This window comes from Adiantum capillus-veneris, chromosome 27 (assembly GCF_014529385.1).
Source record: "Adiantum capillus-veneris isolate H3 chromosome 27, ASM1452938v2, whole genome shotgun sequence".
NCBI lineage: Eukaryota > Viridiplantae > Streptophyta > Polypodiopsida > Polypodiales > Pteridaceae > Adiantum > Adiantum capillus-veneris.
In genome coordinates this window covers 105196539-105268627 of record NC_140957.1, presented here as the reverse complement: position 1 = coordinate 105268627, position 72089 = coordinate 105196539, and the positions used below count along the sequence as shown (strand labels likewise).

At 42.1% G+C, this 72089-nt stretch overlaps 1 protein-coding gene across 1 annotated transcript; it reads right to left on the bottom strand.

Annotated features, from left to right (window-relative positions):
- Positions 1–29339: 29339 nt before the first annotated feature.
- LOC147422496 (NEP1-interacting protein-like 2) lies at positions 29340–40359 on the bottom strand. Its single transcript, XM_086502641.1, has 5 exons — positions 39607–40359; positions 38861–39039; positions 38684–38767; positions 30108–30281; positions 29340–29791 (listed from the first exon to the last, which is right to left on the bottom strand). The coding sequence occupies exons 1-5, from the start codon at positions 39818–39820 to the stop codon at positions 29666–29668; spliced, it is 777 nt and encodes a 258-aa protein (XP_086358767.1). The 5' UTR covers positions 39821–40359; the 3' UTR covers positions 29340–29665.
- Positions 40360–72089: the final 31730 nt, after the last annotated feature.

The window sequence follows — 72089 nt, the reverse complement described above, 5'->3', positions numbered from 1 at the left end:
ACCAAAGGTTGCATGAATAGTACCCAAGCATCTTTGAACTACCCAATTTGATACTCTCCTGCATGCCAATGGTTTTACAAAGTACCAAAAGCCTAAAGACAATACCAAATATGTAAATAGCCTATTATAGTCCCAAAGGCTACATGAATAGTACCCCAGCATCTTTAAACTACCTAATTTGGTACTCTCTTGCACCAAAAGCCTAAAGACAGTGTTAATGCAGCGATTGCAGTAATGCGGCTAGTGAGACTGCGCGATGATGGGAGGCTGCATGGTGAGGAGAGGCACTGAGTAGCGATGGATTTTTGCAGATATGCATTGATGGAATCCCTGCTCCCACTCATCATATTTGACGTCCATTATCTTTGAGTTCAAATTAAAGTAAAATCAAATAGTATGTGAAAGCTCATGTTCAGCCTGAAGCTCGAAGACTGTTCCCTCGACTCTTGGAGGATCGGCCTCAAGTTTGAATAGGAAAACTTGGAAGCATTCTCAATCAGTGTTCAAGAAATCCTTTTATCCTAGAAGGCAAACAATATGTGTATCTCTTTGCTAAGTAATACTAATTCGTTGCCCCATTGCTTGGTGTTGTTTCTCCCCTTCCCCTTCCTTCTTCTCTCGCTCTTTGTGTGCATGCTAGTGCCTGCAAAGGTGTATGCCCGCGAATCATTGTGTGGTGCAAAGAGAACAGATTTGGAGTGTTGTGTGAGTCAAAAAAGGTGAGTTGAGTCATTGGGGTTCATTGGGGCTGAATAGTGTTTTGTTTTGTGTGCAAGGATTGTTTCATTAGTGCAAATTGGTCGATTTGAAGGTGTGATCTGAGAGGTTAGGTGCAATTTGGATACCCTGAGCTATAGGGAGGCATTGTGTTGTGTGTTGGGTGTGTTCCCCGTCCCCCTCTCCAATGTGTCTTACTATACAAATGTTTGTAAAGAAATCTGAGCTAAGCTTGAAGCTATTGTAGATGAGTGTCTGTTTGTAAACAACAAGTTATTGCAGGTTGCAGATGGTCAAGAAATCACAAAGATGGTTTATGCCTTGTTTATGCAAAGCTTGGGATTTCAAATTCTACATATTTAGTTATGCCAATGGATAAAATTGACAATATACAAGGTCTTCAAATACATGAGGATTCATATGGCTTGGATGTGCTAGAGTAGATGTCCATTGAAGCTGTAGATTTACATGGTTTGGTTGTGCAAGAGGAGATATCAGATGAAGTTGAATATTTGCATGGCTTATATGTACCAAATGAAGCTCCACAAGCACAAGAGTATAAAGGGAGCAATCTAGCTATGTTGCTAGATGATCGAGGTGTTTTTACAGAGAGAAGCATGCAAGTGCATAATTGCAATCGTATACAATTGCGTATGGATGACGGTAAGATTACTTCTAATGTTTTTGATGATGATGCAGATTCTAGCTTTGCTCAACAAAATCTTTGCAAATACAAATATAGAGACTTTTCTTTATGCAGGGCTAGATTCATCACTTGATGTAGATATCTTTTGTGATCTTGACTATCAATTGATAGCAACATGATGCCCTAAGGTATGTAGACAACACAACACTTAGTTATATCGGTTCAGAGGGAAGTTGTAAAATCATGCAAAGGTCTTGTTGATCAAGTACATTGCTTGTGGGTTGATCTCGTTAAAGCCACTATTGATACATATGTCTACTGCAGTGCACTTTAGAGAGCAATAAGTGCGGCCAACATAGCGGTGGCAAGGATACTTCAACTGATATGTGCTCAAAGATTCTTTGGTTAATATGTAAACTAAAAGAACTGTTATGTGGTTTTTTGGTTCTTAAGTATTCCAATGTGGTGTACTTTGAAGAGCCTTAAAATGGGTTTCAGGAGCTTGTTGCCCACTGGGATCAATTTGGCGGCATGGTTTAGTAGAGCTTGGAGGAGATACTGGATGCAAAGGGACGGCTTCTCTTCAATGCATTCACCTATACGTGTGACTTGAAGATGGAGATCGGCAATAGAAATATTTTAGCCGAGCGACCCTTGAATATTTTAGCTGCAAGGATGGCTCAACCCTTTTCCCCAAAGTGAACTTGAAGATGCCCACACTCTATTCTTTGATGGAGCCTATTGAAGACAATTAAACAAAGAAGCTCGAGGAATGGTCATCCTTAATGAAGAGAAAAAAGTAGTCTTCAAGAAAGGTATACAACTCCATCTGACACACTCCAACAATGAAGCCAAGTATGCAACTCTAAAAGTGGGCATAGAAGAATGTAATAACATGGGAATAAAGAGATTAATGGTAAAAGGAGATGCTTTGTTAATTGTTAAACAAGTGTAGGGAGCTTGGGCATGCAAGAACTCCAAGCTTTTGCAATGGCTGCATGAAGTCAAAACTCTCATGAAGGACTTTGAAGCCATTCAAAGTCAACACATCTCACGTCAACATAACAAGGAGGCAGATCAATTGGCAAACGCTCAATTTGAAGTAGTGGTGGGAGCAATCAAGTTCAAAAAGCCTCTCTTTCAAGGACAAGAGACCATGGAAGATATCTTGTATTTTTTAGAGATAATTAAGTGTCCAAAACATCTTGAGAGGGTTCAAATACATCAACTGGTGAGGAAAGCTTTGAGCCACCAATTGATTGGTGAACATCTCTACCAAAGAGGGAAAGATCTAGTGCTTAGGAGAGTGCCTAGAGTGAAAAAAGTAGAGAGCATCCTTGTGTCTTTTCATGATGGTGTGTGTGGTGGGCATTTTGCTCAAGAAATTATGAGCCAAAAGATATTACAAGAAGGTTTTGTATGGCCTAGTCTACATTGAGATGTTCAACATTGGTGTAAATCTTGCACACCATGTCAACAAGCAGGTGATCGCAAGCTCTCTTATGGACCTAGAGTCCCAATTGTCTCTTATGGCCCATTTAGGAAATGGGGCATTGATGCCATAGGTCCATTACCTCGTACAACCACTCGGAAGCAGTACATTTTGACAGCCACCAACTACATGACTAGAGGGGCAGAGGTAGCTAGTGTATCTCAAATAATTGTAGCAGCAATAGTGAGTAAGTTTGTGCTTGACTACCATTTGTAGCAGGTTTGGGACACCTCTTGAAATATTGTTCGATAGAGGTCGAGGTTTTAGGGCAGATGTGCTTGATACTCTGTTGAATACATTGAACATTAGGCATATCCATTCTACACCCTACTACCCACATTGTAATGGTCTCGCTAAAAAAATGAATGGTTCTCTATGCAAGATCATTGCCAAAAAAGCATGTAAAGGATAGGCCCTAGGATTAGGACAAGCACCTCACAGAAGCATTGTGGCGTATAGGATGTCTTTTAAAGTGTCTACTCAGTTCACCCCTTTTCATTTGGTATATGGACATGAGTCACTTTTGCCCATTGAAGCAGAGTTAGGGAGCTTAAGGGTGTTTGCTAGGAGTATTGAATTACCAAAGGAGAGGCTTGAACAAAGGATACTAGATCTTCAATGACTTGAGCTTGACAGAGATGCAGCCATAGATTACTACATGTCTCAAGCCATCAAGAAGAGGGAGGAGTTCAATAGCAAAGTGAAGGAGAAAGGCCTAGAGGAAGCTATGTTTTCCTTTGAGGTATGATAACCGTTTGGATCTTTCTCACAGCAAGAATCTCCTTCAATGATGGAAGGGTCCTTATGTCATCTTTAAAAAGTTCCATAATGGAAGCTCTTGGCTACAAGATCTCAATGGCAAGGTACACAAGTATCTTGTCAATGGATGAAGGCTCAAGAATATTTTCCAGCTCATATATCATCATCATGACAAGGAGATAACAACAATCAAGCCCCTACAAGATTCTTTACTTCAAGAGGTCAAGCCCTTTGGATTAGAGAATGCTCCATCTACTTTTCAGGGCATGATGTCAGCAATTCACAGCGGTATGGACACAAAGAATGAGGCAACTAATGCTTAGGTGCATAAATGCATCCTAAGCTTGGGGGAGGGCTAATGATGAGTGCGTAATTTTTGAAACCTCCTCTGAAAACCATGATACCATTTGTATATATTGACACACTTTAGATAGTCCACAATTGCATATTCTACCCCAGCTTGTATATAATTCATTGCTCTTGTCATTTTCACGTTTCACTTTTACGGCTCATATTTTAATTTTACTATTACTTTCAACTTCTACTTTATCTTTTATCTTAACCTACCTCTTTATCTTCATCCTTTCATTCTCACACTCTTGTAGAAAAGGGAAAAACACTCGTATGCATGTGAAAACCTAGTATGCTTCACAAATCATACACTTTTATACTCTATTCACATAAATATTTGCCTAAATAATATTTTGTAATAATTCACCAAGTCAGTCACTCATCTTTATCCATGGTTTTATCCTTTTTTCACCTTTTTAGTTACACATGAAAAATCTTCACGCAATGCCATGTGACCTGGACCCCGCAGACTCCCTGTTTTCACACTGCACTCCAAGGAAGATTGAAAAGAGGATGCATGGAAACCATAGGAGATTTGATTCTCTTGCATCACCTCCTTGGAACTTAATTACCCCTACTATCAAGTGGGGGATGGGGCTGAAATCATTGGGACCCAAAGGAAAGACTTTTTAGTTTGGCACTTTCTCACCCTACACTCTCCACCTATGAATGAAGACACCCACTTTCTCAAATCCTCTTTTGGAGCCTTTCCACCACAATTGTGGTCCAAGGACTCCCTCAAGTCATGTGGGGCATGCTTGGCCATCTTTGTACATATAAAGAATGCACCAAATGGAGTTATGGAGTGAAAGTTATGGCCAAAACAGTGATTTCAAGTAAAGCTGTTTTTTCTATGGAGCCACCCACTCTTGCCCCTCTTTGTCACCATATATTGAAAATTATCCATTATTAGTTGCTCTTCACCTCAGTAAAACTTTCTCTCCCACATACTTGCACCATCCCCTTTTCCGTGGCTCTCTCCATCTCTCTCTCCCTCTCTTATGTATCTTACTAGCTACTCCTCCTACACTACCTACCATTTACCATCATCTATTCTCATACTCACAAATAATAATGAACTGAAGTGGAGATTTTAAGGAGATTATAGCAAAATGGTGAATATTAAACTCAACAAATCATGGTTCAAAGTGGTCATCCCCTCCGTCACACAAACATAGAACATGCTATTCTCACCTACACCGATGGGATGGTAAGAGGAGATGCAAACTCTACTCTAGGAGTTACCTCCAAGAACTAAAATCACTCCAAATCTATCCCCTTCAATATGTGAAATATAGAAGTGGATAATTTTAGCTTTTGATCACCTCCAATATATCCTCACCTTCTCCCCGCTCTCACCTTCTCTCTTAGACATTTTGGTCAAGAGGAAGAGTGTAGAAGCTAAAATTGTACATATTTTGAATAATGGGAAAATGCTAGCCCAACCATGGTTAAGAGCAGCCCCAACCCTCTCCAAATTTGTATAAATACCCCTCCTTCCCACCTTTAGGAGATGGCTAGAGCAGTTCACAAGGTTGTCATAACCTGCCTAACCTACAGCGCCCCATTACACTACTTTGTGAAGATTTGGTTTCTTAATGCTTACTTTTGTAATGCGTCCTAGTCCGCCATATTGAGTAGGCGGTGCCCCTTTGTATTGGTCTTTGTTTCCTAGTGAGAGGAACTTGAGGGTGGTGATAGGCCAGTGCACTCAAGATTTTCCGCCTCTTTAGATTGGTGCCCCCATGGAGGAGCTACTTACAAGTTACCTTTGGTGTGTGTTAATGAAGAAAAAAAATATCAATCGGCCACCTGTGCATGGTTTTTGCTTTCTATAATCTTACAAGGTGAATGTGTGTATTAGTCACAAAATACATTCTCAATGGTGTGTTGTGTTTCTCTTTGGGGTTGAAGCTTCAAGACGTATTCTTCTATCTTAATATTTCTTTAAGGTATTCTATACTACTCTCACACACATATGAGTCATTGAGAGATTAGTAGACCACTAATTTCCATCACAAGGCAAGTTGTCCACATCATTGTAAGCACAAAGATAAGGTTCCAATGTACAATTAGGAACTTACTTGGGCCTAAGAGATTGGCTACAACCAATGCCTCTATGAACCCTTTTATTTTTCCCATCATAAGATATGACTTGAGTCTTGACATCTACATTTTTGTGCTATTTTGATCCCTCTCAACTGTGAAGCTTTATTGTGCTTTCCCTATCACAAGCTCTCACTATCACAATGGAAATTTCCTTTCCCACTTTCTATGGACGTCATGATGAGAATGCTCGTGATTTTATGGATAGCTTAAAGATGGATTATCTCATGGCTGGTCATGATCAAGAAGAGGTGAAGCTAAGGGCTTTTTCCTTGGTGCTCAAAGGCGACGCTTGAGTGTGGTATGATGCTCTTGCACCTCCATTTAAAGAAACATGTATGAACTCTATGCTACTTTCATAATCAAATATGATCAAGGAGACACTCCAGAGAGCTTATGGAACCAACTTCTTCAACATCGTCGAGTCTCATTAGGTGACTATGCTCTCTATGAATATAAATTTACAAACTTTTGGGAGAGGTGGGCTGCATCTTTACAAGGCCAAGGTGGAGACCCAAACTTTTTCAAGAAGGACAGGTTTGTGGGAGGTATGTTTCCAACCTTAAAAGAGAAGGTAGAGGCCCAACGTTTCCACAAACTTTTGAAGAAGCACCAAAAATAGCCACACTTAAGTTCAAAAAGCTAGCCTACCATGAGCACAAGTCAAAATGTGTAAAAGATAGAGAAGAGGGAGTGAGCCCTAAACATGTAGATGATGTACAAGCTAGAGTAGCATCCACAAGTGGTGACTCTCAAGAGGATATTCTACACAAGCTCACTTAACAATTGGAAACTCTTACTCTAAACTTAATGCAAGCACCAACAAGGGGAGGACAAGCTAGGGACAGTGCACAACCACCAAGAAGGAATATTCAAGAGCTAAGATGTTGGAATTGTAATGAAACAGGTCATGGTATGTACCATTGTCCATATTCAAGAAGGATTCATGGAGACATGTACCCTCCTTGATGTCCTCCACAGACAATCCAACTTGATTCCACTCAACAACCTCCATCCATACTTAGAACATCCCCTCCACCTCCTGAACCCATAGCTACAGTTCCACCAGTGCTAGAGAGGGTGGAAGAGTGAGTGGTCAACATAATCAAGCTTGAAGAGATAGAGGAATTCAATGTCATGCTGGAAATAAAGAGAACAAGATCTCAAGGAAAGGAAGAAGAGATGGCAAGTGACAACTTTGTGGAGCCAAAGAAAGGAAAGAAGAAGGTCAAAGAGGATGAAGCAAAGAGTAGCAGTAAGAAGAAGTCGAGGAAACTTTGTAGAGTCATCATGGATGACTTTCCTCTTGGTAAGGATCTTGAACCCTATAATCAGATGGAAGACCTAAAAACTCAACAACCTAACATCACTTGGCCAAAACTCATGCATCTTTCTTCCTCAATACGTCGTCAATGGCCCAAATTGGCTAGCACAAGGATTCCCAAAAAGAGAGGAGAGAAAGTTGTTAAGTCCATAAATTCAAGAACCCCCAAAGATATAGAGCTTGTAGTAGAAGCATATGCAAAGGGAAAGAGGGTGTCAAATGTTTATGTAGATTGGGTTCACAAGTGTGTGTAATCACTGAACGGGCAATGCATAGACTTGGTTTTAGATATTATTGAATCATCGGATTGTCATGCAAAGTTGGCTAGCAACTCCAAATTTAAATGTCTTGGAACCATAAAGGATGTTCAAATTACTCTCTTAAATATTTCTACAAGGGTGGACTTTTATGTTATGACATCCAAGGGGGAGGGCTATCCTCTTATCCTTGGAAGGCCTTGGTTAATGGAGATAAATGCATATCAAAAGTAGGGCAATGGTAAACTTGTCCTCCAAAAGGGTAAAAAGATTGTTTATGACATGAATCTTGGTAAAAAATCTAACATTTGTTATGAGACAAGTACAGATGAGGATCCAAAGAGGGATGAGAGCTTTTATGATGAAGAAGATTCTAACACAAGTGAGGAGTCATCAATTGAAGTAATGGAAATTCCCTTCCAACCACATACGAAGGAGTCTACAACATCAAAGGAGGCCAAGGTGACAAAGGAAGAAGAATTTTTGTTGGAGGACCGACTAAGGAAAATGCTATCCAAGGACCTAACCAAAGTAGAGAAGGAGGATTATATCAACATGTTTAAAAGAATATCATAAAAATAATGATTTAAGCACTCAAACCTGAAGATAAAGATCATAGATGTGAGGTCACAAACCACGATAAAACTTACAGTCGAATGAAAGAGCAAGCAAGAGGAACACAATGCAAGTTTTGAAATTTGAATTAAATTACCCAATCATGAAATATGTTGATTACATATTTGAGCTGAGTAGCCGCTCGACAGCATGTAGAATACAGCTCCTTTCTTTATCCAAAAGCACTTTGAAACTAGAGCTATCAGCGTTTATACCTAGGGCTTTCAAAAATGACCATTGGTCGGCTAGTCTGGCATAAGTTTTGACATTGATCAACTAAGGCAATAGCTGGAACAAGAAACCATGAATGTCAATAAGTGGAGGTTGGAAACAATCAAAGAGACTCTGATTTATGAGGAAGTTGAGAGAGAACAATAGAAGGAAATTGTTAAAGAATTGGAGTAGCAATCTGAAAGACCTAAAAAATTAATCTGAGTAAAGAACTGTAAGAGCACCAATCTATGTTGGACCAGAAGAAAGCGATCATAGAGAATTTAAAGCAAGCCAACAATGTTATAAAACAATCAATAATGGGTAACTAGTATATCTACCAGTCTCTTGTAGATATCACCAACTCTAAAGGTAATTTATCCTAGAATCTCAAGGATCTGCAAATTATGGTTATCTATTAGAGCTTATACATTGGCACCCAATGGCCCTAGAGACACATGGTGCCCTCCAATCCAATGAGGAATCCTACGTCCCTAGGATCATACGATGGCTGAAGTGCCCTCCTATCCAGTGAGGGATCCTATGTCCCTAGGGCCATAGGGTGGCCTAAGCCTATGCTTATAAAACCTTTTTATTGGCACTCTATGGACCTAGGGCCATAGCATGGAATTTGATGAAACTTATCAATTTGCACCTGGTGACTTTTGTGAGGCCCTTGGGCACCACTTTTTGAGTTTTGATTAGCTTTTAAGTCGTTTCCATCAAATTTTCTAATTTTCAGAGTTATGGTATTTTTTGCCCAAATATGTTTTTCACCCTTTTTTGCCTTATATTTTTAGTCCAATTTGATGGTGGTAGTTTCTTCTTACTCTACTCATGTACTGGAAATGAAAAATGATTTATTTATTCCAGCTGACAAGTAGCAAAAACATAACTAGTCTACCTATTTCTTATTAAAAATTGGCAATGGATCACTCATGCCAATCATACTTATCCATATCCTCAAGCGTTATCCCCTTCATTTTTATCGTCGAGATCTGGCTTTTTACACTAAAATACTGTAAATTTGTTCTTTCCATGTGCGCTCCTTGCCGCACTGTCGAAGCAAGGGACTTGCCTAACACTGTGTGCGAGCCATAGACGGATCCAAGCACACAACTAGCTTAACTAGTAAGCTCAAAAGAGGGCAATGGTGTGTCACTCACCGCTCTATGCTCCTGCCGTGGAGGATTCCTCGCCGCGAAGAAGAAGGAGACGCCGCTACGTCGCGCTCAACCACTTCACCGCCGTCGTGCCGTTGCAATGCTCGATCACTCTCTCTCTCTCTCTCTCTCTCTCTCTCTCTCTCTCTCTCTCTCTCTCTCTCTCTCTCTCTCTCTCTCTCTCTCTCTCTCTCTCTCTCTCTCTCTCTCAAGTACACACACACACACTAGTACACAAGGAGATGGAGAAGGAGATGGAGCAAGAGCACCTTTCTTGCATTGCACAAATGAGAGAATCAGTGAATTTTAGGTTTAGTTGGCTTTTATATGAGCTCACCCCATTCACACTTGGGCGCCCATGCTTAGCCAGCTAATCCCTTGAATGTCCTAGTTAGAGTGCACCTCTCATCGGCGATCACTCTTACCCTTTTCCTATTGAACCGACAAGCCCGGTACCTGACTCTACCAAATAAATAATACAATGTCCACCGTAGGTTACAACGTCCGTCTCGTAGGTAATAGGGTGTCCGTGAGCCGTGAGGGTTAACATGCCCCCCTTCCTGATGTAGATTCCGTCCTCGGAAGCTATTGAGTTGAAGCTCGTTGGTCGAGGTGGAAGAGCATTTGAGATGAACGTCCTTAGCCTTCTTCAGTCACTGCAAAATCAAACAACATTGCATAGTAATTTCATTCTCATAAGCGATTAAAAAGCATATGCAATTTTAGGCAGACAAATTGATTGGTAACAAAATTTTAAACAATTTGTCAGCAATAAACATTAAATTGCAATGTAATCAAATGCATAAATAGATGTAAAGGTAAAAGATTAAACAAGTCTGGGGTCGCTAATTTAATGGTCGAAAGGCACTAGAGATTGACTATTAATACCATGGGTAAGCTTCTTAATTTTCTCTGGTTAATTAAGTTGTTTAATCGCGAGAGCCAAGTATTTCATGTTCGAGGGCTGACTAGAGGCTATACCTAGAGGACCTTGTAGTTAAGCTATGATAAAAGGAATTTCTCATGAAATCATCGCCTAACTGATTACCTTTGCCTTGACCCCCCAAAGTCTTTTCACAGTGATTCAATTTTGATGTGTGTGCTTATTTTGTATGCCTTGGGTTTTTTTCTTTTCAAGGAAAAGCGCCCACATTGGGAACCTCTAGGGCTCTAGTACCATAGGCGATACATGTGAGTGGAGTACCAATTGAAGCAGGGATTTCTCTTCCAGCTTAAAATTTTACATTGTGGCACTTTGATTTTTTTTTGTTTTGTTTGTTTTCATCATTTAATTTTGTAGCTTTGGGGGGTCATACAACTCTGATACACCTCCCCAGGCTCATCACACTAGTAAACTCCCTTTATAATACTTAAGCTAAAGGTCAATAGGGTCAAGCCCACTAGAAATCCCTAGTACATTTCACACAATGCTGCCTAAATCGGATTAAGAACCTAAGTAACCATTTCTTATTAGGAAGGCATTCTCCATGGTATTAAGAGAAGATTTCTAACACCTAGCTTGGTCAAACAAGCTTAGTCGGACTGCTTGATTTTTAAACCTAGACAAGTGATTATGACAAAAAATTACATTGAATTAAATGTTTGATACTAAGCAAATGCGGTGAATATTAAGCTGCCAATCACAATTAAAGCAGACAAACATGGATGCAAAATAGATAGGGGCAATGCTAATGGACAAAAAATAATTGTTTGTGTTGATGGTCGCGCTTGATCTGAAGTGTGAACGAGAGAAAGGTTCCATGAAGGTCCAAATCCTATCAATAGCAACATGCTCCTGTACACACTAGGAAACAAAAGAAATACCTCCAGGAGGCACATTAGTGGAAAAAGGTACCAACACTTATTGAACACAACAAAAAACATAAGGAACCCTAACCTAATTATTTGCACTCCCCCGAGAGAGTCAAGGGAATAGGATATTGTAGAGGTTGGGGGGAAACCCTAAGGCTAAACCCGTATCCTCGTCGTCGAGATAAACAAAGTCATCATCCATGAGACCATATGTGCCATCCGTGTAGTCCTGTAAATTTTCTTCTTCATCATAGGTGCCCATGTTTACTAAGAAGGTCAATAGACGCCTATAGTCATCTTGGTCAAAAGGGTAGGCTTGTGCAATGGGAGAAACGCTCTCTACTAAGTATGGATCAGACGTGGTCAAGAGACGTATCAGCCATTCTAACTCCTCAAAATTCCTCTCACATGCTAGCGTACCTATCAAATCCCATTCACATGCAAGCATTGGAAAGACCATGTGAAACATTTGTGAAAAGTAACGAGGGTACCTCTCACCCAAGGCAGGAGTGGATGACTCTAGCGTACTAGCCATATCTGTACACGCAAATAGATGATGGTTAGAGTGCAAATATTACAAGGGTCGTGTTCTTGTGCATAATTTGTTTTTATGATTTTGTGTTATGGCTCTTGCTCTTTTACTTTTTTATCTTGTTTTTATGAGTATAAGGCTTTATATATGCATTCCCTAAGATTGGAGATTAAGAGGTCAGGGAGAAAGGTTGAGAGGGAAGCAAGTGAATAATGGATGTCCGCAAACACTCCCCCCTTCCTTGGGTAGATCATACCGTTTGAAATGATGTCGTCACCTTTTGAAACCAGTTGTTCCAAGTTGTTATAGGTAAAGATTTTTTCCAGTAGTTTTCTATTACCTTAGGTGCCTCATCGAGTTGCAAGGGTGGTAAGGTACTCTCCCAAGATCGAACTTGAAGTGGTTCATCAGGTGATTCTTGAACATTGGAAGGTGTGGATTCCTTTGTAGCTTCATGGAGGTCCACTATTGTAGGTGGAGGCTGTGTAGAAGCTTTTACCTCTATGGATGTATTACATGAGGAGCTAGAAGCTTCATGGAACTCCCCCCTTCCTGAGCTAGGTGGAATAAATTGGTTGTGCCTTGGAGCCCAAACTAGCTCTAGACTAGGTGTGTAGCATTCTGTGATCTTTCCCTTCCCACGGTCTTCCATTGGCTTTAGCGTTACACTGTTTGACTCATATGGGTTTGTTTTCGATAGGGAAGGACACATTTTACGTTTAGGTACCCAAATTTTCTCATTTCCATCATAGTAGCCTTGGGCTTCTAATAGTCGTTTTGGAATCTATCATGATTTGGTCTTGACTCTCCTAGAGCGCGCTCTTGGTTTTCCAGGGAAATTTTTTCTTGGAATGGATGGGAGGGTTGAGGTAGTTGGAAGTAAGGCCTTGGGGACCCATTGATATGTACTCTTAGGTCGTGCAGGTTGAGTACTTGCAATATTACTGCTTGCTGCAACTACAAGTTTTGAAGTGCTAGGTTCATGGGTAGCCGGCAAAGACGAGTTAACCACCTTGGCTTGTGAATGTTGGCCATCCTTCAACTTTGCTAGAGTTTGCAACGTAGGTGACTTTGCTTGAATGATAGGGGTAAAAGTCGGTGGTCGCGTCGTGACACTACCAGTATCCCAATCAATAGTGCATTTGGTTGCCAACATCCACGTGCGTCCCAGGTTTACATTGCCTTCCATAGCTCCCGCGGGCATGACTAGAAACCTCTGCACTATGCTTCCATTGTCATAGACAACAAGGGTCTGAAGGACTCCAAGAATAGCAGTTTTATTTTTATTAATGCCCTTGACTTGCATCGTACTCGGGGATAGGGTCGGTTTCCCTAATTGACACCAAACTCCATAGGATAACAAATTGTGTTTAGCTCCCGTATCTAATAAGGCATTGTATAGTACTTTCCCATAGGGGCTATTTAGCTCAATTGGGTATCGTAGGGGTGGCTCAGATTCTAATGAGTCGTCATCTGTGTCCTCGAAAAATGCTTGTGTGATTCCCAGATTAGCCTCTCGTTGGCGTCTAAGACGTTGTTGTCGTTCTCGAGCCTCAACTCTTGCTTGGATTTTTATAAGCTCTGCTTGTTCGTTGGCAGCCTTCTTTTGATGGATGGCTTGCAACTCTTCCTGGCTTAGAGGATCATAATATCTTTTGAATTTACTCCCATTAAGGAATCCAATGGTTTCAACTCCATCTAGAGTCTCCACATGAATGGTACCTTGCGGGGTAATTTCACACACTCGATATGGTCCCTTACCAGCGTATTTCAATTTCTTCTTTTCATTACGTACCCCGTACCTTGATGTCTTTATCCTTTAAATGTCTATCAAACCACTTCTGTCTCCTATCCTTCTCCACTAGAGCATTTCGCACAGCTAATTGCCTCTCTTCATCTAGCCTTTCCAGGATATATAATCGCTCAACTAAGGGGTTACCATCCCAACCTTCTTGAGAAGCTACTCGAAGATTAGGAATGACAAACTCCCATGGCATAACTGCTTCTTGGCCATACACCATCTTAAACGATGTGCAATTAATAGAAACTTTATACGCAGTACGATAAGCCCATAAAGCTGATGTAAGCTTTAGGTCCCAATCAGTGCGATGAGCCTCAACTGTCTTTGTCAAAATGGAGATGAGAGTTTTGTTGGTACTCTCAGCTTGGCCATTTGATGGGGGATAATAGGGTGTAGACTTGTGGTGAGATATCATGAAGTTTGATGTGAGTTCTTTTATTACTTCATTTATAAAATGAGTTCCATTGTCACTCACAAGTTCAAAGGGGCATCCAAAACGTGTGATAATGTTCTCAAAGAGGAACTTAGCTGTTGTTTTTGCATCTGCCTTTCGTGTTGCTTTTGCTTCGGCCCATTTGGTTACATAGTCGGTAGCCACAATGATATATCGTGATTGCGTGTTATGTGCAGCCGGACTAATCGGTCCTACAAAGTCTAAGCCCCACTTTTCAAATGGTTGGGTTACCTTGATGGGATTTAGAGGCATCCTATCCCTTCTTTGTGGCTTCTTGAAGCGTTGGCATTCATCATATCTCTTTGCAAAAAGTGATGCATCCTTAAACAGAGTGGGCCACCAATAGCCTGACTGTAAGATCTTTCGGGCAGTCAACTTTCCTGAAAAGTGGCCACCAGCTACGCCCATGTGTGCCTCTTGTAGAATATATAAATACTCATCCTCGCGGGCACAGCGTCTAAGAACATCATCTTTTCCTCTCTTATAGAGAGTTCCAGCCAGTAAGCAATAGGGTTCGCATTCCTTGATTAATTTTCGAGCTATATCTTTTCGCAGCTCTTTGGGTGGAAAACCATTAACTAAGAAGTTAACAATCTTTTCACTCCATTCAGGCATTGTCTCAACAATGAACAAAGGAGTATCAGGCAATTCATCATCAACCCCCGTAGGAGCTTCGCCATTAGGGATACGAGATAAATGATCCGCCATGACATGTTTCCTCCGAGGCCTCACAACAACGGTGAAGTCAAACTCAAGAAGAATTAACAACCATCGTGTAATTCGACCTGTGGAACACGGCTTGTTTACCAAATATAGCAATGCTTGATGATCAACATAAAACACAAACTTGGTAGCAAGAAGGTAATAGCGAAATTTCTTTACTGCGTAAATCATAGCTAGACCTTCGCGCTCTGTAGTAGTGTAGTTCATCTCGGCATCATTTAATTGGCGACTTGCGAAGCTAATAGGGTAGTCCAATTTATGTTCTCCTGGTTGAGTTAGAACACACCCAATAGCAAAGTTTGATGCATCAATATGCACATGAAAAGGTACATTCCAATCAGGTGTTCGCAGGATTGGAGCACTTGTTAGGGCCTTCTTTAATAACTCATAAGATTGATGACATTCTTCCGTCCAGTGAAACTCGATAAGAAGCTTGTACAATGGACGCGCTATCTCGACAAAGTTTAAAATAAACCTTCGATAATAACCAACATGGCCCATAAATCTTTGAACTCCTTTATAGTTCGTAGGTGGTGGCAAATCGACAATGGCTTTAATCTTACTCTCATCTGTGGATATCCCGTTCTTGGATACTATATGCCCTAGAATGACTCCATGCTTAACCCAAAATTGGCATTTGAAAGGGTTCAATGAGATGCGATAAAATCTGCACCTTTCAAATATTTTTCGTAGATATAACAAATGCTTCTCCCAAGAAGAATAAACACAAAGGTCCTCTAGGAAAGCTTCACAAAACTCCCTTAGAAATTCTTTAAACGCAGTGTTTATTAATCGTTGGAATGTAGCAGGGACATTTGTTAAGCCAAAAGCCATAACACGAAATGCAAACACTCCAAACTCTGTGATAAAAGAAGTTTTAGCTTGGTTCTCTAATGCAATTGTGATTTGATTGTAACCAGAGTACCCATCTAAAAAGCTATAAGCTTCCTTGCCCGCAACTCTTTCAAGCACATGTTCTGAATATGGCAAGGGATAATGATCTCTCCTAGTAGCTGCATTAACTTTCTTGAGGTCCACGCACACTCTTAGTTTCCCATTCTTTTTTGGCACAATGACTATTGGAGAAACCCATTCTGAGTGCTCAATAGGGTAAATGAATCCACATTGGATAAGTTTTTCAATCTCCTCTTGTACAATTTTGGCGTACTTAGGATTCATTGGATAGGGTCGTTGTTGGACGGGTTTAGCAATGTTGATCATGGGAATTGTATGTTGCACCATAGAAGGTGGAACGCCCTTCATGTCATGATATGTCCAAGCAAAGATATCCTTGTATTCCTTGAGGAGCTCCTTAAGTACAGCCTCTTTAGTTTTGGTAAGGTCTTGAGCAATAAAGACTGGTTTAGACTCCTCACCTGGTTCTGATAATTCTATCTCTTTAACTACCGTTGGACCATCATAGACTCCACTGCTTCCATTGGTAGTTATTCATTGGGCTTTGGCATACACAACCTTTCGCTCCCTCGTGGTATAAGATTTAAATTGTTCAGGAGCCGTATGTAAGTCAGCAGGCTCTTGTCCTGACAGAGACCTTTCTTTTAGTTCTGCCTCCTTTTGTTGTTGTGCTAACTCTCGGTTTTGACGTCTTCTTATAGTTCGACTCAATTTCGGCTCTGTAACCTCCAATTGAGTGAGGTCAATGGGTCACGGGCTGCACCACATGACACTCTGGAGATGTTCACTCCAATTGTCTACTAGCTTTCGATGAGCATCACATGCCCCTAGATAGCTAAGCCATTCTGTAGTAGATCTTTCCTTGTTTATCCTAGCTCTCACATTTGCTCGATATTGTCATCTCTTATATGACCTTTGTTTCTTGTTAAGGTTTTGATTTTGGTAAATGTTTGAACTCGACTTGCCTTATAGGTCTTCGCTTGTATTTTCTTCACTCTCATATAAATTACCATAGATGGTCGTACTAGGCCTTGAGTGTTTAGTTTCTATACTTGGTTCACTCGATGTTTCCTCGGGTTCTGAATCCATTTCTCCCTGAGATTCTGTTTCTGATGTGTATTGGCCTGAAGCCTTTGAGGAATCATCAGTTTCACTCTCAGGTAGGTGTGCCTCTTTCTTATCATCGGATGTTACATGCGCTACACCTAACATGTTTACTGGTGCAATGTGTGGTATCTCTTCCCCATCTGGTGTTACCCAGGTTGTTCCTCTAGCTCCCCATGTATCTATAGTTGTCGCTAGGTGTACCCAATCGACATTGTCTGACTCAGCCATTCCGGGTAGGATATCCATATAAGGAGAGTTCTCCCCAATATCCGTGTCTTCGTTACACGTGTAATAATACTGTAATGGATCTGAGTGAATTGTTGTGTCTGATCAATTATCAATGATGAATTTATTTCCTAGAGGATGCGTTCGACCACTTAAAAGATCAACTCGAATGATAGAGTCTTGGAACTGTAAGTAGACGTGGTTTTTGGACCATTCATGCACCATTTTTTCTTCCCTCATGAATGGACGCCCTAAGATCATCTCAAATGACATAGGATGCTTGAAAAAATCCATAACAATGAAAGTCTACCTTACCTTGTGTCCCAAGACCTTGATCATGAGATCCTTTAGCATTCCAATAGGCGTAACAATAGATCCATTAGCCATTTTTACCACTACGCTTGTGGCTTCAAGGTGAGGTCTCCCCATAGACTCCCAACAACTCTTTGTCACCATGCTGACTCCCGCACCACCGTCAAGGACCCCCTTTACAGTTAATCTTTTAGTAGTGATTGGTAGAGTAGCATTAGATTCATCACCTTCAAAGTATTGCCCCAACTTGTTAACGGGTATTTCAATTATAGATTCATGTCCCGCTAGGTCAAATGGTGGTGCTAAATGTTCCTCATCATTCATTATCGAGTCAGGTTTGTTCATATGTGCAAACTGTGGTAATCCAGCCTCTAATTCTCCATTGAGGAAGGCTCGAAGAGCTGAGACTAGCTCGGGGTCTTTATATAGTTTGGACATGATGGTGGTTCTAACTTCTGAAGACATGAAATCCATCAATTTGGCAATGTTTAACGGCACCTTTTGGCCTTGAGTCCCTTGACGTGGGGAAGATGGGATCTCCATTTCTTTGATAGGATCAAGTAGTCCCTCTGTAAACATTCTTTCCATCAAGAAGTGAGTACGCCCACTTTCCCATGACTTTCAGTCACTTTCTTCTTGGATGACACTAGGTATGTCCAAGGGTCTATGGACTTGGTGAGGTTGTTGTTGTGTAGGGAACACTGTGTCTGTAATCTGGATCTTCCTAGGTGCTGGTTCTAGATCCCTTTGGGTATCTTCTACCAAACTCCTTAAATGCTTGACTCGCTCAATCTCCTCTGTAGGGTTTGGGTAAGTTCCTATCTTCTTTTTGGATCCTGGCCATTGTGGCTCATGAAGATCTTCCTTGTTGGTTTCTATGTTAGTGGTCGTTTTGGTCTCCATGGTTTCACCTGAATCAGAATATTCTTCAGCGTCATTCATACATACGGGGTCATCACCAGTCCCTATGTTGGTCTTTGAGCTGGGGTCTGACTTCGCTGCTTTTTGCGATCTCTTTCTTCGTGTTTTCTTCTTTTTCTGGGATTGGGCAATTGATGCCGTGTCTCTTTCCTCAAGAATATAATTTTGTTTTTGGAGCATCGATCGTGTGAGTGTGTTTACTGGTACTATGTTTATAGTTGGTGGTGTCCCATCAACAATCTCTATTAAGTTCAATGGTGTGATTTTCGGTGCGTTTGGATTGTTAGGACACTGTGCGATCAAATGATCTATGCCACAGCGATTACAAGTGAGTATTGGCATTGCCAATGCACTCCCTTGACTTGTTTGCATTAGTGCAGCATTCTTTTGCATTCTAATGGGGCACTCAGCTACTCGATGTGGTCCACCACATTCGTAGCACTGAAGAGGTGGTCTCCTGGAAAAACTATTAATGTTTTGGCCTCTTGCTGCTAGCGCAGTAGCTTGATATACCGGTTTGATTTGTCCCCAATGGTCTTCCATATATTACATGGGACACTCCTCAAGCATGTCGACTCCATAGGTGATACTAGAGTCTATGTCCTCTTCGCAATCTACATAAGTACTAGATGACTCGCAACCTATTTGGTTCATAGGTGTAACTCTTGGATGAGGGGGTTGCGGTCCTAGCACTGGAGGTGGCAATGGTGTGGTTTGGACCACATTTTGGGTTCTAGGGACCATGTGATGTAATGGCAACTGTTGCTCCATGGGTGGGGTAGGCATCAATGCAGGAACTCGAGGTGAGTCTTCCCAAGCTATAGGCAGTCTATTTTCCATGATGCGTTTAAGCATTAGGCAATCCTTCGCTTGATGGCCATACCTACCACACGCCTTACAAGTCCCGTTAAACTTTACTCTGAAAGTAGGGCATTCACTCGTAGTATGTGGGCCCAAGCAAATTGAGCACCATTGTTGCTCCCTTCTTGGATACATATGAGTGTTTTGTGGAGCACGATTACCCCTAAGGCTTTCTTGGATGGCCTTAGTGAGATCAGCCAAAGTCATCTCAGATATCGTTTGCTCTTTCACGATTGGCTTTATCTTCATTGGCTCATGTCCTGACGCTTGCGAGCTACTAGACTTCGGCTCGGCAAGCACTCTTTCTCTTGCAATCATTAAATTATCCTCCAATTGGATTGCATTCATGGTGACTGCTTCCCAAGTAGTGATACTTCTAATGACTAGGCCATTATACATACTTTCATGTCGTAGTCCCCTAATGAATCTATCAAGCAATTGGTTGTTTTTGAATCACTCGTTTGGATTGCATCGAGAATTCAAATTCTTTAGGCGACTAATGAAGTCTCTCACTGATTCACCTTCTTCTCGTTGGGCTTTCTGGAGCTGAGAGGCTACACCCCAAAGTACTCCCTCTCGTATGTGCTCTTTCAAGAACAATCTCCTAAGAGTAGAGTAGATATTTTTCTCTTCTACTCTTAAGGTTCTATACCAATCTCCAGCCTTTCCACTTAGGGTCAAACTCAAAGCCTTACACTTATGTAGCTCATTGTGCTCTTCCAAGGAATCGCACACATGTTCAAAGACTTCCATATGCTTTCTAGAATCTCCGTCTCCACTGAATTTCTGTGTGAGCTTAGCTACTTGAACTGCCTTGCTCCTAGGCTCTCTATCAGGTGCACTACGCATGTTTTCCGCAATAGAGCGACCAATAGTTTGAGCAAATGCTGCCAAATCTCCTATTTGAGCAGGTATAATGGGTGTATGGGCTCCTGGAACCACATGTGAGATGGGAGTTTGCCTTGGCCTTGGCATACACGCGGCTCTTGGGTCCCATATTTCGTATGGTGGTGTACCAGACGGTGATCCAAAGTTTACAAGCGTGGCCCTAGGCATAGGGGGTGTCTGATATGGCATGTTATTATTAAATGGCATGGCTCCACTTGTATAAGAGCTTGGATAATGCCATTGTGGATTGTAAGCTCTTGGAATAATCGGAGGTGTAGGAGCTACATGAGGCTAAGGTATGACAGGTGCACATGATTGATACATACATGTAGGTATAGTTGGGGGCACTGTGCTACTAGGCATCGGTGCAGTATTAACGAATGAACTCCATGGTGTACTTCTTGTCATGCTCACCACTGGGATATGCATGGTAGCCGTAGTGTCATTAAGAGAAAGCTGAGCTAGATCTGGGAAGGTAAAGCTGCCACTTGTGGGCTCAGATTGTACCCTGGCTCCTGGCGAAACAACATATGGAGGATCACTGGGGCTCACTGAGGGAGTCTCCAATTGTGATAGGGTTGGTTGGTTGGCCTTTCCCGTATCCAAGAATCTCATTAGGCCTGTTGAAGGTATGTTGATCCTTGTGTTCTGTCTTTCTAACTCGACAATCCTATGGAGGCATCACAGACTTTCTGTTGTTGCTCATCTATGCTAGTAGCACCCGATGTGGATTCTAGAACATTTAACCAACCCACATGATAGGTGTGTCCTGTGTACCGATCAGTTAAAGCTTCTTCTTGTAGGTCATACTCCCAATTTTCATTTAAGAATATCCCATCTAGGCCTGGCGTGCTGGAGGTTTCCCTCGAAGTGGAAGCATTATTGCTCCCCATCGCTTGCCCCTCCGTGACTGCTACCTTGGGAGCACTCGGTTGCTCGGCTGGCATGATTGTTGTCATAGGAGCCTTTGCTTTCAGGGCTCGACTTTGTTCTAGCCTTCGTAGGTTCTCAATTTCCCTCTCCCTTGTTGCTTGCATATAGCGTTCGATCTCTTGTACTTCGGCAAGACTCCTACCATCGGGTAGTAGAACCTCAGAGGGAGATAGTCCTAAAGGATCAAGAGGTGCAGTGGATGGAACATTCACATGCACACTCTCAAGAAGCATAGGGTCTATTTTAGACATGAATGACGAATTTACTTCCCCACTTCCTCCATTTATTTCATTAACCGCATGTTCGGAGCGAGTAGCTCTACTAAGGGTCTCTTTTAAGCGGCTAAACACGCTGGACCCGGGCCGTGGGCCCATGGCATGCATGTCTTGACTTGAACTATCAGGGTTTGGTGTAGGATACCCTGCCATGACTTCGTAGTCAGAGGAAGAATCACTAGACACGATATGAGGATCTTGGGTCGCGCTACCTTGAGTCCCGGCCAAAGGTCCAGAACCTAGGGTGGAGGAATAATGGGTGCCCACGTAAATGGAGGCACTACCAATATACTCGTGCTCTAACACTCGTCCAGAGCATAGGTTCATATGACTTGGATCCCCTAGAAGTGTCAGTGAGTGCCCGTGAAGGCTGCTCACCTAGTATTTTTTGGTGTTTTGCAACCCAAGTCTTTTCTCAAAAAAAAATTATTATTATTTTTTGGTCCTTTTTTTTTAATAGGCGACGACCGCGCGCATTTTAGGTGACCCTTTCTTGGCCACACACACTGTCAACACCTACCTAACCTCTCTATCAACAGCTCACAGCTCACTACCTTATCTACTTACTAACTAATTTGTTAACCACTCTGCTAACTGCTTACTAACAGTGAGCTAACTGTCCCCCTACTTCCTCTCTCACTACCTTACTGTGCAAAGACTGTGTGCAAGTAAACCTTAACAGAAAACTGTGTACAGACTGTGTGCAAACAGAAATTGCTAACTGTCTACCTACTTACTCATTCACTGCGAACAAGCTAACAACTACTACTTGTGTAAAGACTGTGTGCAAACAGAAAACACAAGATTATGCAGAAATCACAGAACTTGCAGACAATACAGAAATTAACAACTTACAAAAAAATAACTCATTCCTCTTCCTCTTCCTCTTCCTCTTCTTTCCTACTACAACAACTCATAGAAGAAGCACAAAGTGCCTCTTGGGCTTAGTGCAGGGCGATTCCCCGGCAGCGGCGCCAAAAATGTGTGCTCCTTGCCGCACTGTCAAAGCAAGGGACTTGCCTAACACTGTGTGCAAGCCACAGACGGCTCCAAGCACACAACTAGCTTAACTAGTAAGCTCAAAAGAGGGCAATGGTGTGTCACTCACCGCTCTATGCTCCTGCCGTGGAGGATTCCTCGCCGCGAAGAAGAAGGAGACGCCACTACGTCGCGCTCAACCACTTCACCGCCATCGTGCCGCCGCAATGCTCGATCACACACACACTCTCTCTCTCTCTCTCTCAAGTACACACACACACACACACACACACACACACACACACACTAGTACACAAGAAGATGGAGCAAGAACACCTTTCTTGCATTGCACAAATGAGAGAATCAGTGAATTTTAGGTTTAGTTGGCTTTTATATGAGCTCACCCCATTCACACTTGGGCGCCCATGCTTAGCCAACTAATCCCTTGAATGTCCCAATTAGAGTGCGCCTCTCATCGGCGATCACTCTTACCCTTTTCCTATTGGACCGACAAGCCCGGTACCTAACTCTACCAAATAAATAATACAATGTCCACCGTAGGTTACAACGTCCGTCTCATAGGTGATAGGGTGTCCGTGAGCCGTGAGGGTTAACATTTAAAAATGGGAAGTTAGTGTCATCTAGCTTCTCAATGTTGAACACAAAGTTCTCTATGATGATGAAGCCATCACTCAACGAGGAACAAAAGTGATAGATTTGTTGAACTAAACAAGGTGATAGAAAACCTGGGAAAAAACTCAATAGAGTCTCCCCTGCAAACCGACCTCTGTGTCCAAAAAATGTGTGTTCATTGACTAAAATGCTCATAAAAGTGGCTACAGTGGCAAGATAAAATCTCAAAAATTGTCATTGCAAGTGTCTCCAACTCTATAATGATGTCTTTTATGAACTTAACATTGTCAAACTCATATGCATAAAGATGATAGAAATTCCAACAATGGTCGGCAAATGTACACCAATACAGCACTAACCATACAAACATTCATCCTATGTCGATGGCAAAACTATAGGGGTGTCAGGGGAACACTCTAGTACATGTATCACTAAAAGAATATCAACATTCAAGAATCCCCTAGCTCAATAAAACCTTACCAACACGACCCTCAACAATAGGCTTTGCATGATAATTTTTGTAAATACATAAACCACAACTTTTATGTAAATGTTGCATTGGTTTCCCACAAAATCTTACATCAAATATGCATGTATGAAAAAGATTGCAGAAAGAGTCTATTGTGAAGACCTCTAGGCACAATATACAGAAGAATCTACAAAAGTAGACCACCTTGTTGTTTGAGGTAGATTAACTCTTAAATTGTGCCAAAGTTGTAAAGACTTCCTTCCACAAAGTTATAGAGCACAAAAATTGGTCAAGAATCACAAGAACCGTCCTGAAAAGTTGATTCTAGCTAGGAGAAATTTGATTTGCAAAAATTTGTAGCGTGTCCTACACGACCTACATGTAGTCTGAGCAACGTAGCTCAAAATCAATGAGAATTCTGAGAAAACTTTCCTTTTCAAAGTTGTAAATCACAAAAAATCAATTAGGACTAGTGAAATTTTTTCTGAACGACCACCTTTTGATAGAAAAAAATGTGTTGAACTTTTTGTAGTGTTTTTGCTTGCTTTCCTGCCAAGCTCCAATGGTGCTCTACAATCCTCAAGCTCTGATACTAGTTGAATTCCATGAGCGAGAGCGTGTGCATGTGTGTGAAGCAATGAAGAAGATGAGACACAACTTGTGGACTCCTATCACAGTCGTGATTAGGGTTATGAGTCCTTATTGTTAATGAATGGTCAATGTAAGTTCGCAATTAATGTTCGGACACCCAACACTTAGGCGTGGCACACTGGGCTTTACCACCTCAACAATCTCCTATAGGGACCTTCACATTTTCACGTGCACCATAAAGATCAGTTGGAAGCATATGAGCATCTCAAATTTGTCAACAATGGTCAACATCAATAGGCCACTTTCCCTTTTGGTGCAAAATTTTTTCCATTAGGTTTACTTTTTATCCATGGTTCACAAGTCCTAAGACCGTCTCTTCAATGTCCCCAAGATTCACAATAGTCTCTATGGTTGCTCTAGTTTATTGGTCCTCAAAAAGCGGCTCCTAGACATGACGTCCTCATCCTCATCATCATTGAACTAAACAGGTCTTACCTCAGGTGTAAATAGACTTAAAACCACCATATCTTTTGACTCTTCATCTTCACATTGTTCTTCATAATCATCCAAAATCAGCTCAGTATGAAATTGTCTCTATACTAAATCACGTTCCTACTCACTCGGTATCTAGCATTCCTCTTGATGATGTCAATAATTTCTTCATGAAACTCACTTGTTTGCAATTCCCAAGGTGTCACCCAATGTGAGCTCCACCTTAATGAGGATACGCTTCTCAAAAATCTTCGTCAAATTTATAGCCAAATCAATGTTGGATTTTAAATATAAGAAGTTCCTCTAGGATTATCTTCATTCTTGTCTTTTGGTGCCTCTTCTATAACCACTTCAAGAGCAGACTGGGGAGCAGGCTCATGTTCTTTCTTAATATTGGACCTCATAGACCTCCTTGACGATCTTGCATTGTCTTTATCCCTTTTTCTCTTCTCATCCACTATAGCTTCATTAGCTTGGGATTTAGCAATAAATGCATTTACAAAACAAGAGTCCACTAGATCAAACCACCCTATAGTTTCCCAAATGCGATTTCCTACTTGGAGTAGCTTCTCATGATAGACCTTGCCGGATTTTATTGTTTTCAAATCATGTGGCCATAATTGCCCTTCGCTTTGACACTTTCGTCATCTTCCTTACCATATACATGCAATACATATGTAGCTTCTTCAACAAGAGCAACATTATACTACATCTCCTCTCTTCCAAAATTGAAGCAAAGAGGCCCCCCAATTCTCCTGATATGGATCTTCCTGCCCTTCCAAATAACAACAATTTTCTCATAAGCTTCATTAAAATCTTCACAATGTTTACATTCATGATCCAAATTGTCACACCACATGCATTGATTAGGAGTACATTGCATGTGCGATGATGTAGAACCTTTTGCACTTAAACCTTCATGTTTCATAACTTTTAGATTCAAACTTGTATACCTTTTATCAAATCATCAAGAACTAGCTCCTCCAGTTTAGGCTTTGTAGGGGTTAACTTCTCCTTTATTTCTTCTTCAATTGTGTCCATGTAATCAACCATAATTAGCTTATCCGCCTTCAAAAGCCATTTTCCAATCAAACATTAGACCTAACTCAACCCCTCACTCACCTATTGGATACTCAAGTAGTTGCATCAAGCTCTTTTGAAGCCGTGGATCGGTAGCTTGGACAAATAGCTCTACCCATTCTAGCTTCATCATTCGTTGCTCTACTATAGACAGTTGTCGAATTTCTTCTCAAACTCTCATAGCAATTCTCGTGGAGATAATTCCTTATTTCTCTTATGCACCCACTTCATAGAACTCTATTTGGTTACCCTTTGAGAATCTTGAAGGAAATACTCCTTTTGCAAAGCCTTCTTGAAATCCTATCGATTTTCAGCTTACGCATCACATATCTCTCCAATGCAAGCCCCAAGCTCAGGCACTAGACCCTTCAACTACATCATGGTTGTCAATTCTATTATCCTCCATAGGTTGCTCAAAAATGCTGCAAAATTTTGAGATATCACGGCTACCAAAGCATTGCAATTTATCCATTTGCCACCTGTCGAGATTTTTGAATCCGCTCATACAAGTGGAATTGTTGTTGTGTGGCTCCTTGTTGTTGCCTACTACATAGATGCCTCTTACAAAGTAGAAATCTCTCAAATGAAAGCTTCCTAGCTCAGCTCGATTCACGTCATGTTCACCAAAGATTTTGATGTATGAGTTGTTCGAGAGGTGAGTTTAGCTATGAACTAGGCCTCTAGGCTGCAAGAAAAGAGAGGGAGAAAATGCACGACACAAGAACTTTGCACAGTTCACACTTTGGAACCAAAAACCATATTGCTATATGAATTTAGAAATCGATTGCAAAAATTAGCTGTAAACAACGCACTGTGTTCCCCTTTACTTCTTTGTGATCGAGAGCAGAAGAGAGAGAAGTACAAAAGAGAGAACGAGAGAAGGTGTACTCTTCTTCTTCGTGTTCCTTGCCCTTTACCCTTGCTTCAATAATTTCTGTAACTTCTTTGTCTTCCCTTGCTCCTCTAGTTCTTTCAAAATACGCACACCCCCAAGTAAATAGGGATATTGAGTCAAGAGCTTTCACATCAACCTCATAATCCCTTCATCTGGATTATCATTTTTCAATTAATTTGAGTAGCCCAAACTCTCTTAATCTTTTCTTGAGAACTTTTTGTGTGACCTCCTCATCACACAAATTGATTTGGCCACTTACCTAGCTTGGATATTCTATCTTGGATAAGAGGGTGTGAGGCCTCCACACTATCTCGCACAGGCAGCTTCAAATGGGATCTACGGTTGAGGTGATTGAGACCGTAAGATGCACATTTGTAAATTCGGGGAGAAAAGTAAATTCGGGGCAGTCCGCACCCCACGTCTTGAACCCGCGACCTCCCCAAGGCGAGCCATGTGCACTAACCACTACGCCCGCATGCGTTCGTTGAAATATAGGAGATTCGAGTATCTCATATTGTAAATGTGGGCCAATTAGTAAATTCGGGGTAAATTTTTAAATTCGGGCAGACTAGTAAATTCAGGGCGATTGTCAAATCTGACGGTCCACGATTGGCACGCCCCACATTTTCCTCCTCCACCATTGATCCCATTTGACCATGCCCGTGTGACATAGTGATTTAGGGGTGTCTAGTAAAATTGCGCACACTTTTTTTTTAGTTTCTAATACTTGGCCTTTAGTGCCACTTCTCTCTGACAACCAACCCCTTTGGAGGTTGGATTGGGTGCACAAGAAGATTTAGAAATTTTCTCATGTGGAAAAACAGTCTGTCAGTGTTTTTCATACAATGCATAACAACATGAGCTTCTGCTCGAGAGGCACCGCATACCTAGCTAGGTACGATTGGGGGCAGACGACCACCGGGGCCGGCGGTTCCCTGCCCCCAATCATACCTAGATAGGTATGCGGTGCCTCCCTCACAAAGCTCATGATGTTGAGGTAAGTCACAATGTGGGAATTATTGTGAGAATTTGTCCAAAACTTCTTGTGGTGGCTTATTGCCTTATTGAAATGAGCTTTTTGTGGCCATTTGGCTTTGGGTCACCTCTCCCGGAGACAAAATATTGGGTGAGCAACCTTTGATAGGAGAGGCTTTTCAACAACATAGAGCCATTATTAAACACTTATCTCTAGTGCTTGTTCCCACAAGTGGATCCAAGCATTCCACTAACAAAGGCTATTCACACACCACAAAGGGTATTTTGAAGCATTGTCTATCCATGCACATATTGCTTTAAGAACCCGCAAAAAACTAAAATTTATATCAGAGTCTAGATTTATGGGAATCATCTTTTGATCATGAGGTTGTAAAGAGTATATACTTTTTTGTGGGGACAAGCTCCAACATTAAAACTCCTATAGTTGAACAATAGGAGGAACAAAAATACAAAAGTTTAACCGTGGTGGTTCCACACCTCGCAAACCAATCTTAGAAGCTACCCCATTGAAAGGAATGTGATTTATACTTAAGGCACCAATAGAAGAGGAACTTGGATCTGAATCCAATATAAGGCTCACCAAAACCATCAATGCACAACATGCTGTGCAAAATATGAGCAAACCTTAGAAATTATCGTGTCATTGCACTCTCATCGTATCCATGTTCACCTTATGGATCAGTACACAAATGCTTATCATGGTAGTGAAGTGTTAGAAAAGAACTTTAAGGCTAGCCTTGTGAAAAAACAAGCAACACAATCAAGCTCACCACCAAGCACTAACATTGCATCTTCACCAAATAGCACAAGGAAATGTTATGAGTGTAGCCATTATGAACGATGTATGTTAGAGAGTATCCCTCATGGCATGTCCTAGAGTCCAAAGGTATTGCTAGGCATGTGAGGCGAGTTTGCCAACATGCAACCCATAAGTCAACCCCACATGCCTATCATACTCTCATATAAGGAGCCTCTATGTCATTATGAATCCCTCGATTCATTATTCACCCTAAGGCCACTCTAACCTTTCAAGAGTGCATTGTTGCCCATAACAGCAGTCTTGGTGCATTGGGCGTTTTGAGGTTAGTGTTTTTAACTAAAAGAGATCATACAAATAAGAATTGGGGTATCATTTTGTAAGATTAAAAGAGGGAGTTTTGGAATCAGACCATCTAGAGATCACTTTGAGAATGAGTGAAGTATCATAGGCTGTTTGGGGGTGAATGCTCATGGAAGGGAGAGAATTGAGCATACTCTCCAAGCATTTGTACCCACATATTAGAGAAAGCTTTCAGAAGCAATTTATGCGTAACCACTTGGAGGATGTCTTGCACCTTTCTCTTGTTCAAGCCAAGTGATAATTTGCTCAGATTATTTCAAAGAGAGATTCTCATCATGGGTGAAAAGTCCGGCGCATGGTGTGTAACTGGGTGTAACTAAGGTCTCCTAGTGGCACATTTTCTCTCTCCAAATTCCCACTTTTGTAGGACTTGCTAAGATGCCTTGTCAGAAAGTGTTATCAGAAAATGTTTCCCTTTGTATCCTCACGAGAGAGAGAGAGAGAGAGAGAGAGAGAGAGATATATGCTTCACATTGGGCATAAATATTCGAGCTTTTTGGAATGGAAAACACAAAAAGCTCCAAATATGTCAGACTAATCAGTGAAAAAACCCGAATAGCTCCAATATTCTAATCTCATGTTACCTGTGAAGCATCTCTCTCTCTCTCTCTCTCTCTCTCTCTCTCTCTCTCTCTCTGTGTGGCACGCACGCACACACACACAAGTTGCTTATAGAAAGCCAATGCTCATGTATGATTTTTTCTCTGACTTTATTGCATCTCAACTACAATGCCAGCCTCTCGAGCTAGACCTGTATGTATACAAAGGCAGTGGGCAGGTTCCAATGATGAGAAGCCACATCCTTGGATATTATTTGTGCCTTCATCCCTCTTTAGATGCAAGTGGGAAATAATCCTCCAATGAATAATTTTGATCTTTGTCCATCACAAATCCTATTGTGCATCAATTTTAAGACTTTTTTTGTGTGTGTGTCCTCATGGATATGGCTAAGAGGGCGAAAGGGCAGCGCGAACATAAAGTGCAAGTGGTTCCCAAACCAACGCTCAAATCCTCATTGAAGGTGCTGTCTACAAACCGGACATATGACATGCTTTGCTAACCATCTGTCTACACATTGAAGATGAAAGGTATGCTTGCATCCAGGCAATGTCCGCGCCATATCCCCTTGCTCTAATTCCTGTTTCAAATTAACATAAACATGCAACCATAACCACAAGTTTCAATGCAGATCAATCAAATTCCGTATGCTAACGATGTTGTAACCATGATCAATGACAGCTCTTATGGCATCTCGAATTGCTTGCAATCATAAGTTACACAAACAACCCGTCGAATGTGAAATGTGTTTAATGAATACTCCACACTGCATACTACTAAAAGCTTGCTTAGCCTTTCTCAGGAGACAGTTACTAAACACACAAACAACCCCTTGAATGTGAAATGTGTTTAATGTATACTCCACACTGCAAACTACTACAAAAACAGCAGTTTACCTGCAAGCATATAGCACAACACAGAATGTCTCCACAAGCATCTCTTCTGTTTGTCTGTGTGATGATGTGCTTTGGAAGATTCCGCAGCACTTCTTCCGAAGCTCCCTTCACTCTACCCTCTGATGGCATAAACATGTCATACAACTCCTCGTAGCTCAACTCAGTGAAGTTCAACTGCATGAAGTTAATCACATTACACCTCTCATTAAAAGTCAGCTTTACACACTCTCTCTCTCTCTCTCTCTCTCTCTCTCTCTCTCTCTCTCTCTCTCTCTCTCTCTCTCTCTCTCTCTCTCTCTCTCTCTCTCTCTCTCTCTCTCTCTCTCTCTCTCTATATATATATATATATATATAATTGTTATATGCTGATAATATTGTGTTGATCTCCGACTCTCCGGAGGGGATGCAACGTCACTTGGATGCTTTCCATAGGTTTGCCCATGAAAGTGGTTTGTCTGTCAACCTTGGTAAAACAAAGGTCATGGTATTTAATACCACCCCACAGTGGATCAGGAGGTCAGCGCCCGCATTCACATACAGCCAGGAGACAGTGGAGTATACAGATGCTTACACTTACCTTGGAGTGGTTTTTAGTGGACCAGCATTTTCATTGAGGAGAGCAGCAGAGAGTAGATTGACCAGAGCCCATGCGGCATTGGGTAGATTGGAGAGGATGTGTTCACAGGTTCAGTTTCAGGAGCCTCACACGAAGCTCTGGCTCTTGACACTCTGGTGGCTTCTGCATTGCTCTATGGAGCTGAGATATGGGGGCCTTCATTGGATCATCACGGGAGGACAGGTTGCACTGATGGCTAGGGGGACATGGAGAAGCCTCTGGTCTCTATGATCTCGCGGCTCATTAGAGCCAAGGCTTCAGTACCACGTGCCATTATCCGAGCAGAGCTAGCTGCCCCCCCCCCACTAGTGGTTGAGGCGCTCACCAGATCTGTCTCCTTCATACACCGCATGTGGGAACTTCCCAAAGACAAATACGCCTACCTTGCACTTGAGTCCTCTCCACAGTTAGCCATGCAGGGAGATACAGCATGTTGGTATGGGGAGATGACATCATGGTTTCAGGTGCATGGGTTCAGCATAGACAGATTGCCCCCCTTTCAATACTCACTGGATGCACCCTCTCTGACTCTTACACAGTGCGAGATCACCAGGCTCATCCGCCAGGACCTGACTCAGCTAGACACCAGGAGGACATGGATACAGCCAGCTTTCTTTGTAGACACCCACTTGTCTCATGGGATACGATGTGCTATTGGCCAGATAAGCATATCTTCACACCAGGTGCAGATCGAGACTGGGAGATACAGCGGAGTACCAGCAGAGGCCAGGACATGCCCCCTGCGTGACATGCCTGTTCAAACTTTAAAAACTCACTTAGTTAATGAAAACAATGCTACACAAACACATTCCAGGCGTCCCCGGGTTCAGGACACGACACAGATGCAATGCAGACACAGACTCCTCGTGGGAAAGCATCTGCCCTCCCGCGAATGTTCCTGCTTTTCGTAAAAAGCTTCATTAAACCCATCTTTATTCTTGTGCTTGCGTTCTTACGCGTATTTTCTTACTCAGTTCGGATTTCCTCCTTAGCCTACGGGATGCCCCCTAACTGATGCACCCGTCACCCATCATGTGACGCATCAGGGGCACTCGTAACCCGGCCCTTTCCACCGAACTTACGGAAACTCCTTCGCGATGTTTATCGTCACCCATCAAATGACACATTAGAGTTGTCCGTTCTTGATGGCAGTTCCTGTAGCTACAATCTTTTAACAGTTCCTAGTGCACACAATAAAATATCCTAAAAAAAGAGATTAATCGTTAAAAATAAGAAAATAGTCCAATTAGCAAAAGGAGGGGGGGGAAGGGGCTATGCTTGTCATCCTCTCCTATATAAACCTCACCCTCTCCCTTGGGCCTCAAGGCTCAAGCTCCATCTCTCCCTCACTCTCAAGCTCTCAACCTCACCCTCTCCCTCAAACTCTCTAACCCTCTCCCTCAAGGCTCTCTCTCCCTCTCCCTCTCCCTCGTTCCTCAAGGCTCAAGCTCCATCTCTCCCTCACTCTAAATCTCTCAACCTCACCCTCTCCCACTCTCTCAAACTCTCTCGCTCTCCCTCGGGCCGTCTACCCCACATGGCATGGCAAGCCAGATGTAAACCGCAAAAGAATTACAAGAGTAAATTTCTCACATCCAGTCTCGTAGAAGACATACGGAAATGGTTCTCTAGATGGAATGTGGGAGACCATGTGGACATGCACATAGAGGAAGGCATTGAACATGAGCATGGGCTGAATTTTGAGAGAAGCATACTTGAAGCCCTACACACTAGATGGAGTACAACAGTACACAGGTCCAAATTTGAATACTACGGCAAACACATCAATACACAATATTGGGAGACCTACAAGACTGGGGACACCCAAATGCATATCAGGACACCTATGTCCCACCGGGCAAGACGGGCCATTACTTTGATGCGGACGCGATCACACATGCTCAAGATTGAAACGGGAGGGTGGCTGAATATTAAGGAAAATAGAAGGACATGCACACAATGCAATTTAAACAAAGTGGAAAGCGAGGCCCATGTCACCATCGAGTGCCCAGCATACGCACACATCCGTGCTAATTTCCCATTGCTATTGCAAGGAGATGTCACCTTTGAGGAGCTTCTCTCTCGGACATACCCCTCCCCAGTAGCTTTAGGCATCTACTTTGCCAAAGTATTGGATCATCACACAACACTAACACACAAGAAAGCTACTAGCCCACTACCCCCTCTACACACATGAGGGGAGCCTCTTGTAGATTTTATTTTTTTTGTGGTCCCATGGGTCATTTTGGCCCCCCGAGGATGTAAATACAACATCATCATCTCTCTCTCTCTCTCTCTCTCTCTCTCTCTCTCATGACCTGTGGAGCAAGCTTCTGCATCAAGTGAACGTGGACCCTTGGGTCCTAAGAAGAAGAAGAAGGATGAAACATTATGATGGGACAAAGTGCATTCTCGAATGTTGGGAAAGGCCGGAGGTGCATGTGCATGGAAGTGCAAACTATGCGGCATCGAAAGGCAATCTAGCACAACTAAAGTTCGCGCTCACCTCCTTGAGCTAGAGGGACAACAAGTATCAATATGTAAGGAGGTGAATGATAAGTTGTTGAAGGTATTTGAAGCCAAGAATGTCGTCATCAAAGCCAAAAAACTAGAATAATAAGCAGCCAAGCCGAAGCGCCCCACAGTCGACCCAAACAACTTGTCTTTTCCTTTTCTACCCCTTCTTCATCCGTTAGAGGTAATAGTAATGCAGCGGCTGCGGAGTTAGGGGCAATATCATTTCGATCGGCATTCACAATGCCTAATACTACTACCGTCTCTACTCCCAAACCTCACCAACGCATTCTACATACCACTTGGGATCCAAAAAGGAAGAAGGATGTGGATGCAAGTGTTGCACACTTCTTCTATCATGATCACATTCCTTTCATAAAGACTCGATAAGACTTAAGTCTATCTTCTCATTGCTCAATGATCAATCCTCTCATACTAAAGAGTATTTTAGGATTTAGAAAAAATGACCGGTTTAGGTCTAAATTCTAATACCTATGTGTTACAACTTACCTCTTATGTGTGATTGGAGAGTATGGGGCATGCTATGTGCCACCCTCTTCAGAGGCCCTCCATGCTACTCTACTCGATAGAGAGAAGGCCGTTGCAGAGATGGAAACACTTAACATGAAGAGGCAATGGACGAAGTATGGAGTGACCCTCATTGCAGATGGATGGAGCCACACTAAGAGGGGATCCATTCATGGCGTCGTTGCCTACTCCAAAGGGGAGATGTAATTTTCCCACTCCCATGCTGCTACGAAAACAGAAAAATTAGCCAATGTCCTTACGGGAAAGTGGGCCTCCTGTAATAGACTTGGACACTCCAAGTCAAAGATCTAGTTCAATACACACGAGAGGAATTAAAAGAGTTGAACAAAACTGAGAAAGAGAGATGACACGGCATGGCAGAGTTCCGTGACCAGAAGTACTGGCCCCAACGACCGGTGCCCCTTCTCGGTATGTCTTTATGATTAAGCTTCAACAAGTACAATGTCAAAGGGTCCTCTCTCTTCCAAGAGCTTCAAAGCTAATCTGCCGGAAAAGAGGCCCTGGCAATTCTTATAAAGGCCCTTGGCCATCCAAAAGCAGTATACATGAAAATCAACTCTAAAAGCATCTTGTCCTAAAAGCTAGCGCCAACAGCCACCAGCACAAATCGCGGAAATCCATACAGTTGCCGCGTCATCAATCCTCTATGCAATTTTGGATGCTTGCATTATTTTGAACGGTTTTTATGCCCCTCGGCCAGGGTATCATAAGTTGGAACAACTTGATAAATTAGTTCCTCTTTTCTTTTATAACTTGGACCAGTCGAAAAGGTTCCATAAGTTGGTGAAACTTCTTCGACTGCCTCCCTAGAGTTTCCTAGTCCCTTCTGTCCACGCTCTGTTCTTCAGACCATGCCACATCATCACTTTGGGACATACCCCCTCTTGAAAGAATTGTAATCGCCCTCCATTACGACTGCAAAAATAGACATAGGACAAAAACTAGTTTAGCAGACACTGACTTTAAGTATCGACGTACTAGACCACATATCCAGCACTTGGATGAAGATGACATTCATTGAACATTCACATCACTAACCCCGTCAAATTTTAGATGAGAATCATCATTATTGTAACTTATTTAGCAATCACACCCAGACCTCGTTGATCTCTGATGGATGTCTTGATTGACTAAATCTCGTTACTATCATATCCACATCACCCCTCAAGTGAACATGACAGAAATGCTACAGTCATTTCGTCTTTCAAACATGCACTAAGACCTACACAAGAGAGAGCACATGTAACAGATTCATTTTAGGAATTCCCATTTCTTTACATAAAGTCATTCCGCAGAATATATTAGCACTCATCTTGAGCAAAGTTCAAGATTCACATCCACTGCACCTTACAAATCTAGACTTGGGGTGTCTAAGTTTGTTACACCATGTCTCGTGTGTCATGCATCTCTTTCAGTTCAGTTGTTTCGAAGCATCTAAAGTCTGTTAAGTCTGTTCTTTTACGTTGGCACGTGGTGCCCCTCCCGTTACGGTGGTATCAGAGCTTCATGTGTGTGCTTTTCTTAAAGCGTACCGGTGCTACAAGAGCAGACAGAGCAAGTCGTCAAAGAATTTGTCCCTATCCCAGACTTACTAGCTACACCCACCCTTAGTCCATCACGCATCGGGCACGCTCCCATCTTCATCACTCTGTCTTACAAGGCATAAGCCATAGAAGACCCAAGACCACTTACAAGAAAAGGAGGAGATAAAGAAGGAGTTCGTCTCGACGAACCCCACGCATTGACACGAGCGGATCTTTCGGGCCATTGTTTTTTTCAAAAGCAGTGCCATGAAGTGGTGGACGTCTATAGCTACCAAGCCACACACTCCAAGGACTTGGCAAGCTTTCAAGAAGAAATTTACCCAAAGTTACATGCCTTCTCACATCTTCCTTCGGGGTGCAGCTTATGGCAGAGGGGGGTATCGTGAAATGCTTGCCACGGAAACCCTAGCAGATTACAACTTGCAGTCTTTGGACATCTTTCAACAGGTGTCTCCTCTCGAGCTGATAACCTTGGAGGTCTAGTGTGATTGCTAACTATCACCGCTACACGAACACTGTCTGTCCAAGAGCTTATGGCCCATGCTGTGGCTGGCTACAAATTTCGGGAAGAAACCTAAACCTAATTTTTGGTGCACATCTCAGAATAGAAAGGCAGTCGTCTTTTCGAGCTCGACTGACATCGAGAATGCTTTTGCAGTTTCATTTAGCAGTTGTTTGAATTTTGTTTGCGAAATTGTTTGGTGATCCTATTTGGAATTTGTTTGAAATGGATGGTATATGTTTTAAACACGTCCTGGTGCCGATTTGAATTTTCTAACTCTACTGTTGATACTGCTTTCAATGATTAATGATTTGAAATAATGAGAAATGTTGTTTTGTTATGTTTGAACCTCGGAACGACACAGACGGGATGTCTAGGGAGCATTTTGTTGTATGCTTGAAAACCTCAGAATGATGCAGATGGGGTGTCTAGGAAGTGTTCCGTTGTACGCTATAAAAACCTCCGAACGATGCAGATGGGATGTCTGGAGAGCGTTTGGTTGTATGCTTGAAACCTCCAAGCGACGCAGGCTGCGGTCTGGGGAGCGTTTGGTTGTATCAATCCTCTGAGGTCATGGCTTGAACATTTTTAGGTTATTGCTTTCTAGGTTATTTGCAGAGGGGGGGGGGGGGGGGGGGGGGGGGGGGGGGGGGGGTGTGACAAGGTAGTCGTTGATTCCGGCAAGGCATCGGACGGAAACACAGAGATAACTGCAAACTTCACACCTTTAACCTTCAAACACTTGAATGAAAGAGAGAGAAGACGACATGACTCGGCAGAGTTCCGAGCCAAGACGTGTTGGCCCCAAAGACTGGCAAGACTGGCGCCCCTTTCTATCAAAGGTGGCAGTGGAAGATGCAACAAAGACAAGAATTGGCTCGTGATCCGATGGACACCTCAACTATGATCTAGAACATAATCAAGGACGATTACTCTTTTTTTTAAAAGGGGGAATGTATGTCACACAAAGTGACGATGTGGCAACCAAGGACCCGACGAGAGAGAGAGAGAGAGAGAGAGAGAGAGAGAGAGAGAGAGAGAGAGAGAGAGAGAGAGAGAGAGAGAGAGAGAGAGAGAGAGAGAGCTTTCATAACATCTTCTAGAGGCCGAAGTCGGTCTATGAGACAACCATATACATGTATGTATCCTCTAGATATCCAAAAAGGATAAAAGTTCTAAAAATAAAAAATGATACAAACTGCTAGAGGTGGCTACGATAATCTCATCAGAGGTGGGGTGAGTACATGTGCATGTATAAGGAGGGGATTAAGCTCTATCTCTAGTGGATGTGAAACTATATGCTCAGAAGGTACAACCATGATATGCTCAAAATTAACATCTTCGTCCGCACTGAACTTCAAACGACACACTTGATCTGCACTAGATCTATCTAATATTACATCCAAGGCCACATTGACCTCTTCACAGATGTCTCTTGGGATTGTTCCAATGATCTTGAAACTTCTGATCTCATGGGTATGTGCACACTGCGCGCGTGCGCCTGTGTGTGTGTGTGAAGAAAAAATTATGATAACCTTTCTATCACCCAAGCATGCTAGATTTGGTATTCCAATTCACTTTAGAATAATATAGCTTGAGTTCAAGACTTGTCATGTCGTTCTTGAGATTGTTCCTATAATGTAAAACTTCTCTTCTCTTCTTCTTTTCCCTCTCCTTGAAATGCATTAGAATCATCATCACCGCTCTAGTGAATCCCGAGACAAAATGCTGCAGTCAACTGTTGTTCTTCTCATTAAGTCCCTAGTCAGTATATTGTCGGTCTCAATACCCTACTACGAATATGCTAAAAAGCCATTCCCACATGACTTATATTCACAATTTTGTCAACTTGTTTACAAGAAGTGGAGTGACTCCACACTATGCAGCAGCCACTGCACCAAACTCCACAACTGAACAACCGATCTGAGATCTACTATGAGAGCTCCACACACATGGTCTTAAAGACAAGATTTCTAAATCGAGGGATATATGTCAAATCATCGCCCTCCATCCTAACTACCTGGGATCCAAGGGGCTCACCCCTAGAGCACATCCGGTAGTCTTTCTCTTATCCTATCAAATCAAGTGGCTCACTACTTAAACCATCTTTCAGACTGATCACCTTTCATGATCCTTTCAAAAGAATCTATCTTGATTCTATAGTTTCATTTTCACTGACAGATGTTCGTTATCGATCCTTAACTAATACTTGCTCAAAAAGCTCTTACAAACAGTGCAACTTTACCAACTTTCTATGAACCAAAAGTCTTGATTCTTTTCAAAAATTGTCTTTCTAAAAGAAGATTACGAAGGAAAGAAATTGTGTAAATCTCTAGAAACATATCCTTGCAGACATTTATTCAGCTCGTGCCTTGCCCTTCTTTGCTTTCCTCTATAGATGCTTGCCCATTCTATCGATCCAATGGAGAACACTTCGCACAACGAAGTAATAATACTCAATCTAATGACAACACATCATGGCACTAGAAGGTGCCCATATCTCTATTCTAGCAGATGTGCTCAAGAACGTTGCATCAAAAAGGACCCTGAAGCACAGCAGAAACAGTCAATCAAAAGGATTGCTGCAATTCTATGTCGCACACAGAGATTCTTTAGTAGAGTTTGAGATTTTCGGGGAGAACCAATGGTGGATACTTTCCAGCACGCACAGAAAGTTTCCTTCTTCTTGATCGAGCTAACAAAACATGAACCATGGGCGCCGAGAACATCGTATGCTCGACTGAGAACTGACGTGCTCTGCTAAAGTTCCTACTTCCTTCTGGAAGGCTAAGACATCCTTACAGCTCCAAACTAGAAAGGTTAATTGTTAAAGAACAGCACGCATACTGACCTGCCACCGTTGTGTTGAAGAAACAGCTGGCACCAGAAAGTCTTGAACAAATCTTCCACTGATAATGTCTTCGACAAAATCGCTCTGCCAAAAGAGGCCATGACAAGCACATAATTCTCTCAACTAGCAGATAATAGGTACGCATGCAAGGAGCAGGTAAAATGGGAGAGACCTTACCAAAGATGGTGTTGAGCTTGGGCCAGAGCGCTCGGAGTGCCAGTAAGCTCTTGAGGCTTCTAGGACTTCAACTGAGAGGACTGCTCCTGCCACAGCACCTAAGCCTGCTCCTCTAAGAAGTCCACTTTGCGCCGCGCGGCCAGCTAAGCCCCCTGTGATCGCACCTGTGAAGGCGCCGACTGCCATGTATGTACAAACTAACGTAAGCTGGGAACACAAAGCATGCAGAAGAGTTATGATCAATGGCAATTCTCTTTCAATCATCAAAGACCATTTTGATTGTGATGGCATTTCCCTCTTGGTCACAAATAAATTGTGAAGCTGCCACAAATTCAGTAAGCTACCATTAAACTCTTTATTAAGCATCCACGCTCATACAGAAGAGTCGTGATCAATTGCAATTGGTTTTCAATCATCAAAGACCATTTTTTATTGCGATGCTATTTATATCTTGTTCACAACTAAATTTTGAAGCTGTTAGTAAGCCACCATCCACACTTATGCACAGGAGTAAGCATCAAATGTCCTGCAAGTGAATATAACAATCTAATGCATGCACAATGACATAAGTATGTATCAAATTTTCTGCAAGTGAATGTAATCTGATGCATGCACAATGACACTCCCTCGCACATGCAAACATGGTTGCCTTCAGAATGAATCCCACAATTACTCTAGAAATTGGAAGCTCGGTATGTGCCAATGAAGGAAAACTTGCATAAGGGAAGCAGGAAAGTCGATCGTACCCAAAGCAAAGGCACTAGTCAAGGCACAAGACAGCATATTTGCTACCATCCTTGGCAGGTTACAGATGGAGAGGGAAGTGGTGTATTGCTGGAGAAGCCACGGAAATCCAGGGCGCGCGGTGCAGCACATGGCGCAAGTGCTACAAGACCCTTCATTCTGAAAAGTGCAGGCATTGCACACCCACGTTTCCTCTTCCTCCTCCTGTTCCGCCATGTACAAGAAGAAATCCTATGTTGCAAGGATTACTCCACACAGAGATGTGAAATCGTAAACGCTCTATACACACATGAGGGTCAAGAAGATGTGAGGGAGAGAGGTTCAAGGAAAGAAACATACAGAGAAAGAATCGGAGAAACAAAGAGAGAAAATTCAGGAGAATACAAAGAATGTGGGAAGAGAGTGCACGAGTGATGTTTCAACGCATGGCTTGGTTTCACTTTCTGCTGGTGGCGACTCTGGCGAGTTGTAGGCGGGTCAAATGAGGGAAGGTGAACCGAGCGTGCGTGCGTGTGCGTGTGCGCGTGTGTGTGTGTGTGTGTGTGTGAGAGAGAGAGAGAGAGGGACACGAAGTGGGTCTAAACTCTAGAGAGAGAAAACTTTGTGGGGGGTTGTGTGCTCTATATATCGCAGCTTGTCCTCGGCCATGGTCGTTGGCGGGGCGCCCTTCACATGCTGCGTCTTCTCCGCCATTCTAAGGGCTAAGAGCGCCCCCCCATAGGGCCGGCTATGTGGAGAGCCTTCCAAGTACCAGGGCCTCTTACCCATGCCCATCTCGGTGCTGCGGATCGTCTAAATGCTACAGTCCCAACACACAGCAGCCTCAAGCCGGTTGAAGACTCTGGCAGTGAGGGTAAAGGGGCCAAGTTAAGGACACTTAGGAGAGGGGATGGATTTCAACCACTGTGTTGCACCTTTTGCAGCTTGGGAGGCCGCATTCGAGAGCTGAGCGCAAGGACAATTGGGGATAGAATGTTGCATCACAAATGGTGGGGTGCGCAATACGCACGACGTCAAACAAAAATTTATGTGTGTAACAAAAATGGTGGTGAAAAAGGAGCCAATGAGGGTGAAATTTAAGCCATTGTGCCAACGCGGCTCGAACTCACGATGTAACGGTCAAGATATAATTCTCTCAGGCGCTAACCAACCTAACACCGGCTTCAGTCTATCCTAGTTTTAGAGAAAATCTGATTTATCAAAAGGGGTCAACAAGTCCTAGGATAGGAACCCGGATTTTAATTGGCCCCTTTGCTCTAGCCTCGAGGCGCCTCAAGAGACTGCTTCTTTCACAAAACTGCAAAGCCAACCTATAGGTATGTCATGCTTTCATTAAGGGCCCTCTAGAATCACTTCATAGGGGGGGTGGGGGGGGGTGGCTCTAATTTTCATCTACAGCCCTATCTGTATCATTGGCACAATGAAACCAATCATATTCAAAACCAAGAGATTGCACTTCACTATTCACCCCTCTGAATCAACATCATCAAGTTCATGGTCATTCTCCCATATTGTGAGCCCTGTGTCACAGAAACCTGTCAAAGAAGGAGTCTGCACCCCCTCTGAATCATCATCAACACACTCAAGATCAGTATTCCACTTCGGTAGCTCGGCGTCACAACAACTTGTCAATGAAGGAGTCTGCACCCCCTCTAAATCAACATTTTGCAGATCTTCAAACCCATACTATCGCTTAACCAAGTCCTCAGAATCTGGTATATCCAAATTTGGCAAATCCGGTATACCCAAATCCATGGTCCTATTGCTCTCAATTGTAGCCTTGCTTTGACTTATAGCATATGTATCATCAATCAACCTCATGGTAGAATCTGTACCAGTATCATCAATCAACTCTACGGTAGAATCTATACCAGAAAATTTTTGCTCTAATTCTGAGTTAGTAGCAAAAGTATCAATTGTAATCGAATCTTCATGCATGTCTACTTGAATATGGTTGCACTCATTCACCTGCACAATTTCTTCTTGAGTTTTAGCCACTTCATTGTTTTGATTCCCTGATCTCTTTTCCTCCTGTACTGCATGTATATGTTCTTTGCAAAATTCACCATGTGTAGTTTGAGGCTGTAGAGCCTCACCCTCAAAGACTTCTACTTCATGCACGACATCTGCAAAATCCATCTTTTCATACACATCTTTAACTATATCTTCATTATTAGCTTGTAAGAAGGTAGCATCTTGTACAATACACCAATCAATCACAACTTCTAATTTCGATCGTACTTGCCCTCGAATATCTGCGTAGTTTGGTAGAGTTGTACTCTGTTCTTGATAGCTTGCATAATTCTCATAACTTACTTGTACAATAGCTTCTTTGCAGTATTCACAGTCATTGTTGCAGGCTTTGATAACCTCTTACTGCTCAAAATATCTGACCATTAACTCTTCTGGTATCCCTCTGAACTTGGTTTCTAGCTCATAGCACTCTAGGTAGCCCTGTGGATCATAACCATCAAAGACTCACCTCTCATCATATACAACATCTAAAGCTGCATCCAAAGCTTCATCCATTTGATTTTTCTTCTTTACGGTCTCCATTTCAAGTAGAGATCCTTGAACCAATTGAAACATCTCTAAAAATCTGGAACTGTTGACTTATCATCAAAACCGTTTGCACTTAACTCTGCAATCATCTTCATCATCTGCTCTAAATTCTCCATCTGTACCTCCCACCCTGGCTCGTTTTGCGTCGGGTTCAACAAAGTTATTGGGGGATATGTGTTCGAAACATGAGACGGACAAGCGTCGGGCCTCTGCTTGTGGGAGGTGTGAAAGAGAGAGAACAACAGATACTACAAGATCTAGTAATCACCGTGATCATAAATTAATTGAATAATGCTGTGAGTTCATCTTAATCCTTTGCCAAGTGTTGGAATTAGGGTTGCAGCGAAACACACACAGCTTGGAGAAGACGAAGGAAGCTCAAGGCACACAATAGAGAGTGTATTACTAGTGTGCAATGGAAAGATGGATAGCCCTAGAGTGATGGGCGTATATACAATGCTCAGGGGAAAAAACCTCCTAAAGAGGGAAAAAATGCCCCGGCGGTCCTAGTGTGTTCACACACATCACTACCACAGGTATATGGTAACAAATCCCCCCTGGAGTGATGCGGTGAACGAGAGCTGGCACATGAGTAAAGGGAAGTGCCAGGCCCTAAGGTCATGATCAGTCCACAAAGGGGAGGAATCCCAAAGCTTTGCAGAAAGCTTCAAGCTTCTCACGAGACAATGCCTTTGTGAAAAGATATGCAAGGTTGTCCTGTGTTGGCACATAAGCCAAGCTGATCTCTCCTGTTGAGAGCCTCTCCCTGACATAGTGGTAATGCACCTCAATGTGCTTTGTACGAGCATGAAAAACTGGGTTCCTCGCAACTGTCAATGCGCTCTGACTGTCAATGTAGATAGTGTTGGCAGTGTCCTGTCCAACACCCAAATCAGCCATAAGGCGTCTGAGCCATACACACTCAACCGTAGCTGTGAAGACTGCCGTGTACTTAGCCTCACAACTCGAAGTGGCCACAGTAGGTTGCTTCTTTCTCAACCATGATATACATGAACTGCCAAGCATGAAACAAAAACCACTTGTGGACACTCTCGTGTCAAAACAACCAGCCCAATCGGAGTCCGAAAAAGCATGTAAGTATGGCGGCAATGATCCCCCCTTGGGATAAAACAAGCCAAGATGTAAAGTGCCACTAAGGTAGCGGAAAATCCTCTTGAAAGCCCGCCAATTCTTAGACCCTGGGCTATGCATGAATCTGCTGACCTGTGAGACTGCAAACTGAATATCTGGCCTCGTGTTTCATACATAAATGAGGCAGCCAACAGCAGTTTGATAAAGAGTGACATCAGCAGGATCGCTAGCATCATGTAGACTCAACTTCAAACCTATTTCCATGGGAGTGGCAATAGGTTTGCAATCCTCAAGTCCAAACATACATAGCAATGTCTCTATGTAACTTTTCTGACACAAGGCAATACCACCATGACATTGCTTAAACTGTAAACCCAAGTAATGATGCAACGGCCCCAAATCTTTCATCTTGAAAGTAGCATTCAAATCAGCCTTAAATTCAGCAATATGTTTCTCATTTGGTCCAGTGATCAGCAAATCATCAACATAAAGAACCACAATGAGAAGTACATCACCCTCACGCTTTACATACAATGTGCTTTCTGTTGGACTGTTACAAAAGCCTTGTTTGACCAAATGAGTGTCAGCTTTCTCATACCAAGCACGAGGAGATTGCTTCAACCCATACAAAGCCTTGTTACATTAGCACACTTTGTCCTCTTGTCCTTTTATGATAAAACCGGGAGGTTGCGTTACATAAACTTCCTCAAATATGTCACCATTTAAGAAAGCAGTAACAATGTCTGATTGATGTACATCCCAACCGAAATGAGCTGCCAATGCACATAGAAAACGCACAGTAGTCATACGAAAAGTGGGAGCAAAACTCTCTTCATAATCTATGCCTTTTTGCTATGCATAACCCTCTGCAACAAGTCGAGCCTTATGGCGATCGATCTCACCATCCGGCTTGCGTTTCAACTTGTAAACCCACTTCGTACCAATGGCCTTTTTGCCAAGAGGCAAATCACATAAAGACCATGTGTCATTTTCTATAAGTGCATCATATTCTGATTGCATGGCAGCCATCCAATTTTTTGAATTCTTTGCTTCATCAAAAGACAGAGGCTCCTCAACATCGCGTAAACTAGACACAGCCAAAGCATAACAATCTGATGCATAAGATGCATGGCGAGAGCCTGAACGAGTACGACTAGACAAAGGTGCATCCAGTTTACTGTCACGCAAAGTGTGCACCAACCATTTTGGCATACCTCTAGCCTGCTCATTTTCAGCCCTTTCCTCATCAAGTACATCATGTACATCTGCATCAGTAATAGGCTGATTTGTAACATTTTCAAAAACCCCCATAGGCTGTACATTTGCCTCATTGGAAATTACATTCGTATTTCCACCACTGAAAAGAGGCAATAAAGTGTCATAAGTGTCCTGTGAGCTTACATTACTGTCTCTAGTACATGACAGCAAGGGCTGAACATAATCTTCCACAAACACTACATCCCGTGAAACCAGAATACGTTTTGTTTGCGGATGATACAACCTGTAACCTTTGCTTTCAGCACTATAACCAACAAAAATACATTTGAAAACCTTATCATCCAATTTTCTGCACTGTGTTTGTGGCACCAAAGCATATGCCAAATAGCCAAAAACGCGCATGTGCTCAATAGAAGGTTTTCTATCATGCCATGCTTCATATGGAGTAATAGACTGCAAAGCTTTTGTAGGACACCTGTTAAGTACATAAGTGGCACACATGATGGCCTCAAGACAAAAAGAATGCGGCAAAGCTTGACTTTTGACCATACATCGTGCCATTTCCGTAAGTGACCTGTTTTTCCTCTCAGCAACACCATTTTGCTGAGGTGTATAAGGCACTGTACATTGGTGTTTTATCCCACGACTAGCCAGAAATGCATTAAATTCATGAGACATATACTCCCCCCCTCGATCGGAACGGAGGGTGCCCATTGTACATTTCGAGACATTCTCAGCCATAGCCAAAAATTGTTTGAAGCACATAAAAACTTCGGACTTCGCTTTAAGCGGAAATACCCATGCATGCCTGAAGTAATCATCAATGAAAGTCACGAAGTACAGGTAATTACCCAAGGACGGAGTTTGCATGGGCCCACAAACATCACTATGCACAAGCTGCAACCTGCATGTGGCCCGAACTGAACCATCCTTTGGAAACTTAGAACGTTGCATCTTACCAAAAATACAGCCTTCACAAACATGTTTGACAGGTGCTTCAAGAGGCGGCAAAGAAGCAACCATATCAGATTTCTGCAAACGCAGCAAACTCGCAAAATTTAGATGACCAAAACGTGCATGCCAAAGTTTTGCATCTGAAATAGCCCTTGAATCTGCAACAGCATTTGCAAAATTTTGTCCACACTTGTCATACAAAGTGAGCTTATACAGCCCATGGCACAAAAGGCCAGATGGAACAATTTCATCACCAAAATTGAGATCATGAACTGTATATCTGTCATCCACAAATTTGACTACAAGTCCAAGTCTAGCAAGTGCGGATACAGACAAGAGATTCTTCTTGATCCCAGGTACATAAAGTGCATCAACAAGTGTGAAAGAACTGCCATTAGCAGCAATAAGCACAATCTTTCCAACTCCCTACACTGGATAAGAGGCATTGTTGGCACAAGTGACAGAATTCCCATGAGGGACAGACTCGAGAGAGGTAAACAATTCACGATGTGAGGTAATGTGCTTTGTAGTACCACTGTCGAAATACCACACATGTGAATCTGTAGCAACTGACAAGCATGCATCATGGACAGCAGGATTGTAAGTGCACTCTGCGCTAAAAGCCCATTCTGCATCAACATCAGCCTTACAGTCTCCTTTCACAGAAGACGCAACAATGGATGCATTTGTAGTGGAACCAGGACCCTCTTTCTTCTTAGCCTCTTTGGCCTTTAACTTAGGACACGACTTGATCAAGTGATCATTAGATTTACAATAATGGCAACACATCTTCTTTTTGCCCTTATCACCAGAATTTCCAGATGAATTGCTGCCAGCAGAAGCATTAGGAACAGAATTTTTGCCACTCGCAGCAGAACCATAAGAAGTGGATGCATTACGGTTACCACCCTTTCTTTGAGAAGTAATAAAAGCCTGTTCAACTGCACGCTGCCTAGTTCTGTTTTTTCTAGAAAGTGACTCTTGCAACAGCAATGTGCATAATGCATCAAACTTGACAACTTCAGGATTTCCTTGGGTCATCAGTCTCCAAGTACTAGCAAAAGTCTGGTAGGAATCTGGTAAGGCATCAAGGGCAATCTGCACAAGGGAACTGTTTGAAATGACTTCACTTGCAGAAATAAGTTGCTCATTGATATCCTTGACACTAGCAAGGAAAGTGTCCATAGCATCTTCCTCATGCATAATCTTCGACTCCAGCTCTTTACGCAGCAAAGCAATTTTAGCCTCATTGTGACTTGCATAAAGACCAACCAATATATCCCAAGCCTGTTTTGCAGATTTTGCTGAACGGATGTGAGGAACAATGGTGCGCTTCACAGACAACGCAATCAATGCATGAGCCTGTGCATCCTTAACATCCCAACGAGCTTGTTCTACCGTAGGCAAAACAACTCTAACAGCTGTAATCCTTGCAACAAGACCTGCAACATCCTCAACATCGCCTACATCCTCAGAACCAAGACGTACATCAATGCCCTGCACAATGTTCCAGACGCCCTTTGACACAAGCACATGTTGCATCATATAATCCCACATAGGGTAGTTGTCCCCATCCAACCTGTCCTCAGCAGCAAACATCTTGAACACATTTGTGTTGTTGTTGTCAGCCATGGTAAATGCTGCACTTGATGTGAAAACTGCCTGAAAATAGGAGAAACGGAGCAAGAACAACACGTGCTATATAGCACAAACCGTAGAACACTATAAGGCACCTGTTATGCAGAAAACGGCACTGACAAAAATTTTACACTAAATGACAAAATTGCCTGTGCAGACCTGCCTGTAGCGGAAACGGAGGCCGAAATGAGCCCAAAATCAAAAATCTGAGAAGCCTGAGTGTTGGGTTCAAGCCCTTTGCCGGTCAGTGGGAAAGGCCTCCTAAAGGCATGCAAAGCACTTGAGTTTGCATGACCTAAAGTCCTATATGTAAGGTTGTCAATCAAACAATTGAGTAGCGTTTTTTTTTGCCTGTCGAGATCTCTCTCTCTCTCTCTCTCTCTCTCTCTCTCTCTCTCTCTCTCTCTCTCTCTCTCTCTCTCTCTCTCTCTCTCTCTCACTCACTTTTGCTGCTGCTCATCATCTCGCCATGGATTACCTCCGGCTTCATCCTCCCTAGCCCACTGTCCCAACAAGTGGTATCAGAGCCCTTTAGGCTTGTGCTCGAGAAGCTTGGCGGGAACCACTGCCTGCAGAGAAGAAAGCAAGCTTGTCGACCTGCATCGAAGCAAGAGAACACGGCATCAACAGATGCGCCTTGGCGTTTTGCTTAGTTTTAGACACTTCAGCGTCGTCATCGGTTGAAATTTAACCCGCCTTGAGCATGCCTGTGGCTTTCGATAAACTGCGCCATCGTTGTGTGTTTGTCTGCAGCAGAAAATCATCAGAATTTTATTTCCACCTTTGTTTTTTATTGGCTAGCCCTATTTTTTTTTACCTTTGGCCTTCAAGCAAGTGGGTATTCACACCCTTGGCAAATCATCAAGTCTTTTGTGCGCATTTTGGTGATCGGCTTCAAGTTCGAAAGCTGTCAATTTCAGTTTTGCAATAGTTTGATAGCTGCCAATTTCAGTTTCGGCATTTTCGATAACAAATCAAATTCAATTGTCTGTCAAATATGGCATCAAAAGTCGACAAATTTGATGGATCTAGTTTCCATACCTGGAAAATTAAAGTCAAAGGTTATCTGATGCGGAAAAATCTTTGGAATGTGGTCAAGCCTCTCGCAGTCGACGAATCCGGCACATCCGCTGCAGTTACAAGAGCACTATTTGCTGAGCTACAGAGGAAAGACAAACAAGCTTTTGGTGTTATCCTAACCTCCTTAGAAGATGATTTTATTCATTATTTGGACGATGTCAATTCTTCAAGTGCTGCCTGGATAGAGTTAGAGAAGCTTTTTGGTGCCAAAGCTAAGCATTCAAAAATGGAATTATATTCCATCCGCATGTGTGAAGATGAAAATATTGCAGCTTTAGCCAATAGACTGAAGAGTATTAGAACTCAACTTGTTTATGTCGAAGCCTCAGTACTAGAAGAAGATCTCATAGCCATTTTGTTAAAAAGTTTGACTGACAAATTTCATCAGATTGTTACTGTTTTAAAAGAGAAAGATCCGTTGCCCTCCTTGGATGGTATCATCAATTCATTGCAGGAAGAAGAACGCAGGGTACCTAGTACCAATTCTACTATTATTCCCAGGGCATATACAGTCTCGAATGCCGTGTCACCCACCAGTTCTTCTAATACTTCCAGTGCATATGCAGTCACTAAATGTGCTGCTACAGCAGCTTCATCTCAACCATTCAATGGAACCAGAACTTGTACCATTTGTGGGCGCAACAATCATCAGACGAAAGACTGTTTCAAGAAGAATCCTTGTGTTCACTGTGGTAAAACAAATCATCCGTCAAATAAGTGTTTTCAAAAGGGTAAAACTCAAATTCATGTGGTTGAGGGAGACACTGATCTCCAATATATTTTGTTGATGAGGAAATTTATTAGATCAACTCTTTTCATGTTGTTTAGTCAAAATAAATTGTACGGGCTATAGACACTGCCACCCATGAGTGGTAAGACCTCCCAATTTATCATTTTTTGTTCTCAAGTACCATTTTGTCCGCTTCTCATGAGGTTACTGGGTACACCTTAAACCCAAGGTTTGGCAGTGAACCAAAAGATCCACTTTTGGTAGCTAATGTTTTGACCTACACCCTATCTGTTCAAGGGGGGGTTACGAATCTAGCACCAGGTTATGGATAAACCAAAAATCCTTGGTTGTGAGAAAACCTAAAACTCACGGTTGACGAGTATACCAAAAACTCGAGGTATCATGAGTTGCTTGTCCAGTTCGGGCTTGAGGGGGGGATTGTTGGGTTCAAGCCCTTTGCCGGTCAGTGGGAAAGGCCTCCTAAAGGCATACAAAGCACTTGAGTTTGCATGACCTAAAGTCCTATATGTAAGGTTGTCAATCAAACAATTGAGTAGCGTTTTTTTTTGCCTATCGAGATCTCTCTCTCTCTCTCTCTCTCTCTCTCTCTCTCTCTCTCTCTCTCTCTCTCTCTCTCTCTCTCTCTCTCTCTCTCTCTCTCTCTCTCGCTTTTGCTGCTGCTCATCATCTCGCCATGGATTACCTCCGCCTTCATCCTCCCTAGCCCGCTGTCCCAACACCGAGCTCTACGAGCTTTCCCGAAGTATTTGTCAACCTGCAAACACTCACCAAAGCTCACTGAAATCGGAGAAAGTGAGCAGGCGTGTACTGGAGCAGCTAGCGACTAAGCCCGGGAGGACACAACCTGCTTTGATACCAATTGTTGGAATTAGGGTTGCAGAGAAACACACACAGCTTGGAGAAGACAAAGGAAGCTCAAGGCACACAATAGAGAGTGTATTACTAGTGTGCAATGGAAAGATAGATAGCCCTAGAGTGATGGGCGTATATACAATGCTCGGGGGAAAAAACCTCCTAAAGAGGGAAAAAATGCCCCGGCGGTCATAGTGTGTTCACACACATCACTACCACATGTATATGGTAACACCAAGGTGGGCTGTTAATAGCACCGTCACTTGGATCAACTGATAACTAGGAGTTTAAGCTCCCATTTTACAAGATTAACCGGTCCGTTAATGACATCGAGACTTAACATGATGTTTAATCAATCTCTAGCTGATGACGGTGATGGTGTTTTCCTCCATGTAGCTCTTCCTGCTTCCGTTTTCCTTATGAGCTCTGCAAACTAACTCTCTGTAGCATTCTCTTATCACCTCTGACGTCCTCCTCATACTTAATTGAGAGAAAGATTGAGAGAGATCTGCCAAAATTTCTCGTCTTTCTTGTTCTTCACCTTCTTCATAGATGCTCACTTTACTCCTTCAATGTCCCTTAAGGGATCTGCCAAACTCGTTGATAGCTTTGGATTTCATAGTTCTAGTTCTCTGCTTACTCTCTCCTTTGCTTAACCTCATGGGTTTACCTCTCCTCATCTTGTTCATCCTGCTCCCTTTTTTCTTCTGCTTCCTCGCTTCACCAAGGTCGAGAGAGAGCATACCCTAGCTTGTCTCCAGTGCCGACAAAGAGAGAGAGAGATTCTCCGCCATGCTCATGAAACACGTTTTCCCTTGATCCTCCTCAATTATATCCTTCATGCTCAAAGTCCAGAGAGAGAGAGAGAGAGAGAGAGAGAGAGAGAGAGAGAGAGAGAGAGAGAGAGAGAGAGAGAGAGAGAGAGAGAGAGTCGTTTGCTACCTTACTGGCATAGCTCCCTGATCCTCTCCCCTTCTTCTAACCCTCACGTTCTCTTCCCTCCTTGCATGCCGTTAACTTCCTTTGACTTCCCCAAAAACTTCCCTCGCCAATGCCTCATGGCAATTCTCCCTATTAATAGCCCTCCCTAAGCAGCAACGGTGCCGTCATTGCTAGGACCATAAAAATCCTCCCTTGATGATGTGGTAGTCGGCCTTCACACCAGCATCAAACGCAGTGAGACTAGCACCAAAAGGCAGCATCATGAGCCTCTGAGTATTTCTCGCTGCATGGGCCGATGCATCCGATGCTCGTATACGCCTCTGCAAGCGCATCAAGCCACCCGTTCACTGTCTGCACCACTCTGCTCAATGACAGAGCCTCTTTTTTCGTTTTCCTCTCCACACACAAACCCCTCTTGAAATTAATGGGCGGCCAAAATTTTCATAGTGGCCGGCCATTTGGGTGGCCTTTAGCCCTCATAGTGCATCACATTTGGCATACACTTCATCCAAGGCAATGTTAAGCTTGGCATTCGGCTCCAAAGGCTTTTAGCATTAATGTAAATTAATATGAATTTCCATGTTTGGCATATGTATAGGCCAAAGCGCTGTTAAGAACATCATGTTGGCCATGGAATTCAATTCAACTGGAGCATTAGCTATTAATGCACTGCTAGAGATTCAATTTTGAACAATATATTCCTCGAGCACTTATTCTACCATTTTCCAGAACCTGGATGAAGCTCAAAACTCCCAGATGGCACACCGACTGAGCGGACGAGGTTGTTGGTACAGAGCCGACCCCCCGTGAATCTTTAACGTCCAATATCTTGGCAACCGGAACTCCGACTGCTGATCTGAAAAGATCGACGCGCTCCACAAAGTGAGCACCTCAGGCACATGCATTCACTTCATTTCTGTCCCTTGAGCTGCAGTTGCCCAGTCCGGTATGGATCTACATCAACTCAAACTTAAATCTGTCATAACTTCTTCACCATAGCTCCAATCGACGAGTTGTAAAGACAGGTCGGTAGAGCACTTCAAGCATTGCAGTTGTAGATCATAAACTCCTACATGCTCTCACTTCAAGCATACATTTTTTTAGCATCATTAAGGCATATGTTGACCCTTTTAAGCCTCATCTCGCATACATTAATCATTAAACTTGACCTGTTAAACAAGCCATGATCCCTGCTCAATAAATGTGTAGGCTTCAAAGAAGCTTAGCTTGCATTCCTTTGCTCTTTTTCTCGTCATGGAAGCAGAGTTGCACGACAACGTGCTATGGGGGTGAGTGGGGAGCTAAAAGGCAACCATGATGATTTTTTAAAATTTTTCTAGCAATGGGAACCATACCATGTAAAGGGTTGGTTTATTTGCAAGCGCTGAGATGATAGACCGCTTTCAGCATGTACAAAGTAGTGTGTATATGCATGGGCATATGTACAAAAATTTGTAAATAAATGCATTTGGGAGCTTTGAAAAGTGATTTAAAGTTTCAAAAAGTGATGCAACATGTACACACTGTGAATAGTCAGGTTTGCGTGCCGGTAGTAGTCGAGCACTTGTATGTGCTTGAACAGGGTCTTGATACCTTAGATATGGTTTTAGGTGGCTTCTTTTGGTTCTATGGAACGTGTTTAAGCTTTTTAGAATATAAATAATTCAACTGGGAGGTGTGGGAACCCTTGAACCGCCCAAGAAGCTTGACACATGCAATAATTGTCTATTTATGGTGCCCGATCTGCGATGGTGCGTGCCCCGCCTTAGAAGTGGTCAAAAATGATATGTGAGCATGTGGAAATTATGTTTGGGTATAAAGGACCAAGACTACAAAATTTGGTGGATTTGGGAGTCTGTTTTGTATTTTTCCCGCAAAAAATGCTCGTCAGGGGTCAAAATTGGGGCTAGAAGGGTCAAATATGTCCAAAAATGGTGTGAAAAGGCTTCAAATTTCCACATCAGTCACACTGCCGTGAGTGTTTGGACTGAGGGAGTACTTTTTAAGTTCATTATCATCACTTTCACCCCTCTATGTGTGGGAGGAAGTTGGGTTCCTACAGGTGGTCTAGTGCAGTCCCGTCGCGTTTGCGTCCTGTTTTTCGAGTGTGTAGAGGAGTGAATGAGAGCTTTCTCTTTTCAATTTTGCACTTGGGAGGGTCTATGTTATCTATGAGGTTTCCATGAATGTGTGTGTGCGAGGAATTGAGGGAAGAAGGTGCAACTGTTTGCAAGACTATGTGACCCTGTATCGATGCCATTAGGGTTAGGGCTATTCCAAAGAGTCCAACAAAGTGGAGTTTGGTGAAGGTTTTGCAATGGTTTGAGAGAGGCATTTTGTGGCTGGAGTTTTTGAGTTTTTGATGGTTTTTCTTGTATATTTTGGTCACCATCAAGTGTGATTTTAAGTGTTGATAAACTCGACTCACCTTGTAGTGTCTGCGAGTAGAGAAGGGTTTGTAGGTCGAGGTGTTTGGAGTTTGAATAGGGATTATGGGGAGAATTTTCATTGAGATCTTGAGTGGTGGTGTGTTTGGGGTGGAGTTTAAGTAAATTCCTTGTGTTGTGTTGACTTGTTTGGGTGTGTGAGTGTGGGCACGGTGCCTTTTGCTCCATCATCCTTTGGCGATCCATTGGGAGCGGAAATTTTCCGATTGTGCACCCAGGTGAAGCGGTTTTGCTGTGAAGTTCAAACATCATTGAAGAAAAGTGGTGGTTTGGTTGAGGTGAAAAACTTCAACTTTTGTGGAGTTACTCACGCAAGGGAGAAGCGACTTTGAAGGGATGGCATATAGGCCAATGTTCATAGGGAAGGAGGATGTGAAGGACTAGATTACGGAGTTCGAGTGGCATATACTTGGTATGCACATTGTGACTGATGAAGCAAAGATTCATGTATTTCCTCTTGCACTCAAAGGATAAGCTCACAAGTGGTTTGAAGGTTTAGATGAAGACAAAAAGCAAACATGGGAGCAAGTGAATCTGACAATTTTTGACAAGTTTGGAAAGAGACTAATCGCAAAAGAAGCAACAACAAAATTGAGAGGTTTGCAGCAAGATGTTCATGCTAACTTTCAAGAGTTTTTGTAGCACTTCAAAGGACTTTGGGTGCAATTGGAGGCAGCATCTCAAGTACCTCTAGGGGATTTGTTTAAAGTGCATCAGTTTATGGATTGTCTCCATCCAAGTGTAAGGGAGAAGGTCAATCGAGAGGAGCCTGCTACATATGAAAGAGCTGTTGAAATTGCTGAGGCCAAGAGCAAGAAGATCAAGAGAAGGTGGGAGAAAGGCATGAAAGATTCGAATATATCTTTTGGTTAGGTGGTGGCTTTGAACGCTAAATTGAGGAGGCAGTGGACCAAATGTGTGAGTACATGGCTTCCTACCAAAAAGGAAAAGCATCAAAGCACGGTATCATCCTTGAGGGTTGGTCACCCGGTGGATATGGTGCCAATAGTTGAAGCTAAGTGGGGAAAGAAAACAAAAGTGAAAGCATATGTGGATAGTGGTGCCCAGGTGTGTGTCATGACCAAGGCTATCATGAAGGAAGAAGGTGTCAAGATGTCAGTGAATGCTTCGATTCGTATGAGGACGGCCAACCACAAAAAGGCAAGGTGTCTTGGGATAGCCGATGATGTGAAGATAAAAGTCTTGGGGATTGAGTGCTTGGTTGATTGCTACGTGATGCAAGCGGGTGAGAATGCTTATCCGGTCATTTTAGGGAGGCCATGGATTATAACCCTTGGTGCTAAGCAGGCTTGGCGTGCAGGCTTCGTCATCATCCCCAAACAAGAGAAAGGAAGGACCATTGTCTACACCACGAAGACACACAAGAGTTGTACATAGAGCCTATTGGAGATGATATACAGATTTGATAGAAATACAATAGTGATGCTTCGTCTACGCCATCAGAAGAAAGTGTAGAGGAAGTCTTGATGCAATTAAGTCCCAATCTATTTGGGATAAGTGTCGAAAAGGAAGCATCAATGCATGATGTGAAGGTCAAGGAGGAGAAGAATAATACAAAAGCAATTGTAGAGCCTGCAAAAGTGAACGCAAGGAGCATGCTAGGAGAGGACTTGACAGAGAAAGAGAAGAGGGATTATGAAGACATGTTTACCGACTTTCCAAATCTATTTGCCACTGAATATACAGAGTTGCAAGGAGCGAAAGGGGTTGAGCATAGAATCAATCTAAAAGAAGGTGCCAAGACAAAGGTTCAAAAGCTTAGGAGGTTGGGGGTCGTTCATGAGAGGGCACTTCATGAAGAGGTGACGAAGCTTTTGGAGATAGATTTCATCTTTAGAGTAGAGGAATTTGAATGGGTCTCTCCAGTAGTTATTGTGTCCAAGAAGAATGGAGGATTTAGGATATGTGTTGATTTCAAACCTTTGAATGCTGCCACAAAAAGGAATCATTATCCTCTACCCTTCCTGGATGAAATCCTCAATCATCTTGTCGGTCATGAACGCTACTCAATCATGGATAGATTTTCTGGCTACTTTCAGATCTTGATAGCGATTGAGGATCGATTGAAGATGACCTTCATTACTCCTTGGGGTAGTTTTGCATACAAAAGAATGCCTTTTGGGCTAGTTAGTGCATATGCTACCTTCCAAGGGTGGATGAATAAAGTGTTTAGTCCTTACTTGGGTAAGTTCATTCGAGTTTTCATGTATGACATTGGATGTTATAGCTCCAGGGTCACACATTTGGAGCAGCTAAGGTTGAGTTTTGAAAGGCCTCAACAAGAGGGTGGGCAACTCAACCCAAAGAAGTGTAAGTTTACTTATGCCATAGTCCATTTGCTAGGACATATGGTTTCCCAAAATGGAATAAAAGCCGACCCAGAGAAAGTAAAGGCTTTGTTGCTTATGGATCCACCTAGCAACACAAAATATTTGGCATCATTTGTGCATAAGCTCAAGCACCTGTCATGTTTTTTCTAGATGTCAATATGTGTATCCTCTCCAGAAATTGAGCCAAAGAATTCAAGGGTTTTTGAGTGGAATGAAGACATGCAATAGGCTTTTGATGGTATCAAGGAGGTATTGTGTGCTCTATCAAAAGTGAGTCCTCCTTACTTGCAATTGATTTTCTATGTATCCATTAGTGTGCAGTTAGTAGATTTTGGGTCGGTGCTCTTACAAAAGCAGGAAAGGAACTTCAAGCCAGTCTATTTTGAGAGCAAGATGAAGAATGTAAGTGAGTTCTCCTACACAAAAATGGAACAGTGGGTATTCACCTTGGTTCTTGCTTGTCACAGGTTCAAAGCATGTCTGTTGCCCCAAAAGTTCTATGTGCTCACCACATCAAATCTTTTGTTGGATGTAGTACAACATTTGAAGCCTAGCAAGTGCATCTTAAAGTGGACTTTGGAGCTTCAAGAATATGAGTTTGAGTTTAAAGTGGATCATTCTGTTAAATCTCACTTGGCAGACATAGTGGTACACAAGGGAGGGGAGATTCCATCTTACCCAAGGGTTGACAAGGATGATCACGAAGAGGGAGTGGATATTACAAATACATATACAATGATGTTTGATGGTGCATACATGAAATTTCTTCAAAAAGCAAGTGGTGGGGTAGTCATTAAGAACCCAAAAGGCAATGTAATCTTTTCTAGAGTTTTTGATCTTGATGAAGTTGATAGTAACAATGAGGCTGAGTACCTCACACTTTTCCTTGGGTTGAAACAGTGTGTTGAGTTTGGATTGAAGAGGGTCATTGCAAAAGGGGATGTGTTGCTAGTCATGAATCAGTTTCTTGGTTTGTGGAATGTTAAGAAAGACAATTTGAAGAAGTGGTTCTATGGCATCAAGAAGCTTTTGCATGAGTTTGAGAAGATACAGTTTAAGCATGTTCCTTGTGAGCAGAATAAAGAAGCTGATGAGTTGGCTAGGGACAAGTTGGATGCCTTGGTAGCTCCTTTAATTAATGTCAAGGAAGCCTTGCATGCAGGAAGGGAATCATTGCAAGATGTAGAAGTATTTCTTAGTATAGGGCAATGTCCACAAGGCATGTCAAAGGTTTGACGTAAGAGGATAGTTGCAAAAGTAAGAAACTACACATTGGAAGGCGAGGACCTCATGTTTTATGGCAGAGATAACATTATGAGGAAAGTGCCGTACAGAGAAGAAATAGCTTGATTTTGAAGCATTTCCATGAAGAAACAAGCCATCAAGGTAAGGATTAGGTTTTCCTTTGTATTTTAGGGTATTGTTGGCCCTCTATGATGCGAGATGCTTATTTTTGGTGCAAGTCATGCCACCATGAATGCAAAGCGTTTGCAAATTGAAAGCTTTTGGCTGAGCCTCAAAAAGAGATAATGTCTTTTGATGCATTTGCAAAATGGGGAGTGGGATGCTGTAGGTTCAATTTCAAGGACCAACAATGGCAAAATGTATATCCTTGTGGCTGTGGACTATTTGTCAAAATGGGTGGAGGCAAGAGCGATAAAATATGTAACAATAGGAAGAGTGGCCTCTTTTTTGTATGAACAGGTGTGTTGCAGGTTTGGAGCTCCTATGGTTATCATTTCTGATTGTGGACAAGGGTTTAGGGAAAAACTTGTTGTTGCTCTCATGGAGAAATTAAAAATTCAGCATGGGCATTCTTCTCCTTACTACCCACAATGCAATGGGTTGGTTGAAAACTGCAATGATCAAATTGTGAAGATGCTATCAAAGTATGCTAGAGAGAATCCTAAAGAGTGGGACTTGGACTTGGAAAAGTGTTTGTGGGCTTATAGAACCTCGTATAGAGTGTCAACACAATTTACACCATATGAGCTTGTTTATGGAAAGAAAGCACTTATGCCCATACATGTGCAGTTGGATGCCTTGAAGTTGTTGTGCAAAATGCAAGGTGCGCTTAATGACAAGCTGTAGGAAAGAAATCTTTCTCTAGAGTTGTTGCAAAGAGAAAGTGAGTGATTATTATCTTCAACAAAAAGAAACAAGGATGGAGAAAATGAATAAGACACTGCTAGAGAAAGAGATTAAAGAGGGAGATTTGGTGATGAAGTATGACTCGTGCTTGGAATTTTACTTTTCAAAAGAAGTTGAGGGACAAATGGTTGGGCCCATACAGAGTGAAGCATGTATTTTCTAATGGCACATATGAGTTGGAAAAATTGTCTGGTGAACGTTTGCGCTATAGAATAAATGGTTATAGATTGAAGAAATGTTTTGCAAGGGATGTGGCTCCATATGTGAATAGGCTCTTGGTTCAGCATAAATGCTCTACCTAGAGGGTGGGCAATGATGATAGACCGCTTTCGGTGTGTACAAAGTAGCGTGTATATGCATGGACATATGTACAAAATGTTGTAAATACATGCATTTGGGATCTTTTCAAAGTGCTTTCAAGATTTAAAAATGATGCAACGTGTACACACTGTGAATAGTCATGTTCGTGTGCCGACAGCAACATGTATGTGCCTGGACAAGATGTCGATGCCTTAGATATGGTTCCAGGTGTCTTATTTTGGTTCTAGGGAATGCGTTCAAGCAAGTATTTATAATGTAAATAATGCAAGTGGGAGGTGTGGGCACCCTTGAACCGCCCGAGAAGTTTGACACATGCAATAATTGTCTATTTATGGTGCCTGATCTGCGGTGATGCGTGCCCTGCCTTAGAAGTGGTAAAAATTGGTATTTGAGCATGTGGAAATAATATTTGGGTATAAAGGATCAAAAATACAAAGTTTGATGGATTTTGGAGTCCGTTTGGTATTTTTTCTACGAAAAATGGCCGTAGGGGGTCAAAATTGGCTAAATTTTGGGCTAAAACGGTCAAAAAAGTCCAAAAATGGTGTGAAAAGGCTTCAAATTGCCACATCAGTCACGCTTCCTTGAGTGTTTGGACTAAGGGATTAGTTTTTAAGTTCACTATCAGCGCTTTCACCCCTATGTGTGTGGGAGGAAGCAAGGTTCCTACAGGTGGTCTAGTGCAATCCCGTCGCGTTCGCGTCCTGTTTTTTGAGTGTGTGGAGGAGTGAATGAGAGCTTTCTCTCTTCAATTTTGCACTTGGGAGATTATATGGAATTTTTGAGGTTTCCATGGATGTGTGTGTGCAAGGAATTGAGGGAAGAAGGTGCAGCTTTGTGCAAGACTATGTGACCCTATATTGATGCCATTAGGCTTAGGGCTACTCCAAAGAGTCCAACTGAGTGGAGTTCGGTGAAGGTTTGAGAGAGGCTTTTTGTGGCTGGAGTTTTTGAGTCTTTGATGTTTTTCCTTGTATACTTTGGTCACCATGAATTGTGATTTCAAGTGTTGATCAACTCGACTCACCTTGTAGTGTCTGCGGGCAGAGAAGGGTTTGTAGGTTGAGGTGTTTGGAGTTTGAATAGGGATTGTGGGGAGAATTTTCAGTAAGCTCTTGAATAGTGGTGTGCTTGGGGTGGAGTTAAGTAAATTCCTTATTTTGTTTGATTTTTTTGGGTGTGTGAGTGTGTGCACGGTGCCTTTTCGTCCATCAACGCATTCAACAACGTTATCACTACATGTAGGAGCATGACAAGGACAATAGTAATAGTGCACAATATGGCCGAATGTTAGTTTTACCAATGCTAACTGGAGAAATGCTAGCATGGGTAGCATGTAGCATTGACAAAAAAGGGGCAGTGTTACCAACATGCATCAACACAATGGCCCCCTTATCACCTTAGAGTTTCTCCAGCTTGCACTTGAAAAGATATTGCACTAGCAATATCTTTTCAAGCCCAACCATAATTGTCACTAGTAAATGGATGGATCATGGAAGTCCTTGCAAACTCTCTCTCTCTCTCTCTCTCTCTCTCTCTCCCCCCTTCGAACCGCAAACACACACACACACACACACACACACACACACACACACACAACTCCCCTCGTAAGTTGGAGCAGTTAGCAAATATATTTTCCTCTCACACTATTTCTCTTCCCATCTATCTCCTAGCTCTTTCACGCATGTGTAGTTTGCATCAAATCTCTCTCTCTCTCTCTCTCTCTCTCTCTCTCTCTCAAACACACACACACACACACACACACATACACACACACAGGTAAGGTGAAACACAATATCTCTCTAATGTGGTGTTAGTCAAACCAATGATTATGTCCAAAGAGTTTTAGGGCAGGGTTCCTCACGGTAGGTTAAGGATTCACTTGAACTCTCTAGGCCTAGAGAGAGCGTAGGCCCACTTGCTTCCACCAAATGCTTTAGGTTTTGTGGCTTAGACTTTGTGGTTGATGTAGTTGACAACTCTTCTCTGACCATTGGAGAGAAAACACTTCGTGCTATACAAAATCTTATTGATGTGAGAGTGTTGATGCAGTTCTCAAAATAAAAACTCACCATTCTTTCTTCACCTCCTCTGCTGGCACTCATTGACAGAATGCTTTGGTTGACAACAGTGATGACATTTTGTAGTCCTCCCTCTTGATGCTCTTGATTTGCGATTAGCATGAGGAATGTGAGATGGAGAGCTTACCTCTTGGATATCGACGACGCTACAACCTGGTAGTAACACTTTGATGAAGGCCTTGAGTGCTTCTACACTCTCCACTTCTTTAGTCCTCCAATTTGAAAAATCTTATAGCCACTCATCCATGATTGATGGCATGCATCGCTACTCTTTGTTGATTGAAGTTCTTTGTAAAGCCCTCCTCAGTGGGGGCACCAAATGAGAGGTAGAAGTGCAAAACAGACTTGGTGGCCTCTACACCAAGACTATGCATGATGGCCTCATCATGGGAGGTACACAATAGGGGCACCTAGTAAGATATGCGGCTAGGATGCATACATATACACAATCAAACATGCTATGCAAAACAATTTCAAGATCCACACCTAAGTGTGGGATGGGGTGGTCGGAAAACAAGATGAGAGGAATGGTGAGTGAGTGAGAATGGGTTTGCTACTCGTGCATGTAGTAAGAAGGATAATGAGATAAGGGAGGCATGCAATTATGCTCACTTAAGATGCAAGTAGCAAGATGATAGCAATATGAGAGGGATAAATGGTATGTGTATGGTGGCAAATCCGCACACCTTAACATAAGAAAAATGGAAAGAACAAGCATAAACCATACCCACAATGAACTGTCTTCAAACGACATAAGGTATGGCACTAAGATGGAGTGTGTTGATTGCTTGTAAAATATGAATACAATAGGTAGCATAGGGAAAGAAGGTGAGAAGTGGACAAGACCGTATGAAGCATAATGGAGGGATGGGAGTTGATGGGGCGAGGAATATCATGAGTGTAGCCATCATTCATATTCTTGAAATCATGCCTTCAATCCTTCATTACAAGTGTGTGGAGATATGGTGCTCATCTTTGTGCATGGTGATGGTGATGGTGTTGTGATTATGTGATTAGGGTTCATGCTACTAGCATGTAGCACAACGGTGTGTGGGTATGTGATAGTGTGCGTATGGGGTAGTGTGTGTGTGTGTGTAATGTCGTCTTGTTTACAAAAGAGAAGGCCTCCTTTTATAGGCCAAGAGAGTGATAAGAGAAGAGATTATGAGCAAGAGGAGCTATTACAGAGTTACCTCAGCTAGAGGCATTCCCCCAACGAGAGAGCTCCGTGTGCTGTGCTTATTGACCAATTTCCTCCTAATCGCCCTCATCATCGCGAGCTTTGTCTCCATGCCACCTTCCATAGCTTGAGTCCAAGAGCTTCCTTATAATATTTGAGATAATCTTAACAAAGTAAGAGAAAATACAACAATAATGAAGAGAAACCTATAAGAAATTTGTGTGTGTAGTTGGATAACCATGACTTCTTCCCTAGTGGATAGATAGGCTCCGCCATTTTGTCCATATATCCCAATTTGTAGCTTCAAAAATTATCAAAAAAATAGGGGCCAAAAGATCATCTCAACACCTACAACTTTGCTATTGAAAACTTTTTCCAATTCAAACTGAAAAAATAGAGAAAAATCCCACAAAAACATGTGTCCGTCTTTTTCCTTCCAAAAGTCTTTCAGGTGGTCCCCTCTTGACTTCATGTGCAAGCCTTGTGTCCACAAGTGAGTTATGCTTGAATTTGATAATATTTTGTTGACTCCAACTCAATAATGCATAAGATTCTCCTCCCTTTCACTATTGACTTCTACTCTTCACTTGTAGTGACCGTTAGGTAGAATCAACATCCAATGATTTTTTTTTTTTGTATTCTTTTCCTTTTCATAGGGTTTGTTCCTATCTCTCCTCATTTCTGAGATCCAAATGTGTCAAAACCATAGCTATGTACAAAATATACATAGATGTTTTTGTGATTTTCATGCATCAAGTCCCTCCTCCTTTGTAAGTGCATACCAGGGGAGAAGTGGTCCAAAAAATTGAAAAGCGGCCCTCATTAGCCCTCCTCTTGAAGCTAGAGGCATTTATGTCTCTAGCTTTGTACTTGATTCTTCTTCAGCTAAGGTGGAGGAGTCTCCCTCCTCAGGGATATCCATCATAGGTGCTTGATCAAACCTCAAAAATTACTGGTTCAGCCTCCATCCATTGACACGTGTTTTGTGGAGCCTACCATCTACATGCATCAATCGGTAACTGCCATTGTTGTAGCATTTTCTAATGACGAACGGCCCCTCCCACTTGGGTGAAAACTTTTTATCCTTTCTAGTGTCAAACCTGTTATCATACCTTAGGACCAACCCCGGGGGATTCACTCTATATATAAAATAGGATGCTACTTGCGAGTGAACAACTTTGATAAAAACCCTATATACGACTCATATTAGGGAATATGACCCCCCTTTCTATGCTTATACGGCAATCAATGCAGAAAATTATCATACCCCTATCTTACATATAAAATTTAGATCTCACATGATCTAACTGAGTAAAACTAGTCAAAGAGCGAGTAGCATAGTGACTGGCAACGTACTAAGGAACCACTTATGTTGATAACTAGATGTACCTACAATGTGTCTTAGTTTGACTTTCAAACTATGTACCGGCTCAACTCGCACTCTAAATACTTGTCCAATTCTACCCCATCTAAATCACTCAAAAAACATGGTCATAAATTTGTGCTAGGTTCTTTGTATAAATTTGCATCTATTCAAACTCTTTATAGATTTCATCCCTCAACAAATGAACTATAATCACAAAACAAGCAATACATACAAAGCAGTGTTAGTTCTTGCATGGATCTTTGTAGCTATTGACTCAAAAGTTCAAGGGTAGATTCTTTTGGGAAGCCATAACTTTGGAACACAAAAACTTCATCTCATTTTTTCCTTTTGTCACTTCTCCCCCCCCACCCGCCCCTTATTTTAAGCTTGGGAGATAAATTATTGGGGGACCTGACCCTAACTTATACGGTTATGTAACTTGTAAAAAAACTCCCCTTTCTTGCGCTTACGTGGTGCGGCAAGTTTACCATAGTGAATCCCTTGGGGGACCAACATACCTTTCTTGAGACCTTTTGCCCTAAGTCCCTTGTTGAAGGTAAGTCGACGTTGCTATGCCTATGCTGCATAATAGCTGATAGCATCTTTTTTGTTTAGTTGAAGTCTCTCTAGATCAAGAATGTGGTTGTGAAGATGAGCATTAGGGCATTCCATCTGCCTAGCTAGCACCTTGAGACTAGCCAATTGTACTTCAATGAGTAAAATGGCCTCCTTACCATACACCAAGTGATATGGTGTGAACCCAAGGGATGTGCAAAATGAAGTGCGATAAGCCCAAAGTGTAGCCATAAGATTCTTGTCCAATCACTTTTGTGATTGTTTACATGTTTAGTGATGATCTTGCAGATCATACCATTTATCTTTTCCACCAAATCGTTGCATTGTGTGGGTAGTAGGGAGTTGAGTGTCGTCGTGAGATACCTAGCTTCTCCATCAACTCTCTTACTAGGTCTCCTCTAAAACTTGGTCCCCTGTCAAAAATTATTTCAAGAAGAGTGCCAAAATGGCAAAAAATGTTTTCAAATACAAACTTAGCCACTTCCTTAGCTGTAATTTGGGTGGTAGCAACTGCTTCAGCCCACCTGATCATGTAGTCCACACCCATGATGATATATAATTTATCTGATTGGATCCTTGGCAAAGGCCTAATGGCATCAATTCCCCATTTCTCAAATGTTCCATAAGAGATTATAGGAGTCTGTGGCTCATATGTGAGTCTCCTGTCTCCAGCCTTTTGATACTCTTTGCATGTTTTTCACCAGTGATGCACATCTCCCTGTAAACTGGGCCACACAAACCCGGCTTGTAGAACCTTCCTACTGGTCATGTCAAGTGCAAAGTGCCCTCCACAAACACCATCATGACAACTTGAAATGATTTTGGTGATTTATTTAGAGAGAGGAACACGCCTAAGAATTTGATCCTTACCCTTGCAGTAGAGGTTATCATTGATAAGCGGTATTTTGTTGCCTTTGCACAAGCCACTGCCTTTGGCCCTTCGTAAGATCTTTATAGGACACTCTATTGTGTCCAAGAAACTCATGATGTCAGGCATAACATCCCTACCTTGGAAGAGAGGCAACTTCAACTTGATAGCACCCACCACTGGAACATCTTGTAGCTTCTCTCTAGCTAGAGCATCTCCTTCTTGATTTTTTGCTCGAGGGACAGGATGTAATTGTACAATTTGAAACTTCCCTAAAAGTTCCTTAACTTTGCACAAATGGCCTAGAAAGCTATGATTTTTACAAGCCCAAGTTCCTTGTATTTGTTTTATTAAAAGCATGGCATCACCAAATACATTTAACCATTGAATACCTTGTGTCACACACCACTCTAACCCAAGAGTTAGGCTGCATATTCTGCCTCATTGTTGGAGTGGGAATCCAAGAGATGCACAATGGACAATACATTTTCCCCTTGCTCGTTGAAGACAACAATGCTTGTCGCAGATTTGTCCACTGTCCTCTTAGGTGCAAAGATGGGAAGTGAGGCTAGAATTTGTTTTACCTCATTGAACTGTTGTTCATTTTCTTCACTCCAAGTAAAGATCTCTTGATGGGTAACTTGTTGTAAAGGGAGAACCACTTGAGAGAGCAAGTGGATGAACCTACTCAAATACCTTACCTTTTGAAGAAAAGAGTCCAACTGCTTTGTTTTTGTGGTGGGAGAGGTCTTTTGATCTTCTTCAGTGATGCTAATTTGGAAGTAGCCTAAGTAGCCATCACATACCGTGTAGCGCTCATGTCCTGCTACCTAATTAAGAATTTCATCTTGAAAAGGAAGAGGAAAATGGTCCCTATTTGTGGCTACATTAAGGGTGTCATAATAATCAATATCTAATTCTCCTAAATGATTTTCTCATATTAAACTGATCATTTAATGTGGGGAAGTGCCAGGGGAGAAAAAGCTAGAATATTGACTAAGCTAGCAGAACGTCCACAGTAGGGATCCAAAGGAGGGAAAATAGGGATCCAAAGGGGAGGCCATCTGCAAAAGAGCCATGTGCAACAATGGGCTAAAAAGACCCTAAGGTTCAGCCCATTAAGACTTCCAAAATGCTAAGGTTCCAAAATTCAAAGGTTGTGTCCAAAGGTCAACCCTAGGGAAAATTGGATGCTTTGTGTGTGCCCAAAATGTCTTTGCACATCCCTACATGGGAGGGGGCGAGCCCTAAAGGTAGGGGATGAGAGAGAAAGCCACACACACACACACAGGCTCCCTTTACACAAAGGGAATGAGGGACACATGTCAGCTCCCTAGGCCAGATGCCCACAAGGTGTGCCCAATATCTATTGGATGACCCTTGAAGTGGACCAATGAAAATTAAGCTAGAGTAAATCTAGTTTAATTAATTTAAAAACATTTAATAAAAGAAACCAATGAGAATTAAGTCTCCTAGAAGACTATTGGGCAGTCTCCCAAGGGCTCCAATGAGCATTCAGGAGCCCCATGGCTTGCCTGATTCCTATTGGCCAGGAGGCAAAGGGATCCAATGAGAGTTTAGTTTAATTATTTAATTACCTAAAGCTCTCACAAAGGGGGAAAGGGGGACACATGTCAGAAGGCTATCACTTATGCTGCTTAATTGTAATTGGCTTGACTTGGGGAGGGCCAATGAGGCTTCAGCAAGAGCAATTAGCAAGAGGGCTCGCCCAAGAGAGAGAGGGGGATGATTTTTGCAAGGAATTATCACACACACACACTCACACAAGCTCATGTGTGAAGAAAGAGAAGACTATCTCTTCCCAAGCTTTAATGGAGAACTCATCACCTACTCCAAGCTTGTGAGATAGAAGCCTACATCAACACTCTCTTGGCATGTGGATGCAAATCCAACCAAGAGCCAAGATTCAATGCATGCTCATCTCCTCTACCAAGCTAATTACTAAGCTAAGCTATGCTACATATGAGTGATTATGTGAGGAGATGTATATCTTTCTCGTAAGATACTCCTTCTTCCTCTCAATCTACTCTCATACCCTGCTAGTTCTCACCATCTTCGAAGGTGTGTGAGGTCTTGGGTCTGAGAACGGGGATAATTCAAGTTGTGTTTGTTAAGTGTTTTGCTTAGTGCATGAAGTTTCCATCTTCATTGCACTAGCTAGTCTTGAAGGAACACAAAGAATTGTATTGTACAATGTCTCTCTTGATGGGAGAAACCATAATACAAAGCCTTTTGGAGGGGGGACCGGCTCCATGCAAATCTGGTCCTCAAATGTTGTCAATAGCTTAATTTCTCTCTCTTTTGAAAGTATTGTCGATGCTATCTAACTAGGTGTTATGCTTTTTGTTGCTCTCTCCACCCACGCACTGTTGTAATTCTCATTAGGAATCTATTCTAATGAAATGCCCACTATGTTCATGCTCATTTCCGCTACACACAAGTTATTAGGCCATTAAATGTTACAAAGGGGCTTGTAATCAACACAAACCCTCCACTTACCATTCATATTTGGTGTGACTACCATTGGAGAAACCCACTCTGAGTCTTGAACAGGATAGATGAAACCTGCTTCTAGGATTTTCCTTACCTCTTTGAGCAAGGCGTCTTGTTGAATTACTCCTAGCAGCCTAAGCTTCTGCACTACAGGTTTACTTTCCTCCTTGAGATTAATGTGATACTGAACTACTATGATGCCAATGATTTTATCAGATTTATCAATGAACAATGCGATAAAATCATTTAGAATCAAAATATAATCTTCACGCTCCTTCCCACACAACTCGCTAGAGAGCATTTGATGTAGCTTACTTTCTTCTACCAAAGGTTGTATACCTGGTGTCTCCCCTTGATTTGGTGATGATGCATCAGGTTGCTCCATCCTCTTAGGGTCCTTGAGAATGACCCCCATCACCTCAATGCTAACGTCGCTTTCTTTAGTTGCTGTTGACTCCTGCTCTGAAGTGGTTGAAGAGTCACTACTAGAAAACTCATCCATAGAGGTTTCTAGATCCATGTCGCATTCGACCTGTCTTCATGTCGTAAAGTATTGGCTTCCCTTTCGAATTCTTCATTTGGATTATTCTGGTGTCCTAGTCCTGCTTAGCTCTCATAGCCATAGGATAGCCCTCCCCTTTGTGTGGCAAGACAAAAATGTCCACTTCCACCTCGGTGTTGAATGCCTTTATCCTGACTATATTTATAACACCAACACATTGAAATTTTACATTATTTGCTATTTTGGCTCGGCATGGTGCCGGCCTACTCACCTCTAGACCCAACCGCTGCATCATTTTTTCACTCACGATGCATATTTGTGCACCACCATCGATGTAGATATTGGAAATGTGTTTCCCTTTGATGTGAGCATCCATAACTGGTAGTATGTCATCTAGATTCCTCCCAGAGATAGCCCCAACTATCTTTGGCTTTGGTCATCTCATACTAACCATCTTTGTCCATTGTCTCCTCGCCCTAGGTGCTAGGTGGAGTAATTGAGGACATGTGATTTTTGGGCTCTGCACAAAAACATCTTGAACCAAATCGTATGGTTTAGAACATTCACCCGAAGAGAAATCTACAATGTCAATTTTACGTCGTGACTTGGACGTCTTTTTGCTAAATTCCTCTTTAGTTTTCATCTTTTGTTCCTTTTGGGAAGATTCACCATGCCTAGCGCGCTTTACCCCCATGGCACATAATCCTTTAAACTTGGTCTTACCTTTTGCCACTCCCTTGATATCCTCCTCCACTTTCTCCTTTCCCTTACCTTCAAGACTGATGACACTTATTGCTTGGTTGCCAACTGGTGGTGGGATAAGGGTGGAATGAGAGGTTGTGGTGGTGGTGGTGGGTGGTTGTAGTATTTGCACAGGTGGTGCTTGCTGGGGTGTTCTTGGTGGTGGTGGTCTTGCTCTTGATGGTGAAGCCTGGTTTTGTCTAGCTCCTCTGTTGAAATTCTGCCTCCTTGGATGTGGGCAGTAATACATGCCATGGCCATCCTCCCCACAATTTTAGCATTCCATGTGTCACCTTGTCAAAGTTATCAAAAAAATCAATGGTGATGTCTTCTCCCTTCTTGCCACTGAATGTGGGAAGAGAGACACTTGCCATGGTAGTAAATCAATGAGCAGACAATTCCTTTTTTTTTTTTGGAATGACTTTGTGATTCATAAAGGTTAATACATGGGTGGAAAACTTGAGCAGGAGCTAAGAAGAGCGCAAGGCTAGAATAGAATAAAGATGCTTAGATAAAAAAGAGTGGTAGTAATCAAGAATGGGCAAGATGATGGGACGTGGGGATCAAAGGATTTCATCAAGCATCTCGGCTTCGAATAGGAAAACAATCTTTTGCTGGTAGAATATCTTCCTATCAATGTACAAATTTACATGCATGTGTTGCAAGAAGCAGAAAAGAAATACTTCTGGCCTATTGTTGTTATCCATGTTGGGTGTAGGGAAAGGCTTTGACCACAAGAGTTGCAGACCTTAAGTGTTGACAAGGTGACACCTTCACCACATGCCTCTACCTCTTGTTGACGTCCACCTAATCCTTCATATTGGGCTCAAAACAGACTGGGCGAGAAGAGTCTACCTCAATCGGCTTTCCATTTTGCATGCGGTGGAGATGCTTGGGTGGTCGTACTTCACTTGAACTCTCTAGGCCTAGAGAGAGTGTAGGCCCACTTACTTCCACCAAATGCTTTAGGTTTTGTGGCTTGGACTTTGTGGGTGATGTAGTTGATGACTCTTCTCTGACCGTTGGAGAGAAAACACTTGGTGCTATACAAAATCTTACTGATGTGAGAGTCCTAATGCGGTTCTCAAAAGCAAAATGCACCATTCTTACTTCACCTCCTCTATCAACACTCATTGACAAAATGCTTTGGTTGACAACAGTGATGACATTTTGTAGCCCTCCCTCTTGATGCTCTTGATTTGCGATTAGTACGAGCAATGTGAGATGGGGAGCTTACCTCTTGGATATCGACGACGCTACAACCTGGCAGTAGCACTTCAATGAAGGCCTTGAGTGATTCTACACTCTCCTCTTCTTCAGTCCTCCAATTTGAAAAATCTTATAGCCACTCATCCATGATTGATGGCATGCATATCTACTCTTTGTTGACTGAAGGTCTTTGCAAATCCCTCCTCCAGTGGTGGCACCAAATGAGAGGTGGAAGTGAAAAGCAGACCTAGTGGCCTCTACAACAAGACTATGCATGATGGCCTCATCATGGGAGGTACACAATAGGCGCACCGCTTAGCAAGATATGCATACATATACACCATCAAACATGCCATGGAAAACAATTTCAAGATCCATGCCCAAGTGTGGGATGGGGTGGTCAGAAAACAAGATGAGAGGAATGGTGAGTGAGTGAGAATGTTTTTGCTACTCATGCATGTAGTAAAGAAGATAGTGAGGTAAGGGAGACATGCAAGTATGCTCACTTCTCATACCAGAAGTGGTTAATCCGCACACCTTAAGATGCAAGTAGTAAGATGATAGGAATATGAGAGGGAGAGACAGTGTGTGTATGGTGGCGAATCCGCACACCTTAACATAAGCAAAATGGAAAGACCAAGCATAAATCATACTCACAATGTGTAAAATCCCCAACCCGCCTATACCAAGATCGGAATGGGGTCCTTGACAGGTCTCTATGCCTAATAAAATTCAGAGTCTCTAAACAAGAAAAATCCAAGGAATAGACCTTTACCATTGACAATGGCTTGGGTCTATAACCTTAGAAGAAGACCTAGACCTGTCTCTCAACGAAAATGGGATAACATATTAAAAGTCCAAAAAGATTTCGACCCTGTAACTTCCACAAGTTGAGCTAAGGTATCCTCAACCAACGCTTTTTCCCCCCTAACAGATGTGAGGGCACAGCCGCGCTGGTGGACTCTTCTTCCAAGTGAAGAAGTTTTTGAACGTTTTTAGTGCGTAGAGATGGATAGTTACCTGACTAATCAGGTCCACTGGTCTATGATTGACAACCTTAGTTAATCCCCACTTACCACCCCGCACTCACACATGATTTCTTTGTTTTCTAATTACTATCACATTGTTTTAACATTTAAAATAATGGTTTCTTTTAACTTTTCATCACAGTAATTCTTTCAATCAAGTATTAAAGATAGCATTGAAAAAGCATTCTTTTAGCAAACAAATATCTTTAAACTTAAGACAGGGTACTGTCAATCAAAACATTATCCATAATAACCATGACCAGTACTCTTCTTGTTTCAAGACCACCTAAGGGTGAAAAAACGGCACCCATTTCTTATTCACAATCCGGAGTGGATAAACCCCCACCCAAGGTTCCGGGTGCCCATACACCAACCAGTTGCTCATACAACCGGGCGGATCCCCTAGGATAAAAACGGTATCCTAAGTTATGTAGAAACATCAAGACATGACATGGAGTAGAAAACTCATCGTTCATGGGGGTAACCGACGGATGATCAATCATATCTTTTCTAATTCAACCAGTTTTAACCCAAACAATTCTTTCCTACTTTATAAACAATGCACGTTGGTTTCTTGGAACTTATCTTCCGTTTTCGACCAACTATTCTTTTTCTGATTCTTACTCACTCCTTACGTATGCAATGTGGACTTATAAAAGAACTTAAACTATTTAAAGACTTAATTGAATAATGGGAAACCCACCTGGGACTGATCGACCATATGCTGCTGCACTGGCGCCTGAAGACTCTCCTCCGTAGGTCTACTAGTATGCCCAACTTCGTCGTCGTGTGACGTTCTAGTTCTTTTTGGAGCTACGCCCTTATCATCAAATGTAGGATTTTCTCGGGTCCTTTTAGGTGCCATAACGTCTTAAAAAGACGACTAATCATTAGGTAAGTTATTCAAAATCTAGACTTAACCTTTGTATTCAACTGTAACCCATCCAAGGTTGGTTAAATTTGTAGTCTTAATTGGTAAATTCTTGACCTAGTAATTTCTTATTTGCCTATATAGATATGATAACTTTTTCCAAAGCTTCCCTAAGGGTTTTCTAAGCTATCCTAATTTTCTTATAATTTTGTACATCTTTTTGCTAATTTCCCCATAGAATTTTAAGCTTGAAAACCGCTTATTTTGAGCTTAATATTTATTCTATTTATTTTATCTTAAAGATTTTATTTCCTCAACTTTATATCACAGGTTTATACTCACTATAATTTTCCTAAAAACTTTTGACTGCAAAGTCTATTTATTCTAATTAATCTTTTGCTAAAAATTAGGACTTTTGGTCAATTATAATTCCCTAAACTCACTAATTAGCTATGGTATAATTATCACAAGTAGATAAGAATATTTTTGACCTATGGTAATTATAAATTCACTTTTTAACGTAATTATCTAATTTCTATATTTAAGTTTTAGCTAAAATTAGTATAACTTGACTTAAATAAATATCTATACTAATTTTCTAACCTTGACATAATTATTACGGCCTCTTTATCATGTAATCTTACTCTAATAAATAGAATGTAATCATATAACTTGATTTACTAATTTTCTCCTTTAAATTTTAGCTAAAATTAGTATAATTTGACTTAGATAAATATCTATACTAAGTTTCTAACCTTGACATAATTATCAAAGATTTTTTTATGATGTAATATATCTCTAAAAAATAGCATGTAATCATCTAACATGATTTACTAATTTCTCCCTTTACTTTTGATCTAAAACTAGTATAATTTGACTCCGATAAATATTTATACTAATTTTCTAACCTTGACATAATTATCACGGTCTCTTTATCATGTATTCTAACTCTGATAAATAGCATGTAATCATATAACATGATTTACTAGTTTTCCTCTTTACTTTTTTCTAAAAAAAGTATTGTTTGACTAAGATAATTAGCTAAATCAATTTCCCGTGGCTAAGCTAATTGTTATGGCTTTTGAATGAGGTATTATAACTCTAAAAGTTATCCCAAATCTATCTAATCTAGTTTACTAATTCCCTTGTTTAATTTATCTTCAAAAACAGGATTTTTAAACTAAGATAAT

Coding starts and splice junctions, on each gene's coding strand:
- LOC147422496 (XM_086502641.1), bottom strand. CDS start 39,820: ATGGCGGAACAGGAGGAGGAAGAGGAAACGTGGGTGTGCAATGCCTGC. Junction 39,040..39,606: donor GACTAGTGCCTTTGCTTTGG/GTACGATCGACT, acceptor CATACATGGCAG/TCGGCGCCTTCACAGGTGCG. Junction 29,792..30,107: donor GTTGTGCTATATGCTTGCAG/GTAAACTGCTGT, acceptor AATTTGAAACAG/GAATTAGAGCAAGGGGATAT.